General features: G+C 54.6%; 3 protein-coding genes across 5 annotated transcripts; 1 reads left to right on the top strand and 2 right to left on the bottom strand.

Moving 5' to 3' along the window:
- Positions 1-11,812: 11,812 nt before the first annotated feature.
- On the top strand, positions 11,813-44,064 carry LOC119091302 (sodium- and chloride-dependent glycine transporter 1). 2 transcript variants are annotated; one of them, XM_037214000.1, is made up of 16 exons: positions 11,813-11,922; positions 15,880-16,084; positions 17,540-17,671; positions 18,505-18,648; positions 29,416-29,572; positions 31,804-31,936; positions 34,199-34,333; positions 34,982-35,085; positions 35,938-36,062; positions 37,402-37,585; positions 38,496-38,577; positions 39,039-39,224; positions 39,868-40,041; positions 40,636-40,753; positions 41,302-41,387; positions 42,253-44,064. In XM_037214000.1, the coding sequence occupies exons 1-15, from the start codon at positions 11,848-11,850 to the stop codon at positions 41,385-41,387; spliced, it is 2,040 nt and encodes a 679-aa protein (XP_037069895.1). In that variant the 5' UTR covers positions 11,813-11,847; the 3' UTR covers positions 42,253-44,064. The 2 variants fall into 2 exon arrangements, with proteins under 2 accessions (XP_037069895.1, XP_037069896.1); XM_037214001.1 differs by lacking the exon at positions 11,813-11,922 and having other exon boundaries at positions 15,972-16,113; positions 42,253-44,063.
- An 8,480-nt stretch (positions 44,065-52,544) lies between these two features.
- LOC119092696 (uncharacterized) lies at positions 52,545-55,345 on the bottom strand. 2 transcript variants are annotated; one of them, XM_037215664.1, is made up of 2 exons: positions 55,252-55,345; positions 52,545-54,228 (listed from the first exon to the last, which is right to left on the bottom strand). In XM_037215664.1, the coding sequence occupies exon 2, from the start codon at positions 54,180-54,182 to the stop codon at positions 52,590-52,592; it is 1,593 nt and encodes a 530-aa protein (XP_037071559.1). In that variant the 5' UTR covers positions 54,183-54,228; positions 55,252-55,345; the 3' UTR covers positions 52,545-52,589. The 2 variants fall into 2 exon arrangements, with proteins under 2 accessions (XP_037071559.1, XP_037071560.1); XM_037215665.1 differs by having other exon boundaries at positions 52,545-54,272; positions 55,252-55,312.
- Positions 55,346-62,277: 6,932 nt separating this feature from the next.
- On the bottom strand, positions 62,278-67,757 carry LOC119091471 (fibrinogen C domain-containing protein 1-like). Its single transcript, XM_037214271.1, has 3 exons — positions 67,701-67,757; positions 62,995-63,105; positions 62,278-62,910 (listed from the first exon to the last, which is right to left on the bottom strand). The coding sequence occupies exons 1-3, from the start codon at positions 67,755-67,757 to the stop codon at positions 62,278-62,280; spliced, it is 801 nt and encodes a 266-aa protein (XP_037070166.1).
- Between the last annotated feature and the right edge of the window lie 2,428 nt (positions 67,758-70,185).

Below are 70,185 nucleotides of genomic sequence, written 5' to 3'. Positions count from 1 at the left end.
ATTCTTAAGACTCAAACCCTCCTAACCATTTGTTGGGCCACACGCCTGCAAAGATGTGTAGATTTCTACGTGGAGACTAATTTTAGTTCAACCGGGCATCCATGACGTCATAATAACGTAATTCAAATGATGCTATTCTATTGGCCGTGCGGCGATCAAGGCCAATACAAATATAATTGTCGAGTCTTTCATATCTGTCGTTCGTGAGCACGATTTCCAATCATAACGACCGCCAATCGGCTCTCAGTCAGTGTTGTGCAAGGTACGACGAATTTGTCAAACAATGACGTGTTGAGGAGCATATCTGCCGAACAGAGGACTTGTGTTGACTGGAGCAGCCTTTTCCACTTAAAAGTATGCCAATACTTATAAGTGAGCTTATCTCATCGTATCTGATGCTTGCTCTTTTATCTTCAAATGTGGAGCACTTTTTCAGAGTTCAGTTCACGTACCCGCGGATTCAGCGCCGCTGCTTGTCTTTGCCTTTATTCGGTTTTGCTGGTCCAGTCTGGTGACCGGCCGACCCGCCGGCCAGCCGCAGTCACTGCTGCTGCCACCGCCCAGCGACCGACCCCTGCCGCATATACTGTACCGGGAGACGTGCTCTGTGAGCCACGCGGATCAGTGCCAGTACAGCGGACTGCGGGGACTGGCTGTCCGTCACAGTGCTGAAAGAAGTAAACCTTTTGCGTGTGATGCGAGTATGTGGTAGCAGTCGGCTTCGACTCGTCACCGTCTGTTTGAGAAGGCTCCGGCATGACCTGGATGAAGCTGGATATTCAGCTATGCCGTGGTGACTCCTGCTGGTGGACTGAACAGGGGAGACTTATTTTCTTTCTGAAAAGCAGTATCTTTGACGAGGGCAAGAAGAGGGTACTTGCCCTGACTGTGCGTGAGAAAGGCAAATATTCTTCTCTCTGCAGCCTGGCATCGCTGGCTAAGGCTGCGCAGCTATCTACCACGAAACTTCTTGAGGTCGTGTAGGCTCACGGAGGCCCGAAGCTGTTCGACGTCGTCAGCTGACTCCGTTCCGGCCTGCGACCAATACCACTGTCTGCCATCTTGTTCAATCGATCGCCGGCTATTTTGTAAACAGGCGCCGCCCCGTCGAAGACTGCTGTTTCGAAATCCAGATACCCAGCAAGGATGCCCAGGCTATGACAGGGCACGGCGAACCTGCCCTGCCGCGCGTTCTCAACGGCACCGGCGAGGAGGGGTGTTGTTGGCGCTGCGTCCGTGCTATCCACAGAGCTGACATGTCAGGTTTCGACATTAAGAGCACCGCAACTGTGCTAAGAGCACCGCCCACGAGCTACCTCCGAGGATCCTACGTTGTCTGGGCCGGACATCTGGGTCGTGCCCCCGAGCGTGGCGGCGTCACCAGTCGGCGGGCGTTGCCACTGGGTCGGGCGACTAAGCGACCGGACCGCCTGGATGAACCGCTAGTTTCCGGGGCATGAAATTTCCCTTATAGACAGATACAGGATCCAGGGTGATCGGATATGTCTGTACCGGTCTTTAAAAGCTCGCCCACGATTGGAGCCATGCGGTGTCCAGCTTCAGACATATACACCGGAATGTATTGTAGTACAGGGGGAGCTCAGAACATCCGTTGAGAAAAAAAACAAGGTGCGTGCAAAGTGAAAGCCTCAAGGCCCTGATCGTAGAGAGAAACTGGCCAAACCTCTTGGGAAGGGACTGACTGAACAGAGCTCAGATTAACTGGCAGGAGGTGATCACATCTCCAACCCGCCTCTAGATGGCATCAAAGAGCATTACCGTCATATATTCCAGCCTGGCCTTGGAGATCTCAAGGGTGCAGACGTCTGGCTCGGGATAGGCCGTAATGTTTCACCCTGAATTTCAAGCCCGGTTTCTGCCGTGTGCTTATCGGCAGAGCATCGAGGAGAGGCTGGAGGAGGATGTCGAGGCCGGCAGTCTGAAGGCAACGCAGAGCAGTCATTGGGCACATGACAGCACCCATCGCTCCAGTGCTAAAAAAGGATGGGTGAATAAGAACCTCTACCAAATTAATGTTGACCGTCAATTGCGCCATCAAGCTGAATCAGTGCCCGTCGCCAATGGTTAATGCTATCTTTCTAAGCTCGTCGTCTGGGCTCTGTTCGACACGTAAAGGCTGAAAGTGTGCACTTTGAAGAGATGTCATCATCAATATGATCTAGAGTTTTGAAACAGGCCCTCAGATTTGTGTTGTACGCGCCCACTTCGAATCCTTACTCGGAAACACTTACTTCGGACCACAAAGGCTCCACTCAAACTTCGAACCCTTTCTCGGAAACCCTCAGGTTGTCAGACACACTTGCCAATGTCAAACGTCAGCTCAGACGTGTGTTCCATCAGCGGGCAGCGGGCGCTGTTTCAGTTTGACGGCACGATTGATGGTCAACATTAAAATGGCGCAGGTTCTTACTTCGCCCATCCCTTTTTTAGCTCTGGAACTGTGGATGCTGTCATGTGCCGAAGCCGACATATTACGAAATGACGACATAAGACCGGACATTTACCGCCGCTACGTAGACGACATCTTTGTGGAAATTAGGGACATTGACCAACTAGGGCGTCTCAAAAACTCCTTTGAAGAGCAGCCTGGCTTAAAATTCACAACAGAGCTAAGCGTGCAAAACGTAACACCCTTTCTTGACATGACTGTCGATGGACAAGGACAACAATTCAAAACGATTGTATACCGAGAACAGACTAACAAAGGACGGTGCTTAAATTCTGACAGTGAGTGTCCTCGACGCTACAAAATTAGCGTCATGAAGTCCTTCATCAGACAAACATTTAAGCACTGCTCTGATTGGACAGGACTACATTCATAATTGATAAGAATCAGACAGATCTTGGTGAACAACGAGTTTTCACATTCTGACGTTGAAAACGAAATACAACGTCATATGACGAAATACAACGTCACTTTGACGGCAAACAAGACGAGGCATCCAACCAACCGTCAAACTGTATTATCAAAATCAAATGACATCTGCCCACAAACAAGACGAAAAAGCTGTACTGGAAATTATCTCTCGACATGTTAAAGGCAAAAACGACCACAAAATAGACATCGTCATTTATTATCGTTATAAGAAAATATCTAGCTTTCTTATAAGAAACAGCCCAGACAAACCCAACAAACTAAAATGCACCACTGTGGTGTATCAATTCAAAGGCAACATCAAAGGCTGCAAACTCCGTTTTATACACTACATTGGTGTGACCACAACGACGCCCTCACGACGCCTGACAATGCACTTACGTGACGGGGCACCTCTGGACCACATGCGACAGGAACACGACATGACATTGACACGACAACAACTAACAGACAGCACTGCAATTTTACGGGCGTGCACTGACAGAAGACGCCTTCAAATTTGGGAAAGTATATTCGTTAACGAACTCTCTCCGGCTCCAAACAGACAGACAAATCATTGCACAACTCTTGAAGTATTAGGTGGTGGGCGATGAGCACTAATGATATGATTGTGGCAATAGTGTTCTCATTGTGTCTCTGAAGTGCTCCCATCATGAGTGTTTCGTATGTGTATCAAAGTGAAAATAAGGTTCTGTCATAAGTTATGTATTAATATATATATATATATATATATATATATATATATATATATATTTATTAACATTAATATATAATGTATATAGTAATATATATTGACACAATATATAATAGTTCAATTAGTTATGCATCATTTATGTCCTCCGTACCAAAATATATTTTCCAACAGAAGTGCACAATTTTTGTCCTTTTAAACTCAAAAGTTATTTCTTGTGCCATTTAGTCTTCTCTGCCGATCAGATAGGATCTCGAAGCGCTAGAATGTTAGGAACGATGAATATATGTGCAATTTTGCGCGAACCGTCTTTAGTCTAAGCGATGGTGACAAGTTCAAGGCCCGGAAACTAGAACGATGCGTCAAAAAGTTCGTCAATGCTGAGTCAGCAGCTATTTTTAGTCAAACATGCATATATATATATATATATATATATATATATATATATATATATATATATATTATATGTACCCATATATGTGTGGGTGTGTGGGTGTGTGGGTTTGTGTGGGTGGGTGGGTGGGTAAAGCTCATATGGGACATCTATTGAAAATTTGTTAAACATAAATAATCATGAAATCATTAACAGCAAATATTGAAACGTGTAATGATAATGTATAAATGATTATTGTGACACATGGAAAATTTTTCTACCTTTTGATATACAGATCATATCACATAGATTCAGCTGCCTCAAAAACAAATAGGAAGCTGGGCCTTCTCATGTGAAGCATGCAAATGCTGTCGTGCCCCCGTCAGGCGCGGTTAAATCACAAGGCTTTGCTTTGTGCCTTCAACGCTCCTGTGAGACCATTGGTAGAGTACGGTAGCTTTATTTGGAGCTGTGCTGCCGTTTCCCATCTAGCCCGGTTCGAAAGACAACAAAACCGCTTTCTCATATGGTTGGGTTTGAGTAGCCAGTCTCCGTGTCCTCCATTGGGTTATAAGCATCTTCTCGCTTTCTTCAATACATCATCTATCAAGGCACGCTTCAGTCAGTCTGACATCTTATTTCTATACGAAGTATTTCATCACAGGCTTGACCGCGCTCACCTGACATCACTGTTCAGTCTGGCTATGCCCGTCCGGAGTTCTCGACAAATCGACCTTTTCCACCAGCCACTTGCAAGGGTCAACACTGTTTAAGATGGATTTGTCGCATGGCTACCCGCTGACTGCAACCAATTTTTTGCAGCATTTTCCTCCAACTGACTTTTTTCATCCAACAAAATCATTCCGATCTGATTTGTTTAGGTTCGCCGGCACACGCGGAACATTTTCTTGCTGACTTGATGCGCGATATTGTTCTTATAACTGGACTACTTCCGTTATCAGGTTTTTGCCTGTGGAATGGTTATGTATCAAATAAACAGATGAATGAGCAGGATGCCTTCTTCCAGGCAATTAGTTCCTTCATCGACAAAAAGCTGCCAAATAGTAACCAGGTCTGAGGTTTGCAAACATACCAATGTTAAGTTTGAACTAAAGGCTAGTGTGCTTTGAGCGAACCAGTGGGAACCATGAACTAGGGTCTGACATTTGCAAAGAATAAACTAGGACTGAAGGAATCCGGCTCTGGCCCGTGTATAACAGCAAACAGTGGGAGTCAGCAGCAGCCTGGTGTCTGCGAACAAAGACTTATGGGAGCCAGGAACGAAAGTCTGGTATCCACAAAAGTACTAACGAAAAGCAGGAATTAGTGTCAGAAGTTCGCGAAAGGAACAGAACAAACCAGGAACCACGGTCTAGTGTTGACAAAAGAATGGGATGGGACCCATGAGCCAGGAGCTGGCGTTTACGATAGAGCAGAGGAGGAAAAGCACGGGAGCCTGTTTTCACCACGGAGCAGGTGGAGACTGTGAGTTGGGACGGCAGGTTTATGCCCGTTGGGTGTAAACAGCACTTCATTAAGGTGTGACTATCACTGCCCGGTTTGCCACCAGTTTTAAAAATAGGCGCGGTTTCATGTGTGCCAAGGGCATCCTCCCGCGTGGAGACTTACGTAGCGTGGTGAGTAACGCGCCGAGCCAGACTCGTCTGTCCGTCTCTGGCACGCCGTTCTCCGGCGGGAGGCCCCACGCAGGGCCGTGGCCGGCCTCCCATGTCAACATTGTTGGGGGTGTCGGGTCCGGCAGGAGTCCAGGTCAGACGCGTTCCGGGGCCGGGGCAGATTTGGGGGCTCGCCCTGGACGCGACGCGCGATGGTGTTTCACTCGGCACAGCTCGATGGTCTGCGCCTCAACACGCAGGTGAGTGGGGCGGCAGGGCCGCGGGGGTGGAACACTCGCCGAGGTTTCGGGGTCGGCTCGAAACAAAGCCTGGGAGCCGTAGGTGCGTGCGGGCCCATGGTCATTCATTCATGAAGCCAACCTGTGAATCCATCGATCGTGAAGGTGTGCGTGGGGACCTCCGCGCGCGGCACACATTCCGATGCGATTCGAAACGATTGCATTATTGACTTAAATTCCATGTAACACAATGGAATCCAAAAATACTATCGTAAGCGATCGATAATTTTTCGGAGCCTTCTAAGGCATGTCAATCTGATAACACCCCTAGTTTCGTCACATGGACGTAATCTTGTTTGCCTTACAACTGACCATGTCAACAGCGCCGTGGCGATCGGATTGCCTAACACACTTCAGGCGGCCACTGCCGAGTCAACAGGACATCGGAGGGCGGCGACCCCCGCCACGCCCCAGCCCCGGCGGTGCGAACTGGGAGGGGCCGGATTGCGCCGCGGTGGCTGCGCGCACCAGCCGGCGAGCAGACCGCCGCGCCGGCTGGAAATTTCCACTCGCTGCTCGGCCGGGCTGGATGGTGTGCTCCGGGGCGAGCGTTTGCCGCACGGCCTGCGGGCAGTGCTGCTGTTCTGGATGTTGTCTTCCTTGATCGATCAGTACGTATATACTGCCCACGTTTCGGCAGTGATATTGGGAGCGAAACGGCTTCTTCCATCTCTCTCCCAAGTGTAACCAGGGTTGGGGCCGAAAAGGGCCAATGCCTCTGCGCGAAGCGCAGCATTCTAGATGCATGCATGCAGGATAAGATCAATGACTTTTCATAGATGATTTGTAGCAAGTGACTCTACCGACCGTGGAGTGGACGTTTAAGATATTTTCTTCAGACTGGAGTGTTCAAATTCTATTATCCGCACGACAAACGGGAGCTTGCAATTTGAAGAGGCAGTTGTTTTAAACAACTAAAACTCTGGCGTGAGGCTAGACATAATTAAATACGGCATCAGGTGGTAGCCATCTTTTATTGGGCTTGTGTCGAGGCCAAGCCGTAGGAAAATTCGAACAGCGTAAAGAGAACACACCTGTAAAAGGTCGATGTCGTACGAATCCATAATGAGGGCCACGATTTTCAAATGCTTCTAATGCACACACAATGTCTCGGTAGGTCTCATCCCTTGACGTACTGATCAGTGGCCACCAATATCGCGAAAGTATCATATTTATATTGATAATAGGATTCAGTCACTGGGTATTTTATGTTTAAAGCCCGTATATCACGGCTTTGATGAGTCTTAAAAGGACTGATATATGAATAAAATAATTACCGACTGGATCGCCCGCCTTCAACTTGTTCTTTTCAGCCAGTCTTCACTGCTATGGGGCCATCACTGCCATCACCAGCTCCAGCTTAAGTTCATGTGTTCATTGGACCAAGAAAGGGAATGTCTCACCTTGGGTTATCCTTAAAATAAATACTCTATGTACTTAAAATGAATACTCTAGTGAAACCTCAGGACCAGTTACGTTTAATAACAGCACTGGGCAGTGCCACAGTAGCACTGCCGATACATAATAAGGATCTTAATTTTTATCATTTTGGAGTCTAAATTACGCTGTCAACGCATCGTAAGAGCACTACGTGTTTTCTCTGCAGTCGTAACCATCGTAGTCGTAACAACCGTTGTGCGCATCACTACTAGTGCCAATAAAAGAACGTTTGTGATTGTCCCAGCGGGCGGTGAGGACCTGTTACCGAGAATCGCAGTCGTTGAGGTTCGAAGCAGTGTATCACTGTGGGCTACATGATACTCCTTTCCCAAAACCAAAGTGCGCCGGGAAAAACTCACTGTGGTTAACACTGTATGAGAGAAATTGAAGACGTAGTATAACGTTCCGTTAAACTGGCGGGATAACAGCTTCATGTTCGCATGTCTTCATCTAAACAGTGTTTCAAGCTTTCGTAGCGATTACTGCACAACTTTTTTTGCCAAATAAGAATGCTGCAGACGTTGCAAAACACGCAAGTTGGAAAAGCAAGGTAAATAAAATCAATTATTTCATAGTGATGAGCATGGAGTCAAATGAGATAAATCGCGCGAGATCCGGTACTACAAATAAAAATTATGAGCTTTGATGAAGTTTCGTGAAAACTGGTATTGCTGATCAAATCGCACGGACAACAAACAAGTGAAAAACACAGAAAGATGGGATGCTCCCTTTAAGGCTCGTCAAAAGAGAGTGCAGGGATGAAAAAGTGTCTTTCCTGTCAGCGACGGCTTGTCAAAAGAGAGTGCAGGGATGAAAGAGTGTCTTTCCTGTCAGCGACAAATTTGGGGCCGTCTGTATTGTCACCAGTAGCTTGGATCCAAATCTATCGAAGTCGTTGCAGTATAACTGGTCATCGAACACTGAATGATGGTTCAGACTAAACTGATAAATTATCAGATAAACGCATACTTAACACAACCAGCCTAGAGGAATAGGGTTTCCTATTTAGTTTGGGGGTGGGATGTATTGTGCCTCATAACCAGAAATGTAGTTTCTTATTTCTTTTTCTTATTTGTACCCTTTATGTCTCATTAATCATCAATTTTTAGGGTTCACCCCTCCCCCAACTGATTTTCAGACTCTCCGTCCCTGCTCTGAGCTCTGAAAAGGAAGTGAGTCAAATCTGGGAGAAAACTGTTTGAATTGCATTTCGGAGGCAGACTAAGCCATTTTCCGCCTTGCACCCTCTCTTTGTCCTCCTCTTGTGCCCAACCCCCTTTGCCCACCCCTGAGTATTTTGCAAAACTGTTTCCCTGTCGCCCTACATTTACCGATAACATGGGTCTACAAACACCTGAAGACAATAAGACGTTTGGTTTTGTGACGCCACCGCGCCATCAGTTGGAAGCGCTGGCGACCTTCCCTACCTTTGCTTAATCATTGTTGGCGCAGAACTCGCACTTCCTGACACAGTCTCAACGAACGGGATTTAGTACGACACCCATGCAGTATTGGTACCAGCAGATGCACAAGATATTTAGGAACACCTCTGTTGCCTTCATTTAGCGTCATATACAATATAATGATAATAAGAAGCGTTTTATCCCACGCCTGCCCGCCGTTCAGAACGCTAAATCTGCGGCCCGACCGGCAGTGTGAGAAGCATATATATATATATATATATATATATATATATATATATATATATATATATATATATATATATATCAGCGATGCTCGGCAGCTATCATCTCACCTCAAAGCCGCTGTTCCTCTCAGCAGCAGGAAGCCCCAGATGAATCCCCAACATGTGTCGCTCCAATGTCCTCCGTTGACCTCTGAAGCTGCAGCTCAGGTATCCACGAACATCAAGGCTCTTAGATCGGCAGGGCTTTTTAACGCTATCACCAAGAACACCCGCCGCGGTAGACCCTGAGAAAAGCCGCACAACGTGTTAAAAAACAACCGGCGTAGATAAGACTGTAGCATTAGCCTTATTCTTCGGAGAAAAAGCAGGAGAATGGAAATATAGTTGGGTTGGTATGCCGGCAACATGCCTCTATGGAAACAATAACATAAATTCACTTCTGCTATCGTTTCGATAAAGGCATGCCGCCAAAATATCAAGCCAACTTATCTCCATTCTCCTGGTTTTTCTGCGAGGAATAAGGCTAATACTACTGTCTTATCTACGTGAATAATGTTCCTCGCTAATGCACTGAACAAAAAACAACTTACGATTGGCTGCGTTCTTCAAGTCAGTCAGCTTCTCACGACGTGAACACAACCAACGGCATCACACGGCTTTGTACTGAGCGCGCACTGTGCCTAATTCATTACCGTGTGGCGAGCATGCGAAACCATCTATCTCCACTGGCACGACGTTTTAAAACGCCGTGTTACAAACTGATCACGTTCATTGAAAGATGCTGTGGCCAGCCACGATTACGACCAGTGATAATCTTAATTAGTTCATATTGTTCACTGTTCATATGCTAAAAAATTCGTGAACTGGTTCTTGGCTGAAAAATATGCGAAAAGTACGGATCTGAGGGGCATAGGAAAAACACTGCGTCGCCACTGATCTGTGACGTTAGCATTGATATAGTATAAGTTGTAACGTATTTCTGTCACCTGCTAGAAACTATCCCGATTAAACCTTCTATGTTTGGCAACATGTTGAGGCTCCATCTGCTCACAGCGAAATGTCAACGTTTCAACATATGTTTTACACAAGCTCACCCTGCAAGCGTTAGTGAGAACAGATCAATACTAAGCTTTGAGCCCCGTCTAACTGGGATGGTCTCTTGTCATATGCTCTGGTCTGTTGTAATCTGTTTTATCTTGGCAATTTTGTCACCAATTGACTATTAAAGTGTCCATTCTTGTCACCGATCATATCCGGTAAATCAGAAGCTTTTCACTTCTGAGAGAGTGAGTACAGACTGAAATAGCACAATGCAAGTCGAAAGGCAGAAGTACGACCTCGGCAGGCTTATTTCAACCATACCCTGATTTACTGGGTCGGACAGTGGCCCACTTGAAGGTCAGCATGGCATCACTTCACCGGGGTATGCCATGGCGAAGCACGCTCTGAGAGGGCCGCACGATAAGCACGCTGAATATTCGCACTACTAGCGGGCTTTGTCAATCGCCAGGTACTAGAAGGCCTTAGGGACCCCCTTAGAAAAGGAAGCTGCGTCGTTTCCAGCCTGAAATCCACGCTGCAGAGAAATTATGTCGACTCGAGGTGACGCGCTCGACACCAAACGCGAGGCGGGGCGAAGTCGGAGCTAACTGTAAGTCGAATCCAGCAGGGCCCTACGCCCTCTTAAAACGATGGTCAGAATGTCACGCACCATTTGTGCTTGGTTTTGGTGGTAATGCCACAAACTAAATTTGGAACTTGGCCGCGAAACGGACTTTGACCCTCGCCAGGTCCGATGCCGCACCTGGCCTTGGGTTCGCTCAGCCAGCTAGCCAACCAGACATGCATGGCTTCCCTAGCCCCGTTCGTTCACAGCACCACCCGTAGACCGTCCAGCACTGTGCATCAATTAAAAAAGCTCGCGCGGAAACCGTCCAATCGGAAGTCGCTCCGCTGCTCACGTCACCTCTTTTATGACATCATCCAAACTGTCTTTTGCGGGTCTCAGGCCGTGACAATGTAGTGTCTCCACTAACTGAGTACAGTGTAGTTGAATAAATCTTGCCTTTAAAAAGCCAACGACCTTCCGCTAGGATGTCGCCAAAGGACCTCGTTTAGAAGTCAAAACTATGACGCTATAACTGACTTCTGGCCTACGGAGACATGTTCCATATTGTTTTTATTGAGGCGCTTTTGATTCCGAACGCCTCAGTCAGTCAACCATTTCTGTAACCTGAGGCATCGGCACGCCTAAACAGGGATTGGCTTTTCACTTTATGCTTACAGTTTTGCGTTTATCTCAGTGTGGCTCACGAATCATCAAATTTGAACAAGCGCATTCAATCGTGCTGGCCAGCGCCCTCTGAGGTGTTTGGTATCCGCGTGATATGGATTTAAGATTACGTTATAAAATCTTCAAGCTAACAGAGCCGCAGGGCTCAGCCAGTTCAGTGCGTGTCTACAGCAATAGCGTTGGCAAGGTTTCCGTGACCTCCTTCACTTTTCTCCACATACACACTCCCATAAGCATCTCGAAACCAAAATCTACAACACGAAGGGATAAATTCACGACGCACCACGAGCGATGACGGCGGCACCCACCGCCCGCGGCCCACCACTGGACCGCTGCCACCCGCTCGGGCCGTCACCGGCGCGGCCGAGGGCGCCCCCAGGTGCGTCCGCCGGCCGCCCCCCCCCCCCCCCCTAATGGGTCGGCCAGAGCTGGGTGCGGGACGGGGCTGACTCAGGGCGAGGGCCCGGCTCGATGCGACGGGCCGCTCGGCGCCGGCGCGGCCGCCGGCGGAGATGCGGCCGCGCCGGTCGCGGCAGTAGCTGATCGATCAGCAGACAGAGCGCCGTCGCCGCGTCCGGCCGCGCGTCAGTCATGAAGCCCGTCGACAGCCGCACGCGCTTCATCACGCCCAACTCGACCAGCACGAGCATAGCCAGCATGACCGCGGTGAGTCCGCACACTGACACGCGGCGCGGGGGCGGCGGTCTGCCCGTGACGCGAGGTGGGCGCGTGCGACGCACTGCTCTCAAACGTCTCAGGACACGTGACCCGTCCCCGTCTGCGTCCCTGCACCGTGAGATGCTGTCGGGACGTGCGCGGCCCGCGACGCTCAGACGCGTTACACTGCGACACTGGGCAATCGGCTGTCGGTCCTCGCGTGTAGGGGTGTGTCGCGTGCGTGTAGGGGTGTGTCACGTGCTGGTGTCAACTTGAAAACGCGGCGCACGGGTGCAGCGAATCGATCTTATTACTCACGATGTACAGAAGGTGCCCGTGTCAGACGGGAACGAACGAAGGAAGGGGGGGGGGACTTCTATCGCCCGTGCAAACATTCCAAGAACTTAACGAACTTATCCAATCGCCGTTCCTGCAAGGGAAGAAATGGACGCCGTTAGGGCATGACTGCATGCAAAATTACGTTGCTTCTGTAGGCGTGAACAGCATATGACGGAATATCCATAGGGATGTGGATTCTGCACGCCAGGCACCGATTAAAACTTTCGGCAGCATCAGCCACTGTTTGATCGTTGCAAGCCGGTTTTGCTTTGGACGGTGGGATGATGTCACTTGGGCAGTATGGCAAGCTCGGGCAGCGTGGCACATCGTATGTCAGGATACTGGGTTAACCAGGAATCAAGGCTTCGAATGCGGAAATGGGCATAACACTTCAAAATCGATTGAAAATATCACTTAAACCTTTTTTCTGGATTAGAAGCAAGCATGAAAACGGATAGCCACATCATTATGCCTGCGGAATAACCAAGGATAACGTTGTTTTTTTAACTCCATGGAACGCATTTGCTAGCTTTTTGGTATGCATTCATCGGACACGCCAATTTGTTTACCTGTCATGTCCGAGTCGTGTCCGGATCGTACTGCGTTTATTTACACGTACCTGAGTTTCCATCAGACACTCCCTTGACCGGTGAGAAAATTTTTTACATTTGCTTTGTATACCAATTCCGACAAGCCATGACCACCGGCACCGATCACCGGTTACTGTAACGGTGATATTAAAATGATTGTTCCACACAAACCCCCTTGTTTCTCAGTTAAACGCATGCAAACTTGTGCAGCCTGCTGTGTGCAGCCTATTTGAAAGTTTCCAAGATATGCATGACGTCGTCGAAACCTCACGCGAATATCCCCACATCATTGCCTTTATATTATGCTCATGATGAAGACAAATATTGCTACCCAAATATTTGTCTGCTGTACTTCTGCGCTAAGCGTCCTAACGGTAGAAGGCAATTGCCTAACAGTCGCACTAGCCTGCTGATTGCATGACTCGATCACGAACCGCATTTTGTGATAAATAACAGGCATTTGGGCAACTGCAACATACGAATCTGACGTTATAATAATGTGATATGCCGCAATCAAGCGGCGACCTATCGAGGAATATCTTTTCTAGCGAAGTTGTTTTATTCTGAGCAGTTTTTGCACTTAAAAGCGATCGTTAGTTATAAGTAAGTTGTTCTCATGACATCCGATGCTTGAATCAATACCTTCAAACCCCTTGACCAACTACGTGTGATAAAGCACTGCGTAGGGCCACTGCAATACCACCAAAACATGATAAGAATTTCAATTTTCATCATTTTCTAGTGCAAATTACGCTGTCAACGCTTTGCAACGGCACTACATTTTTTCCTTGCAGTCGCGACCGCGGTCGCCATGACAGCCGTAGTGCGCACCTCCGCTGTTGTGAATAAAAGAACGTTTGTGATTGGCGTAGCGGGTGGCAAAGACTTGTTACCGAAAACCGCATTATTGAAACTCGAACCAGTGAGACACTTTGGACCATGGCGATGCTTCTTTCCCAAAGCCGAGAAAAAGCACTGTGTTAACGTCATACGGGAGAAATGAAGTCCGTAGTTTAACGTTGTGTGGAATTCATGAGTGAACAGCTTCGTGTTCGCATATTTTTTTGTCTAGAGCGTGTCAAACTTTCGTAGCATATATTACACACATTCTGACACAATTGTGTGTTGCAAACATTACAGAACACACAAGTTGGAAAAAACAATCCAAAAAAACCGATTACTTTCATAGTGGTGAGCAGGGAATTCAATGAAATTTCTCCTGAGGTAGGGGCTACTTCAAACCAAAATCTGATCTCTCAGGATTTCGAGGAACTGGTATTTCTTTGTCAAATCGTACGCGTCTTATCTAACAATGGGTGACATATATGAAAAGGTGGGATGCTCACTTTAACGAAAATTCCAAAGCTCACACAAAGAGAAAAAGCGATTGCGCTGACCTCTTGACAGGCTCAGCGCAGTCTGTGGATTCGTTTTATTTAGCACCAGTGACCTGTTTTGTGTGCCTCAAAAAATACGTTATCAACAATACAATATAATTTGCAACACACCTGATACGCCCGATAGGTGCTAGGTGTATGCCCACCCGGCTTGCGCTTAGTGCGTTAAAGGGAATTTTTCACGCTTGAAGATATTTAAGCAAGCATCAGATATCATGAAACAAGCTGACCTATGACTATGAGTATGCGCTTTAAGTGGAAAAGACTGTTCTAGACGGCACAATTCTCTGTTTGGTAAATATACTCCTCGGTTCGTCATGGTTTGATTACGTCATCGTACCTTTTTTGATTATTTACATCATATTATTTATGTTAATATATTACATATATTGATCAACGTCAGAACATTAACGTGACGACGTCATGACGTCATGAATGCCAAGGTGTCTTTGAAATACTCTCACCGAAAGACCTTTCCCCATTTTCGCGGGCGTGTAGCTCAGAAACTAGAGGGGCTTAGATCTTAAGAAGGGCAGTATTGTGAACAGCACCGAATGAACTTCAAGATCGCTATTTCAGTTCAAACCCCGATATGAATGTGTAACACCCCCTTTAAATGGCAAGATTGTGCTGACGTCAGGACATGATACAACAGTGTGTACACGTAGTGGGTCGTGAGGGATGTTGCGAAGTCCTGAACAACGCTGACTGCTATTTCGCAAGCTTGAAAGTTCAAGATATCGATGAAGACCAGGGGGATTACAGACTGCCAAAGAAGAAATGCGATTTGCTCGCTCTCAGTGTGGATTGTCAATAAGGCATGCTGTCTAATGTGAGCTGATGCAGGGACATTTAAAGCGATCAATTTTTCGATCGATGCCGGTTTACAGCCACCACGAGCCAGTCCAATTTGCCGCTATTCGCAATATGACATGAATGTCATTATTGTTTCAACAACCGATACAACTGTTCAGTGCTCACTTACCGCTGCCACCACCTGAGTTATCTGAGACGACAGGAATAATAAAGTGCGGCTATAATCTGGCTATTTCTTCCGCTGAACGTGGTATCCACGGCTCAGCCTGGGGCCGACGAGGCATTCTCCGTACGTTCCACTCGATCTGCACTTAATGCTGCTTTGATAGTATTTCTGCAGCTGGCAAGAGGCTTGAACATTCTAAGCATCATAATGCTGTGACCGCGAATGATACGTCGGCATTACCCGCGCTCAACAACGTTACAAAGTTTTGCTGTGTCTGTTTCCGCATTTACATGCTCTGGTGCCAGTCCACCTGAGATATTTAGCGTGCTTGAAATCTTTCTCGTAAATGTGTGAAGTACCTTGAGTGTGATGTGCGCGTGCTTAGCATTTATCGAAGCGGGTGTCCGGCATCACGTATAAAAGTGGTGCAAGTGCCACACCCCTTGTTATTACGTCATGTGTGCATTGCTTCTAAGCAAGCGACCTCGCATTTTCCCCTCCATGTAGATGACTGCTGTGCCTCCTCTGGCCCCAGTCGCCTTTCGCTGTCCACTCACCACCCAGACAGGGTGACACTGTGAGCGACGACCGACTGTCAGTCAGGCGTCACGTTACGGGCGTCACGCGCACGTGCCTGAATCGCTGCCGTCGTTCGCAGGACGGCCGCGCCGCGCAGCCGTACGCCGTGCCCGACCCCGACCTGTCCACGCCGTCGGAGGTCGCCTCGGACGGCGACGGCAGCGACGGCGGCGGCCGCGGCAGCTGGGGCTCGCAGCTCGAGTTCATCCTCTCGTGCTTGTCGTATGCGGTCGGCCTCGGTAACATCTGGAGGTTCCCCTATCTGTGTTACCAGAATGGCGGAGGTATTTGTTGCGACGACAGCGAGGCACAGGTGGAGATGGATCATCTGAGCTGTGGGCGGCTGGTTGTCTTGCTGTTAGGAGCGCAGCGCCGCCCGTCTATCGCGTAGTAGGGCGTCTCTGCCTGCTAGCTCGTGCTCCGTATGGGTCCCGCACCTCTTTACACCAGTCACTCATCCGCCTATTTTTCTCTCGTTGCAGGTGAAACGTCGTCGATTGGTAAGCTAGGGGCTCGAACACGGGGGAGGGCAGCTTGTTGTGGAGCTGGCTAGGAACCCAGGCGCTGCGTTCTTAACGGACAGACAACCAGTGTACCAGCCCACAGTACGACGTTTTAAGCTCAGTTGCGATCATTTACATTCGTACTTTGCTTAAGCACACGTCGCATGGCCATCTTGTCCTTATTGTAGCGTTAGTCTTTCTTGTGTCATTACTTTGGCTCTGCTTTAGAAGCATTGACTTGTTTTAAAATACAAATGCCTTGAAATTCTCCTGCCGGTGCGGCACGTGGTTGTCACGGCCTCAGTGGTCACGGCGCGCGCAGGGTCACAGTCGGGCCGTCGTGACGCCCCGGCCCCAGGAGCTATATCAAGGCACTTGTATTGTCGCGTAACTAATGACCCTGCTGGACATCACGTTGGATGACTCATGCGAGAAGCCTCTCAGCGTCTGTGCGTCGCTACTCCGCGGTACGTTCACTGGACTGGAGTGGTGCCGAACTAACACTGCTAAGCGGACTGGCGGCGCACAGAAGTTGAGAGGCTCGATCAATTGTTCGCAGGCTGACGCAGTGGCCACCAAATGCGGCCCGAGAGCTAGAGGAATACAAAAGGCCATCGCAACTCCACCAGACGGTTTTATTTCCATCTGTGCCGATTAAACTAGATCCTCTTCCTCAGTTGGTGCAATTGTTCCACGGGGATTTGTACGCTGCGATGCATCATGTGATTTGGGGATGAGAATCGCTCAAGCATTCATGTGGCTCTTGCGAGATTGTTGGGACAGGCTCCGGTTGTTACGCAGGTTATCTAAAGTGGTGTTTCTCTGAAGTTTGTGGAACGTGCCTTGCGTGATTCTCGTCCTTCATTTCAATCTGTTTAAAACCGCTGATATTTCAGACAAAAGAGGCATCTCTGCAGCAGGCTTCTTGAGCCATTAGCGCCCTGTGGCGCGAAGCTGTGCTGGCCTGGCTTGTCGCATCTTGCTGAAGCTGCTCTTGCGCCAGTTGGCCTATCCGACACCGTGCGACTGCTTAAGTCTTGCCTGAGCTGCCCGAGTCAATCTGTTTAGGGTCATCTCACACTGTCACTCACTTCGCGCTCGTGGACCCATGACTCTAGCGTCATCAGTTCACGGGCGACGCTCGTTCTGCTGACATGGCGCGTGCTTCGTGTGGTGACGCCGCCGTCGCTGTGCTGTCCGGGTCGACCGCCGCTGACCGGGCGGCCGCTCCCGCAGGCGCCTTCCTGATCCCATACGTGCTGATGCTGATCTTCACCGGCATCCCGCTCTTCTTCTTCGAGCTGACGCTGGGCCAGTACGCCAGCCTGGGCCCGGTGGCCGTGTGGGGCATCTGCCCGCTGTTCCAAGGTGCGTTGCCTCCGCCGTTGCTAGGATACGGCGGCGCTCATTGATCGGCGGCGGCCGCTCTTCTGCGCAGCCTCCGCTCCTGGCGTCACGCTGCCTCCCGCGGGACCACCGGCGGGCGACCCGGACCTATTCGGCCTAGGAGCTCGGCTGCCCGCACCGCAAGGGCGCCGTGTGAGGCGACAGGCGAACAGCCGTACCCAATTTGGATAAAAGTGGCATTCCTTGTCCTTGCATGGACCGGAACGGTTTCGAAGCTTAGTTTGTCCCAGCAGCTGTAAATCAGCCCCACTGTCTGTGGCGCCCCATCCCACCTCGCAGCTTAAGCGCCACGAGGCCGAGGCGCGGGAGTGTCGGAAGTCGGCCGAAAGTCGGGCCTTTGACCGCCCACCGGCGGCGGCGGAAGCGGGGCCGTAGGCTGTAATCTGGGAGGTCGCCGGGGGATGTCGTGATGGCAGACCGGCTGAAAGGGTCGGCCAACTGCGCAGGGCATCGATCGCCGTGCGGAAGCGAGGCGCGGCCTCACGCGACCCAGGTGTCGGTGCGAGCCTGAGTCCCCTCGCTTTCATGACGTTCCTCTGTGCTAGCCGCGGCCTACGTCTTTTCGCTCAGTGCGCGCTGTTGAGCATGCAGAACATGTTTAGTGGTTGGGTGGTGGCGTGCTGGAACCAGGTATTCTCGTCCAGGTCAGAAAGTGTTTCTCTCTCGAACAGTACGTGCGTTCCGTGTAAAGAAAGGACTCGACTGGCGCGGGTGTTTTGCTGAAGGTGGGAAAGCTGGACAACAATGCGTCAGCCTTCTGCTGTGCGTAACTTGACGAAGTTGTACGGTGACAGGGATCGGCTATGCCATGTTCTTCATCTCGCTCTTCATCGGCATCTACTACAACATGATCCTGGCCTGGACCATTTTCTACCTGGCCTCCAGCTTCACCAACAGCCTGCCGTGGAACAGCTGCGACAACTGGTGGAACACTGAAGGTAGGTGGTGGCCGCCCTAGCCGGGGCAGCGTGCTTGAGCGTAGCCCCAGGTGCCGACCAAACACGCCGCCCATCAGGTCACTCGGCTGTCGATTCTGCGTCTCTGTCCGCGGACAGACGCGGACCTATTCCCGGACCCGGCCAATCCGACCGCGTCGTTGAGGTGAGGCTTAACGTCACGCGTGGATCGTGAATCGCCGTCAAAGTCCAGCTCAGATCATCTCGCCGGTCGGTTTTCCCCGGTCCTTGTCAGACTGATAATCGATTGCACTTTAAAAAGACTTTCATCGCGGAAATGTGTCAGACCTACCGTCAAACCTGTTCGTGAGTAGTTGTCAGTCTTAGGGCTGTGGAGCACGACTCAAATTTCTGCATCCCTGCTCTCTTTCCTGCATGCTGATGCTTCCAACAGTCACGCCACGTGGCTCGTGACCATTTCATGGCGTGCATTATTAGCACCGGCATGGGAAGCACCAGACAGAAGAATGCTCACACGGTCGTGGTCGATACCAGTCGGCACCTGTCCGTCAGTGGGTTATGGCGGGAGCACGCCAACAGATCTGACGATGGTGGCATGGAATGTGAATGTGTCTGCCCCGGTACGGTCGTCATGATCCTGAATGTTTAAACGTAAGCTGAGAATGTTTGTTGACGTCTGCGGAATTCATCTATTTAAACATGGCATCATTCCCAGAAAGGAACTCAGACCGCTTGCATAAATGACGGTCCTCTATTTTGGCTTGCACGTTCTTACAGATTGGTGCAATTCAACAACGATAAGCGATTATCTATACTCGAAAGGACGATTGTGCCGGGCCACCTCAAAAGAGGGGTTTTTTGCGCGGAACATAATACTCTATCACCTCAAAGCCGCGGCAGGCCGTCGCGACGTGACTTAAGCCGCGCTGACAGGGCTCAAGTAGCCGCTCTTTCCCTCTGGCAGGGCTGTTGTGAACCCGGTTGTGGAGAACGGCTTCCCAACGCACTAAGTATAGACGTTTCCACCGCCCTAGAAGCCTTTTGCTACGTCGTCAGGCTCAAGCATTGGTGGCTTACTGTCGATATTCATACAACACAGCACCGAACGCATCGACGTGGTCTTCGTGACATTGGTCGATGCGAACCGGTCACTTAAATGGCAGTTTGAGGGTCTCAGAGAAATGGACATGACAGCGAAACATTAATTAGGTAGCTTCGGTGCGCCACTGACCGGAACGCAGACTCGAATTTAAGTTAGAGTGCGCGGCGCCTCCCCATTGTGTTTTAATGGAACGGCTCTTCCCAGTTTGTCGTTTAAGTAGCAGTTGGAATCCACACTACATAACATTCGTCGTCATTGCGCTTTACGACGCACTCAGCTGCGGAGGCCATAGGACGTCGCCTGCCTCTCACCCTGGCGGGAAGGGCGGGCACCGCGAGGAACTACGAAAAACAGCATTTATTGCACTCCTCATGGTCGTAAAGAATTGACTGAGCCCACCGAAAGGTGTTCCTATTCTATTTTTCTGACTAGAATGAACAGGCAATTTTGATTCCCCGAGACAGCCTTTCAGCACGTGCATGTCCCAAACAGCTGAAATATTACCATGCATGGGTTTACCCCTAGGCACCTAGGTAACGGTTTGGACAAAAAGGTCACCATAATGAAATATCACTTTGATGTACTCGCCCCTGATGCGGACGTGCTAAGGATAAAACTATGCATAAATGCGCTCCCCCCCCCCCCCCCCCAGACGGCAGCGGGTGGCGAAATACCGCCAGCGTTTGTAGGGTTAACTTGGCGCGGATGTGTCGCGCTCACGTGGTTACGAGTCGCACGGCCGGCGGCGCGGTTGCATTTGTCTGCCTGCAGTGGGACACTGCTTCCGTCACCCGTCTGCTGCCGCCTGCCTCGCTGCCGCCCTGGGCGCACTGCTCACCTGCTGAGCTCGTCCAAGCCCCGGGGTCGGCCAGCGGCTGTGTGCAGCCAGCATCCGTGGCTGGTGCCAGCCGGGCGTGGGCGGCCGGCACACGGCGCGGCCGGCCGTGCCTGGGTCGCACCTCAGCAACGAGGTCTGCCCGTCCGCCCGCGCCGTCCGACGCTCGCAATGACATCGACCGCACGTCGCGCGGGGAGCCGGCCGCGCAGCCGGAGCCAGCGCTTACACGGACGGCTCGCCGGTGTCGCGACGTTAGTGCTGCGGCAAAAACTGCTGCCGACACGGGTGATGCGTCAGTCATACGCGACATTATTTCTACTGCAAAAAACGATACAGGCGTACTCTATGCATGACATTACATCTACTGCAAATACTTGTAAATGACATAAGGCTACACGACAAAATTTATGCTGCAAAAATTAGTGCACGTCAGTACATTTGCTACAAAAATTATAACAGTGTGCACTTATGCGCGACATTTCTTGTACGGCAAAAACTGATACGCAATGTGAGTACTACACGACAAAGCTCATGTTGCAAAAACATAAACAAATCATTACTTCTACAGCAAAGACTTGATTAAAGTCTTTGCGCTGTAGCACTAATGTCGCGTATACTTTTAGCAGCAGAAGTTATGTCGCGTTTAGGACTGTACAAGTGTTTGCAGCAGAAGTAATGACGGTATAAATTTTCCAGTATAAGATTTTGCAGCAGAAATTTTGTCGCGGAGCATCAATGCCGTGAACAACTGTTGCCGGAGAGTTCACGTCGTAGCACTCCTGTCCGTCGTAGTTTTTGTTTCGGCTCGCATGTCGTGGAACCGGCTTGGCTGACCCCGGCAGCCGCTGCCCTACATCGAACCCCGCCCCCCGCCCCCTCGCCCAGGCCGTACAATAGCGCGGCGCTGGCGATAAGCTGCGTACAAAATGATAACGAGCCCGCTGGCGGGCGCGGCCGGCGGCCAATGTACGCAGCGTCCATATGGTCGCAGCGCGCGCGCGGCGGGTCATGGGTCGATGCTTCACGCCGGCCGTCGGGGTCGATAGACGTGCGCTGTGATTAGTGGCGGAAGCCAGAGACGAGCCGCGTCGTCGTATGATTTGCGCCGTAATACGGCCTAATTGTCTCAGATGGAATGTCGCATGGGCGAACCATTTCACAGTGTAGGGTCCGTGGCAGCCATTTTGTGGCGACAGACGGAGGAAGCGTGTGCATGTGCGTGGGTTTGGAGGCAGTTGATCAGGATACCTTAGAAGTACTTATTCCTATATTTTGGTTTCATGTAGAACTTCCATGACAACATGTAGAACTTCTGGTTCGCTCTATTTCGTCACGCATGTCGGTACGCACGTGATGATTACAGCGAGCTTTATTGATCCGTGCGCACTTCCAGCACGTTAACAATAATATGTCGAAAGCACTGGTTTTATGAGACGTGTCTTATTGCGCTTTTTATGACATGCAAACTTAGGTGAGATATCATTGAGGTTGGTCTCGCTGTCGATGAGCTTGCTTTCGTTTTCGGTGAGCTTGATTTTGCTCTTGGTGAGCTTGGTTTGCTCTCGGTGAGCATGGTCTCTTTTTTGTCGAGCTTGTTTTCGCTCTCGGTGGGCCTGGTTTCGCTCTCGGTGAGCTTGGTTTCGCTCTCGGGGACGCTAATAGCATTGAAACACTCCACCTCTCCTCCTCGATGCCTTCGTTACTTCTTGTTTTCGTTTTATCCTCAACAACATTCGTTGGGTCGCAAAGCTCCCGTTCCTATGCCTTTGCACGCCTCAGTGCACATGTGTTTATCGCATGCAACCACTGTCATAAAGTACTCCCCAGAAACGCTCTGGTTCCCAGTCCCGTCCGAACTACCGCCAGGCAGTGACGTTACCCAGCCGAGGCACTTCGGGGGCTGGTGTGGGGGTGCTGAGTGATGTAGTCTGGCTACGCTTGTATGAAAATGCTCATCACATTTTCGTCAACCCCATCAACGCGCAAGGAACCAGAGGCATCTCATGTAAATGATTTGAGCGAACCCGACCAATCTGATTGTATTGAATTATCAACATCTAACGTCGCCATGAAGTGACTGCCTCATGACAGTCTACATCAACATCGCCCTACCTTATTCAGTTTAGCTATAAACACATGGCCTTGCTGTATAAAAGCCAAGAAGACGACGAGGGCAACGCCCTTTTCAAGCGAAGAAGTTTGTCTGTCTGTGCCAGCTGCCTGGTTTTGTATCGTACACTCGACTGCCAATCTGTTGGCAATGGCAGCTGTGTGATCTCTCGGTAATGCGCTGCTCGATTTCATTCTTCTGAGCAGCACAGTCCACTCAGCAGCTTGAAAGCGGCGATGTTCTTCTGCAGCGGCGGTATTATTGTAAGACAGCGTGGTGTGCCGCAATAATTTAACGCACGGGTATGCGGTGTGACCTGCAAGTCCGTTGCTGCTCGCACCGTTATCAAGTTTTGCGTCGAAATGTAGAATTTCCAGGGCGAAATGAGTGCGACGTCTGGTAAGATGCGCCATGAAGCTGTTACAAAGAAGGAGCAAATAATGCTGCTGCTGTTGTGAGGTGCTTGCGACGGACGAGGCCTAGACAAGACACACTAAAGTGCAGGGAAAGATAGCTCTAAAGTTAATGGGTAAGCAGATTCTGGGGGCCAGCTGGGGGCGTTGGGGCATTCCGCTGGCCGCTGGTTGGAGCACCTATGTACACGGGTCAGCAGCACACCAAGTCAATGCGGGCCAGCGCCCGTCCATGCCACTGACGGCGTTCTGTGGCGCTTTGTGTTGTTGCTTACCAAGCAGGACATGGGTTCCCCTGGCGGTATAAGCCAGCTCACCGCGTTGATGGCGTCCGTTTCGGTTGGTAATGTCGACACTGCTGCAGAAGGGTGCTTGGGGGCGCTGGCTTTCAGACGGCATTTAGACTGCCGCAAATCCCGTTTTACTGGGGCCCGTTTTTCCAGCCAGACCAACACACCGGTGTTGCAACCAGACACGACCACTGCTTCGTACATCTGTCGCCTTAACACTCTGCCTTCCTGCCGGTAAAGGTCGCGGTGCACCAAGCGTGTTGTTTTGCTCTTGCGAGCTAATTGGTTATTTCATTAAAATGTCTTCTCCGGTTATTAGTGCCCGCCCACCTCCGCCTTTTTGCCCCGCGCTATGGCCCACGCGAACGGCACTGCACATGGTCATTGTTTGCTGCTGGGCGGCAGGCCATGGTTGAGCGTACCAGTGCTGGAGACCTTGTTCTCGTTATAGGGTCGTGCAACAGTCTGAATTTGATCCGTACCCGCGGGCGACGGGTGGCTGCAGCCTCGGGTGGGCGGGCCAAGATGCGGACATGGGTCGCATCCGGGACTGAAATTCCAGCCGGTCAGGCGCTGGACGGCTGCCAAAGCCCGCGACGCAGCCGGCGGCGTCAGGGCTCGCCGCTGGCGGCACATCCGCGGCAGACCTTAGCCCCGGGTCACGGCCGCTGCAGGTCGGCCTAGGGCAATCTGATGAGTGTCTGAGGAAAATCGTGACGCATGTTGAGAACCGGCTGGCTGAAAGGACCCGTCGACGATCAGTCGGCGGACAGGGCCGCGCCGACGCGAGCTCGCGGTAGGCACGCCAGGCTTCTCGAGCACGGCGGTAGCCGAGCATATTCTCTGCCAGATGGATGTGCTGGCGCGTGACGTTGAGTGGGTTCTTGATCTGAGCGTCAAGTCGCATTCCGCCAGAGGGCTGAGTCACCTTGCGAGGAGGCGGGGCTCTCGAACATAGCCACAGCCACGCTCTACCGAAGCGTTGAGTCAGCTGTGGGCGTCGGTTTCGATGAGCCTGTCGGCTGGACGCTCACCAGCCTCCTGTAGTATGTACCTCAATGCCCGCGCGTGCGTGTGTCAGCCGGCCCCGGCGTTTGTGCCGCCGGCGCCGCACACACGCCGAGCGGTGACTGGACGAAGCTGCGACCCGCGCCGAGTATTTCGGGCGCGGTCGTGACGTCATCGGGGGCGCGAGTGTTTGCACAGTTCGATCGCCTTGGGAGACCCAGATTAGCCCCGCAGCTTGGTTTAAACGCGCTGCTTTATTTATATCGATCGTTACAATGGCCTATTCAGAACCTCTTCGGCCTCCGACCACCTGCCTCGGCCTATGCGGCTCTTAAATCTAGTCAAGTATACTAAACGACCTTCCTCATAAACTACCTTCTAAACGGGGTAGATTGTGCAGATGGTATTGGGATTTTAAGCCATTTATTTTAAGGGCAGAATCAGGCATGTTTACTTCCTCGTATCCTTTCCTCCTCGCCCTTTTCCCTCCTCAGACCTTTTCGTCGTGGAGTTCGTCCTAGTGGACCCCCTGTCTGCGCCCATTGCAAAAGGAATTTTGACGGGGGGCTTGCCGAAACAGTGTCACACTCGAGTCACACTGAACGTGATCCACGCTTTCGTCCCGTGTACACGCAGTACATGCATCGAATCCAGTCCATGGATCACGCTCGAGACGCGCTTTGCGCTGTCGAGCCTGGGTCTCTGACCAGGAGCGTAGTTTCCTATCAAGTTTGGGCTCTAACGCCTTGAATTTTGAAAAGGAAGTGGGCGACATCTTTCCGGACATCATCCCGGAAAAGACCATTCTTTGGGTGCTTCGGTGGCAGGTTTAGCTATTTCACTGCCTCCCTTCTCCAACTCTCTGACAGCGAACACCTGCGCCACTGATCGCCAGCGGTGTGCGCGTCAGACGCGTGGGCTGCCATTGGCTGGGGGCGGCGGCCCGTGGCCTCCCACCGCGCCACGCCGGGCCTCCTGTGGGTGTTGGCGCCGGCTCCGACAGGGGCGCGCCTGGCCGCCGCGCCGCATGCCCAGACGACGGTTCATCTGACGTCACGTCCGCCGCGATCGCAGCCAGTCGTCTGCCAGTTCCGGGCATCGCTTTGTCAATGGTGGCGCAGCGCCGCGCCGGCTCGGGCGGCGGGATCGGCGTGCGCGCCCCGGGGCTGTAGTACGGCGGCGGAAGCCTGCCAGTCCATGCGTGGACACGAGCTCGACTTCCATCTGACACGTGGTTGCGTGTGCCGTCGGCCGAGCCCCCAGCCGGATTTCTCAGCGCGCACCTCACCGCAAAACTCGTTTGCTGGAACATAGGCCACGCGGCTCGCTGTGACGGGCAGAAGTTATCCAGAGCACAGTCCTTAGATCGTTAAAGTAGTGGCGTGTGATGATTTGAATTCAGTCACAGATACAAGCAGAACAAGCTTAAAATTTGTGCGCTTAAGCTAGAATTGCGACTACAAATTACGTGTGTGCCACATGGATACTGAACCCCCAGCCAAAACTGCTTTTAGGGCGAACAACTGATCGTGGCGCACTACACGTAGGACACGTGAGCGCCCGCAAGGCTCGAGTTTGGCAGCTGTGGGATTCCGGAATGTGCGTGGTGATGCCATCTCATGCGCCTGCTCCAAGTGGCACGCAGTAGGCTCGTTGCCAGCTTACTGCCGCCGGATCCGCGGAGGCGGGTGCCAAAAGGCGGCACCACTGCCAGCCCTCCTCTGGCACCATTGTGCGTGCCCGGCGACCCCATGTGACGCCCTGGCGGCGGGATGCTGAGATGTGCTGGCGTGGCTGCGGCCAAAATGCTGCCAAATGGCTGGGATGCAATATTCTAGCGCAGGACACTGGCCTCAGGTATTCTTTGGCGTCGTTACATTGGTCTGGACGGGTCAACGAACTTCAAAAGTCCGTGGCAAGTAAATCCGCATGACAATCGAGGTTAAATCTTGACACCCCCCACCTCCCCCCCCCCCGTTTACCCCCATCTTTCGGTAGTCGTTGCTTCGTGTAGCGGGAACCAGCTGCAGCATCCCACGCCATGCAAGTCATAGACCGCATCAGCGATCAGCGAACCCCCGATCCGCTTCATGCATCCTGCGCTCGTCTCGAGAATTCCATGACCACTTCGATGGTAGACGTGGTCATGTTGGCCACTGGCCTCAGATTTCTCGATACGTGGAAACTAAAATGTTCGGACGACGATGAGAGCTGTTGCATAAATCACACCATGCATAAGTAAACAGGGGCTGGAAGTCCGCCAGGCACTGTCAGTCCAAGAGTCATGCAATCCGTTGGCGGTTAATGATGTCAGTTGTTTAAATAACGAGTGCTTTCCAAAAAAGACTGCTGTTAGTGGGATATGGTTTATGTGGCTCTGGTTGCCACCGCACGAAAACGCTCTAAATATTTATCTGCGGCATCGTCGCTGCTGGATAAGGAGTTAACATAGCTGTAAAAAATCACGTCTGGCTGCAACAAACAGACAACCGTATGGTGTCGTTGAATACATGGACATCTCTCTCTTCTTGTACAAGCAAGGTGCCATTGCTTCATTTGAACACAATGTTCATTTATGTCCGAGGTCTTCGTATATCCATTCTTTTCCGTGATCTTCGGGTGTTGATTTGTGTCCGTTATCGTTGGCGTTTCTTATTTTTGTGATCCGCGGACACTGGTGAACGCCGTCTTCTTTTCTTCCCTTCCCTAAAAAAGCTGTGTCCGCCGCCGGTGGCGTAATCGCACTTTCGTTGCCACGAAGACCCGGTGGGCACTTTGCTTTGGTCCAGTCTGCTCCAGCGCCACTACTTGCGCCGAGGACCCAAACATAGGGCTCGGTCCCAGCGTCACCGGCGGCGGCTACGCCCATGCCGCTGCCGATAGTGCTGCTGCTACGCCCATGTCGCTGCCGATAGTGCTGCTGCTACGCCCATGCCGCTGCCGATAGTGCTGCTGCTAAGCCCATGTCGCTGCTGCTAGTGCTGCTGCTACGCCCATGCCGCTGCCGATAGTGCTGCTGCTACGCCCATGTCGCTGCTGCTAGTGCTGCTGCTACGCCCATGTCGCTGCTGCTAGTGCTGCTGCTACGCCCATGTCGCTGCTGCTAGTGCTGCTGCTACGCCCATGTCGCTGCTGCTAGTGCTGCTGCTACGCCCATGCCGCTGCCGATAGTGCTGCTGCTACGCCCATGTCGCTGCTGCTAGTGCTGCTGCTACGCCCATGCCGCTACTGCTAGTGCTGCTGCTACGCCCATGCCGCTACTGCCAGTGCTGCTGCTACGCCCATGCCGCTGCACCTAGTGCTGCTGCTACGCCCATGTCGCTGCTGCTAGTGCTGCTGCTATGCTCATGCCGCTGCTGGTAGTCCGCCCGCGATCTGCGTTCATCTGAGAGGTCGGCGGCAGGCCTCTGTCGACGGCTGAGCCGGTGGTAACGCGAGCTATGGTCGGCCGCTGGGTCCGCCGCGTCACGTGCGGCTCGGAGGACCGCCGGACCGCCCAGCGAGCTGTCGAGGCCGCCCGGCCAGCCGGGCCCGCCACCACACGTGCGTGGTGATACACCGCCTCGCTTTGGAGGCTAGGCGGGGAGAATCCAGTTGCTTTCTGCAGGAGTGTGGGAAATCCAAACCTCACGCGTCAATGCGTCTGGATTTTGGGCTGAGTGGAATGCGATGCGTTAACGTCTTAGATGTGCGTGCTTGACGGCGATAAAAGGCGACGCTTGCAGTGGGTCCACGACTTTCAGGTTTTGACAATTTCCGGATCCTCCACAAAGTTTGCTTTTCATCTTTAAAATGTATCGCGTTCATCACTGGCCGATCTGCTTCCAGCATGCCCGCAAGGCGTTTAACAGCATGTGATTGCGTTTGCGCTGTAAGCCGAACGCAATCGTGTATGCAACATACCTATCAGAAAATCTAATGTTTAATGCCTTTCGGTTTTTCACGTTCATGGGCCACGGCTCCCAGGCTTTTATTTTCAATTATTATCCTGGTCGACGTCTTCCACAAACAGAGATTGGCGTCTGCATCCGTAGGCTCTATTCACGTCCAGTGTTGACATGAAGGCAAAACCGCTGCATATCGTTACAAAGAGCGCATTGCATTGTTGCATTTTACCATTGCACAGCGTCACTTTAACGAGACGCGGCCCTTCCGGCTGCATCTCCGATTTTGGCCCCGCTGAGTCGCCGTGTCTGGCGGGTGCCATCGATTCTAAATCACGTCCCTGCCGTGGATGTGACCTTTCACGCTGTCAGTGTTTCACCTTATTCATATTGTCTACCCTGTGCTGCGGTCAGTAGCGAGGGGCCTGAGCTAGGCTGATGGCGGCGTTAGCGTGGTGTAGCAGCAAATTGTCCTGTGCGCTGCACCGTATCTGATTCTGTTTGGTTGTCGTTGACGTGTGCCTGATGCATTCATATTTGAGTTACCAAATTGCATTTGCGAGCACTCATCGGCTTATCTATACAATCGTCTCGCTACTCAGTGCCCGTAGTGCATCATAGGGGCTATATGCCACACTATAGTGGTCTTTAGGGTGCTTAATACAAATAAGCAGAAGGTACCTTTTAAGTCTGAATGTCCTTATACTGAAATGTGATTCAATTAGCGCATTGTAGCATTGAGCATGTGCGTAGTAGATTACACAAGCAAATGCACGTCGTGTAACTTGTTAATATCGTCACGGATGTCTCCCCATGTTCAACAGAGAGCTAGCTGTTGGCCTTAGGTTTGCCGAGGAAATCTCAATAATCGATTAGGGGGATCCTCTTTTACGCTCCTGCCGTTTTCGATCGCGAGCGCTTGCTTTTGAGGGTTTCTGCTCAGGCGGAATGAAACAAGGGCAACTATGCATGCACGCTTACAAAATATGCGCACGTCCTTCGCAAGCCCCACCCGTAACCAGAGGTGTTTTGGGACCTTCAAAAACGTGACACACGAAAAGAATCAACATTGCAACTCTGTTCGTATGCCGTACGCTGTTGAATACCCTGCGTCTAAGCGTCCTTCGCATTGTGCCGTTTCAGCTTGCCGCCGCTTCGACGCCAAGAACTGCACCGTCCTGGGGGGCCTCCTCAACTCCACGGGCGCCTGCATATTCCGAGAGCAAGTGGACAACGCCACCTGGCACGTGCTCAACGTCACGTCCAGCAACCGCAAGATGCCCGCCGATGAGTTCTTCCAGTAAGGAGACTGGCTGCCGGGGCTCGCAGACTGGATCCCAAACCACCACCGCGCGCAATCCCCGGCTCCATGGCCGACGGGCGGCCCCAATGATTGCGGTCCTCGCGCGCCGGCTGGGTGGTGCAGCGGGATCCGGCTCCTCCGTGTCGGTCTCCCGTCGCCAGTGTCGGCCCCTGTCGGAAGCCATCACCGCCTCGGCTGTGCCCGCTGGGCTCAATATCCCTTCCCGACGCTCATCCGCCGCCTGTGACGCAGGCACTCCTACCGGAGGCGGGCCGGCGCGTGGTTTATTGATGCCGCTGACGTCGGCGCCGCCACCTCCCCTCCCCGCCGCCTCCTCCCACGCTGGTCTGAAGCGGGCCGTGCCAGCCGCCGCCGCGCCGCCGGCCGGCAGCCGGCGGTGTGCCGCGGCGGGAGCGACGCTCCGTGTGGGCGGACGACGGCGCCGCGGTCGCCGATGACGGCCGCTGCCGTGTGTTGGCGTGACGCGTCGCGCCCGTGCCGTGCATCCGGATGTCCGACGGTAAGTGATCAGCGGCCGGCGCGGGCGCTCGGCGCTCGACCGGGTCGCCTGGCGCGTGCTGGTGCCCGCGCAGCGCGCGTGCCGTCTCCCGCGCCCGCGGCCCGTGGGAGGGGTGGGGACGGACGCCGCCCAGGCCCGCCTCATCGGATCTCGGGGCCCGAGTGAGCGCGGAGGGGTCCCATTGCTGCACCTGTGGAGGTAGGGGTCGCATGGCTGCAGACCCTGTGCCGCGGTGATGACCTTCAGATGATAACCTTCATGCCGTGTGATAATGTGGCTGATGACTCGGATCGCCCACTCGCCGTCGCTGTGATGAGCTCCACGTGTTCGTCCGGAGAAGCAGTCCGCCGTTCGGCCGGCTGTCAGTCTGTTATTGAAACGATGGGAGTGCTGAGGACTCCTAGATGTGTTTGTAATGCGTGATCCCCGCTCAAAATGTCAGTTCTCTTCCTTTCTGTATTCTCTTGGCAAATCACCAATTACTTTATTTTTCACGGTATGCAAAAATGGGTTTGGTTCTTATCACTTCCAACGTCTCGGCTTAAAGGGAATTAAAAACAAAAATGGAAGGGAATTCGCATACTTACAATGGTTTAGTCTGAGGGGAACGATGGGAAACATAACTGTTGCGCAATGATGTCATTGATGACGCTAAAATACCATTCCCAGAGATCGAATGCACTCAGTCCTGAGTTGGGTTCGCTGTGGCTTTACGTTTCTTTTCTATTATGCATGACAACGCCAGTCGTGGCGTCACCTGCAGACGGTGAAGTGGCACCCGGTACACCACATCGCAGCATATTTGCAGCAGGAGGTGCCATTCAGACATGGCGTTGTCTGCTGAATGGCCAGCGATAGCGCCATTCAGGGCAATTCGTGGCAGGAAAATTTGAATATTTAGACGGCAGCACGTGACTCGCCAGTGAAATCCAAGCACCGCCTGATCCGGTGATGACGTGTGCAGTACGACACGAATGGGCCAAATTTTCTAATTATTGTCTGTTCTTAGCACTTATTGTCGAGAGCGGGGTGCAGAACAATTACCACCGTAAGCCATTCGTTGTTATTTACGTTCTTTTTTCCACCCACGGAGGTCAAAAGACTATGACTTAATGTGGGATTTTTCTGGCGTAGACGTAACGAAGATGCACCCTACCAGCCGCTGCTTTAGCAAACCAACCTAATCAAAAATGCAACGGCGTGAACCATGGCGTCAAACCGCAACTATTTATATAGATAGGACATTGGTGCCTTATTCCTCGTCGAATAGCAGGAGGAAAGGAGACCCAGATCGACGATAGATTCTGAACGAAGCTTTTTTATTCATCATGGCGCTCGTTGACGTCGTAGCGTCCACCGACGCCGGAGGGCGTCACGGCCTCCCCACACCTCTGAACCAGCGCGGTAAACGTGTCCTGACTCCTTGTCTGCACCGGCGCTCCTCTGGGTCGGCCATCGACCGACGCGACCTGTCGCCCCGATCCATTACCGCCCCCGGCAGCGATGCAGCAGCCGCGCAGGCCGCCAGCCATTACGGCGCGCCGCCTGGCACCGAGCGCGCTCCTTTCAGCCGTCCCGCTGCGGCGCCGCATTCACTCGGCGCGCCCTGCGTCACCGCATTGTCCACGGTCCGTGAATAACGTCACACCGCGCGCGGGGCCGTGACGGCGCCGACTGTAGGTGTGACGTCACCGATGTTGTGCGGCAGCAACTTCATGCTGGACATCACGGAGGGCATCCACGACCACGGCGAGATGAAGTGGAGGCTCATACTCTGCCTGCTGGCCGCCTGGACGCTGGTCTTCCTGGCGCTGCTCAAGGGGGTGCAAAGCTTCGGAAAGGTGACGGAGCGGGGAGGAGAGCGGGACTGTTGCAGCGAGCAGTGGCAGAACCTTTGGGGCTTCTGCTCGAGGTAGCAGTCTGGATGACATCTGGATTTTGCCAGGTGCCGTTCTGTACATAATACGCGAAGTGTGCGAGTGTTTAGGCGTCGCACGCCCTCACAACACGAAGGTACATTTCATAATGAACGTGAAGACAGTTTTGTCAGAACAAACAATATTGTTAAGGTGACGCGTATTTGGCACGCCCCCGTCCTCATGCTGCACGCCTTAACCAATCACGAAAGCGGAAGCGGATCACGTGTCCCCTGTAGCGGTGAGCAGTGCTGCCGCCGACAACAAACCTAACACGCAGGGATGTAGCATACTATGCAAAAGAAAGATGGACTCAACTAGACGTTATTTAAAGTAAAGGTTCCAGAAGGCAAGGATACTTTGGGAATTTTTTGACTGCATGATAAAAATGTAGCATGTACGGAAAATCGCTGGACAGGTGTCAGGCAAGGCTGGATGGGCTGTCAAAACTTAAGGGGCTGCACGCGAGACTTCTCACCAGACACTACGAGACGTCGCTAAGTCAGCAGCAGCTGGATTTGTTGAAGGCGGCAAAGCCAAACTGGTAAAACCACGTCTTTTATGGAGTCCGATAACATAATGATTCGTAAGATTTATTATTCGTAATATTTGTTGGGAGGATAAAAACCCAGCATTGTGTCTGTCGGCTTAATTCAAGACAATTGTTCAAGCTGATCCAAATCACCAGCTCGCGTTTAGAATCGCCCCACGAAGCATCTCGTAGTGTCCTGATCGGCCCCAAGCCACTGCACTGGCGGCGCCAACGTGTTCGTGAACGATTCACCATACTGATCGGTAACGCGCAGGGCGGAACTCCCCGGGACACCTCCGCGTGAGCGAGCCCATCTGTCGTCGCGAACCGCCACGTCGCAGAGTTTTCAGTGCACCAAAGCTGGTTTCAGTGAAGAAATCCATTTTGTCACTGAGTGGGCCCATGGGTAGCGCTGTAGTCAGACCACTTCCCTGTTGAATGAGACCCCAGGCTGACGGCAAACGCGGCCTTCAGTACAGTTTCCAGCCACACATCTCCTAAAAGTTGGGTATGTGGTTCGCTCCGCGTTATTGTGTAGTGCGATCTCCGCGATCTCCGCAGCGCTTCACTTTATTCGAAGCGCCATGTACGCGGTTTCCACCATCAAGTCCTGCTTAACCCTTCATTCAGTTGAAACACGAACTCCTAATGTGGCTCGTTGTCGTCAATATGGCAAGCGTTTAACAGCCCCATGTTCCCTGAAACCTTGATGTGATTAAATAAGGAATACTTAAACGGATATGAACCCAAGAGATGCTCATGTATACTTAAATATGCGCCACTTCCGCGTGATTGCAAAGGGCTGATGCAATGCGTAAAGTAAAATTAGAAAAGCTTATTTAAACTCCCACTTTGATGTAATATGAATACCATGTGCTGATTCCCACCATCACACAATCTTGATTTGCGTTTTAAAGCGAACTCCATGAGGTCGAAAAATCCACTCATGAATAGGCAGTTGACGCGGCTCCCTCGGCGCAGACATTGCGAGGCCTTCCGTGCAGCACGTATCCCGCCCGCCCGCTGTAAGGGCCTTGTGTTACATTATTACCGGCCGTCGCGTCCGCGGGGCGAGATGACGGACAGGAATTACATAAATGTGCGACGTGGTGCGGCACGTGTCACCGTCCCACCACGTACGGCGGACGGTGCGGCACGCGGACCGCACGTGCGACGTGGCATGGCACGTGTCACCATGCCGCCTCGCGCCGTGGGCGGCGGGGTACGCGGGCAGCGCGCGCCGATGTGGGGTGTCTGCCGACGCGACGGTCGATGCTTCACGGACTGACGGCGGCCGGCAGCGCTTGTTGGCCACGCCATCCAATCATAACTCCATCGCGATATTTTCCAGCTCGTGTGCAAAATGGCACACCTTTATAGGGACCCGCTGTCGTTGGTGAATTGCGCTTTTTCGTCGGTTGACTAATTAAGGTCGGTGGACGTATGCAATTGTATCTGCCAAGCAGCAAAACATGCTTTTTTTCGCGTAGCAGAGGGAGTGCGGGCGCCGGTTTCGTAACATATCACACAATTCGCCAAACAGCACGCTGCGCTCCCAGCTGATTTCTCTGGCTTTTCGCGAGTGACCTCGAACCTCGTGACACCTGCACCCCCGCGGTGCGTCTGCAGACCCTGTGACCGACGTGCTTCCCCAGGCGGTGTACTTCACGGCCACGTTCCCGTACCTGATCCTGGTGTGTCTGCTGGTGCGCGCTGCCACGCTGCCCGGCTATATGGACGGCATCTACTTCTACCTGACGCCGCGCTGGGAGAAGCTCCTCAACGCCAAGGTGGGGCGCCATCTCCAGTGCCGCGCCGTGAACCTGGCTCAGCCCCGCGCACCAACTTATCCCGCCGGATGTGATCATAACTCGTCGTGGAGACTTCCGTTATTCCCATAACGGAAGTGTCGAGCTCGAACATAACGGAAGCTCGTGCTCGAACCTGCATTGTCGCAGGGAAATTGGTCTATGTTGAACTTCGGGCGCGGTGAGTGCAGGCGGCCCAAAACAGAGAAGCTCCGCCGACGGCGAAGACTCGTTCTGGTCCCGTCAGGACCACTGATGCTGTGAGCTGTGATTCTCGGAGCCGATGGTTCCTCAGGGTTAACATCGGTCTCATCGCTCCGTTTCATCATGGTCTCCACCGCTTCGGGTGCTTGCCGCCGGCGGGTTCTGCATTGTCCCCGACGGGCTGCCTGTGCGGCTCTCAGCCCCGACACGCTCCTCCGGTCTCGTTAGGGACCAAAGCTCGTCCGATTTCATTTAGGTGCCACCATAATGCTGGGATCGTGCCATTTCTGGCCGGCGCGGTCTGGCCTGGCCGGCTCTCCAGGGTCATCCTCACGCGGTGGACTGGTGAAACGGTCGTCAGTGACGGTCGACAGTGAGAATCAATAGTGACCGTCGACAGTAACAGGCGATGGGGCGTTCTCTCAGGTTTGGGCGGACGCCGCTGTACAGATCTTCTTCTCGCTGTCTCCGTGCTGGGGCGGTCTCATCACCCTGGCCTCCTACAACAAATTCCACAACAACCACTTCAGGTGAGCGCCGCAGCAACTGCAGTCCGGGAGCTGCAGCAGGCCAAGCGAAACCGTCATCAGCGCGAAATAGTAATCAAACGAGAAGAACATCTATGAGATGGCCGTTTGATGCGTCTTGTTTATAGTGGTACCGATGAACGAATGAGTCACCACGTGCGCTATGGGGCGCGTCACCACTGAAGTCCAGGAGCTCAGGCTTGCGTTATTGAACTTGACACACATGGCATGCTGGCTGCAGTTATTGTCCGTCCATGGCCAGTTCATACCGCACGGAATGTACATTTGACCATGATTAGGCGCGCCGGTTGAAGGCTGGTTTCAAGGAATTCGGGCGTGGAAGCAGGTTGTTACGCAGTGGAGGCTTTCCGAACTCTGGTCAATTCCACCACTACAGTTGTATGACTGGGAGGTGGATACTTCAATGCTTGCCTTGATTGGTTGTGGTGGAACAGAATGATTTGCCAATGGACGCTCGTGTTGAGATTCCGCTTCGATATGTACATGAACCTTGGCCTACTTCGTCAACCGTAACTAAAGTTATTCCCATTAATCCTCAGTCAGGTGGGTGATGTCTGGGCGCTTCATCTTGACGAAACACGTCGCCATCAGTTATTGGACACCTCAAATCAGAGTAGCATTTGGTGCTCCAGAATGATTCCCTGTACATTTCTACCTTTTGAAGAGGGAGTTGTGCAAGCGACCCCGTTTATTCTTTCTGCCAGCGTTTCTTGTGCCAACTAACTGCCTTTGTGCTAGGTATTCAAACTGCCGTTGCGGAATCTGCAAGATACCCGTACGAAGGATTACCGAAGAAGCGTGTAGTAAAACTGCAGTACAATGTTTTTTTTACAGGGATGCCATCTTTGTTTCGTGCGGAAACTGCTTCACCAGCTTCTTCGCGGGCTTCGTCATCTTCGGCATCGTCGGATTCATGGCACACGAGCTCGGCGTCAAGGTTGAAGACGTGGCTGCGCAGGGTTAGTGGTGTGCATACGCCCAACCCCACGCCCTATTATTGCGGATACAGAAGGTGTCCTTGACCTTTTTCCGTGCGCAGGTGTGTGTTGGCGTGACATGTCAACGTCGGCAGTGGCAGCCGCCGTTAAGGTTAGTGTGATGCCGTGTGCCTGCAGCTCACAGAGGGCTCTATTTTACCCGTCGCGCCGACGCAAAGTGTACTTTGCGTTTCCGTTGACCGTTGCAGCCGTAATGGCTGTCGGCGCCGCAGCTGTGGGCGTTCGTGCGGTGTTTCGCCATTTTCCGAGAATTGGATAGTTCGTGTTCACAAGCATGTAGTTAGACGATGGCTGTAACTGTTAAGAGTGCTGGTGAATGGTATATCGACGCGCGAATTTTGTTCACGTGTCGTCGCGGACAGGCACCAGTAGGCGATGATCAGATGTGGACTTGGAATAAAATAGTATACGAAGTTAATGAGCGAGGTGCGCGCAACTTTCGCCATATTTAACTAAAAGACCATGTCACGGCAGGTCCAGCCACTGTTAACATCGATACGACCTACGGTATTCTATCGCTTGCAGATATCCTTCCGATAAAAACAAAAACAGAACGCGTCTCACTAAGCCCCCGTATCGAGCAGCCTCGGTCGTCGCAATTACGGCATATGAGCCGGCCGCCCGTCTGGGAAGGCGACGGGTGGCAGGATGTCATTCGCCCATACCCGATAAGCTGCGATGGCAGGCGAGCCTCGTCGTCGGAATCGCCCCATGCTGATTGGCTTTTGTTCTCCGTCATATCGATCCCGGCATGATGATTGGCCGCAGTCGGCTGCCAGTGCTGGCTCGCAGCCAAACCGGTGCCACAGCTGGCAGTTGCGTGATGCGCGTTATTTGCCCGAGGCTTCAGACGAGTGTTTGTTGAGCAGGCGCGCGATAGCATCGGCTGAAAACAGCCACCCCGCTTCAATACATTGTTGCCTGTCGGTGGGGCTTTGTGACCGTTTTTTAGTACCACGCCTTCCAGACCGACGGTGAACGACACGGAGGCCGTGCTCTTAGTCCGGGATGTGCTTGAACCGCCCTGCGGTCTCACCTATGTGCTTTCACGGTTTTTCACACACGGCTGTCTTTGATCCCGTTCCTGTGCCGTTATCAACACCAGTGTGTCGTTGCATCGCCGACTGGCTTCACCACCGCTTGGTCTTCACGTTCCCTCTGGCTGACAAACATTCAGTAGATTTTAAAACGATCGCCCCTCGTCAATCCATGTACCCCCGGGATGCGTCTGGGATAGTCGCAGCCACCTGTCGGTCCCGCTGCTGACGCACGTCTGACCGAAGATGTTGACCCGCCGCAGGTCCTGGCCTTGCGTTCATCGCCTACCCGGAGGCGGTGTCGCGCCTGCCGATCTCGCCGCTCTGGTCCATCCTGTTCTTCTTCATGCTGCTGACGCTCGGCATGGGCACCCAGTTCACCATCCTGGAGACGATCGTGTCCACCGTGACCGACCTGGACCCCAACCGCCTGCGCAAGCACCGCACGTGAGTGCCGCCGCCGGTTGACGGCCGAGCCGTGGTGACGGCACGTGCGCTGCGGTGCTTCTCGTGTTCTGCGAGCGAGTCGTTTCACCCGGCTGAACATCTAGAATTGTGAGGCTTGGTCGCATCGAATCGTGGCGATGCGGCTTTGACGCAGCGTTGGTTTTTGTGGATTCGCCACATTCGTTGTTGTGTGGCTGCTATAGTTCTTTTTGTGTATATCTGCTGTTGCGGTTGTAGGTCATGCCTACTGAATGGACCATCGACCGCCGGGCGCTGACGTGTCAACCCGTGACCGCTCCTGCCGGGGGTAAAGGCTCTGAGTAATGTGTTCGTCATCACGCCAGGCTGCAGGAAATCTGTTCGATTTGGTCATCGCGAAACAATCACTGTCACAGCTGCAGCCTATTTCCCAGTCGCTACTGTCCGGATTAACTGCCGTTCTCCGTGAGTGTTGTGGCGTTGCCGAGCCTCGTGACGACTGCGTTGAGTCCCAGTAGCTGCAGCCGTCGCACCTCTCTGCGTGAGCCCCAGGTCTCAAGATCCACACGTCCTCCAAGCGGTATCCCTGGCTCGTCGGCGCTTCCCGCCCGCTCCCGCGTGCCCTGAGCGGTGCGCGTGTGCCGGTGCCATGCTGGCAACGTGCCTGCCCCCGTCCAGCGGGTACCACTGACGTGGCGTCACTCCGCCCGTCCCGCGAGCACCCCTGACGTGACGTCCCCCCACCCGTCCCGCGGGCACCCCCGCCCCCTGACGTGACGTCATTCCCCCCGTCCCGCGGGCACCCCTGACGTGACGTCACTCCGCCCGTCCCTCGGGCACGTCATTCCGCCCGTCCCTCGGGCACCCCCTGACGCGACGTCACTCCGCCCGTCTCGCGGGCACCCCTGACCGACGTCCCCGCCGCCCACAGCCTTGTTCTGGTGGGCTGCTGCGCGTTCATGTTCATGTGCGGCCTGCCGATGTGCGGCAGCGGCGGCCTCTACATCCTCACGGTGAGTGGGACGCGACGCGCGGCGGCGCCCTACAGGTAAAGGCCGACGTTGGGACCGGCAGGCTTCTCCAACTGGGTAGGCGCTGAACAAGCGGTACGCGCCCTCCTATATTTCTGTCTTATTTGCACTGTCCCGACTGAATTAGTGATGCCTCCGGCGAGTGCAATGTCCAGTGTCAACTGCATTGTTGGCGTTGTGTTCCCTGGCCGGGTATTTTTAGTAGCGCCTGCAAAGCGAGGACCCACCATTTGTTCCTTGTAGAGGCGTGTGTGGCACACGACACCATCCGACCCTTTCAGCGGGCGCCAGCCGCGGTGTGGGTCGTTTGGGTCGAAGTCAGCCCACGCGGTGAGGCGAGCGTTAACGGTCGCGTTTGCACGGCTTCTCTGCTGGACGGGAGGGTCGATACGGCGGCCGGCGCTGTCCGCCTGACGCCCCTTCCCCCCCCCCCCCCCCCACAGCTGATGGACAACTACGCCGGCACCTTCTCCGCCCTGATCGTCGGCATGACCGAGGTGCTGGTGGTGTCCTACATCTACGGCGTGGAGCGACTGCTGGATGACATCAAGGTCATGCTGGGCCACTACCCGTTCCACTACGTCTGGTGGAAGTGGTCCTGGCGGGTGATCACGCCGGCACTGGTGACGGTAGGCAGACTCGGAGGTGTTGCCTGGGCTGTGCTGACGGGTCACGCGTCGTAGTCGTGCTGCGATGACGCGTGGTGGTAGAGGCGGTAGAAAGTAATGTGTGCTTGTCAGGTTTATTATTGGTTGGGCGTCTTGAAGCGAGAAGGCCGGCGTGTAAATATGAGGCGCAGCGTTGTATTGCATGGAAGTGCTAAACTCAAGCACCGGTTTCAGATGAGAGACGAGATAATTGTTATTCATGTACTGATTGGCCTGCGCTGTTTGCAATAGAGTGTTGCTCCACTGAAAGGTGAAATGTCCAACCAAATTTCGAATTTTTCTTATCTACAGCATGCTCGGCAGCAATCGCAAAGTGGGAAGAACTGTCTCGCTATTGGTTAAGGCTGACATTCCCTGTTTTTGATGTTCAGAGTGAGATGCGAAATGCGTACGAAATTAGTTGACATTCGTAATTGCAGTAGTTATAGAAACCACCACTGTCATGCGGAGAGAGAAAAATCGAGCATGGGAAACGTCTTGAAATTGAAGTGGAAAGCCATCCATAAAGATAAAGCATTTCAACAAGCATTCGTGCCCGTCTTCTCTAAAAAGTGTGCTAGCACCATGACAAGATCCGAAGAACGCGTCGTTCCTTTTTCGGCAGGGTATCCTGGTCTTCACCTGGGTGGACTACACGCCGCTTAAGTACGGTACATATGACTTCCCGACCTGGGCCAATGCTCTCGGATGGCTCATCTCCTTCACGTCGGTGACCATGATCCCCTTGACGGCGGCCCTGAAGCTGTACCGGATGGACGCGGAGCTGACGCTGAGGGAGGTGGGTAGATGGCGCCATCACCTGCGCGAAGTAGCACAGAGGGCAGCCTTATCGAGCCGCAATGCTCGGGCTCCCGGACATGTTCGGTGGAGCTCCAACCCCGTCGATTGGTCCAAAGGAGCAACTGGGTACACTTGATTTACGGGTACGATCTCAGTCGCCGATGCAGCCCTTGTAAAACAACATGAGTGCCGTCAATTATGAAAAGCACCGCTTCCCTTCTGCCTCTATTTGCCTTGTGTTTAACAACGATTTGGTTGTGTCTTGTGTGCCTATTTGTGCATAACTGCCCTTTGTTTAACGACCAGCGTCAGTCCATTGCACTGTTCTGCCCCGGTCGCCACTGTCCATCTGGTCTGTTCGGCGTAAACAGTGTGGGTGATCAGTAGCCTGACTGAACGGAGGAGTCCAGTAGAGCACACGGACTTCAGCCCCGTCATGTCCATGCTTGAAGGCGCGAGGATTCCCGGGGTGCAAACATGGGGTGGAACGGCTGTTCCTCCTCCGAGGCCTGCGAGCTCGACTCACCGGAGGGCTGCTGGTAGCGCGGCGTGGCCGGTGGTGACGTGACGGAGCGCCGTTCCCCGGTTGCAGCGGATACGGATCCTGACTCAGCCGAACGCCACCTGGGGACCGGCCCTGGACAGGCACCGGCTCGAGGCCAAGCTGTCGCGCCGCAACGTCAGGTTCAGGAACCGCCGGCTGAATAAAGGCGAGTCATGACGGGAGTGACGGATGTGACGGGTATTGATGTGACGGGTGTGACGGGTGTGAGGGGTACGGGAGTGACGGGTACGGATGTGACGGGTGTGAGGGGTGCGGGAGTGACGGGCGTGACGGGTACAGATGTGACGGACGTGAGGGGTACGGATGTGACGGGTGCGGATGTGACGGGTGTGACGGGCGTGATGGGCGTGACGGGTACGGATGTGACGGGTGTGACTGGTAACTGCGCCTCACATGCAAGGAGTACGTAGGTATCAAGTGTCAGGAGGCCTCCGCTCCTTATAGACGTTTCGTTGCCAATTCAAGGTAGATCAACTCAGGTATATCCTGTGACGTCACCAGCCCCGCTTTTGGTGGTGGCCGTGTTACCTGCTTTCAGCAGTGACTGTACCAAGAGAGGATGCTAAGCGTAGCACCGGCATACGGTCAACAGAAGTCGCCCTTTCTTCACCTGCAGACGTGTAACTGCGCCCTCTGCTATTCAGCGGCCTTGGGCTGCTAGATTTTGACCTGGAATTCCGGCCGTGCCCTCAGATGGCGATGACGACACGACGCTGAACGAACAGGAGGGTCTGCAGATGACGCTACCCGCCATCAAAGAGGACAGGGAAATTATATAGGTGAGGAAGATCTGACGTAGTCGCCTGTCTGTAGCCGTGTGCTGGACTCGTAATTAGTAAGCCCTGCGAAGGTAACAGTGGCGAGTATGACTGCATGGCCGCAAGCGTTTGGTGTCATGTCGTCAAGTGTCCATGTGACTTCGAATGGCATAAATGTCATTCAAATTCACATGGACATAGTCCTGTCAACCGAGGCACAGCAAGTAGCTCTCATTTAGATGTACGGCACTTAGTGTCATTTGCCCAGGCCGTCTTTTCTGTAAATACACATTTTATGTTTTGTCTTCACGAAGAGCATGCAGTGGTTGCTATGAACTGCTCCCAATCTGCTTCCTTCCGGTGCCGCATTGCTTGTATGACTAAGTCGGAGTAAAATATTCAACGCATTTTGTACGTTTAGCACTAAAAAAAGACTTTCATGCCCGACGTCCAGTGCTGCCTAATGGTGGCAGTTGATCTTCGGGACCGTGTTGTACCATAGATTGTAGTGTACCATGGATTGGCATCATATGCACCCTTCTGTCAGATATTTCTTCAGTCAGCCTGGTCAGTTTGTCCGATGTGGGATGTGCCACTGTACATGCACGAATATCGCTGCATGTGATGGTCGCCATGACCGTTGGATACGGCCCCTATATACGACGACCTGGATGTGCCCGCCTGATGTCCGTCCTGTGGCGATGAGATCGCTTGCGTGACGACCGTGACGTGTCCACCTTAGGCGTACCCGCCACTTGATGTCCAACCGCGTGAGGTGACCGTAACGCGTTCACCGCCGCCTTGGCACGTGACGCGGCCCATCCGTGACGCGGCACACCCGTGACGCCGCCGCGCGCGTGACGCCGCCTTACCGTGCCTGCCGCAGGTGTAACCGGCGGTTGAAGACCCCCGTCCGGTCGGCACCGGCAGCTGGACGCCCGGCTCGCCGCTCCCAGGGACACTTGTGATGCCGCCGCCGCCGCTGCTGCGCTCCGGCCCGGCCCGGCCCGGCTGTTGTTGATGTTGCTCGGACGTTGCGCCGACGCTAGTTCTGACGAACGGCGGCTGGGAAGCGCCGTCCAGGCAGACCGCGCGTGCCCGCTCGCCGAGAAGAAGTCATCCTGCGTTCCATTGGTTTAAAAGAGCGTGCTTGTTTGAAGCGCACGGTAGAGGAGGCGCTGCACGGTCTCGGCGGAAGACCTACCGTGCGCAGACGTGTGCAGATCCTGTGTCGTGAGTGCAGTAGAAAGTGTTTGATAGTGTGGTCTCTGAGTGTAGCGTTGCCGGGGTGTGCAGTGACGAGGCTTTATTGCCCGACGCCTTCTCCAGCCAGGTAAGAAACGTTGACGCTATTTTCAGACCAGGGATGGACATGTGCGGAGCTATGTTGCGTGTGCCCACCGTTCGCTGCGTTGGCGTTTGTGACGTTGGGTGAGCTGCGCGTATCCCGCGTCGTGTGGCCGTTAGGCAGACTCGACATGTGGGACGGACTCGAGGGGAGGGTGTTACCCGGTGACCCCGCACTCCTGGTGATACTCTGGTGCATGCACGCACGGGTGTGACACGCACCGGCTCGGAGCGGCACGTGTCCATGTCCCACGGGCACGTGGCACGTGCCGGGCAGCGGCGTGGTCACAGCGCGTGTGAGCGGCGGCACGTCTTCGGCGCTACCGGCTGCCTACCGAGTATTATTCAGTTGTGCCAATGTATGTTGCTGCTGGCTGTTGTAGATGTTCGCGGACCCCAGCAAAGGGTGGTGTTGATATCGCTCAAATTGGTATCAAAACACCAGCAAAATTTCAAGCTTGAGCTTTTAGGATACTCGTGTGACATTGATCTTAACACGTTGTTTTGTCTTTCGCTCCGTAAACTGTGGATGAGATACGTGTGATGTTAAAACTGTCGATATTTGTATGCTTGACCTAACCGGTTCTTGTTCGTTGGGTAGATTTGTTGGCTGAAACTTGTTCTAGTCGATGGGCTTATCGTCAGTAGGTGTCCTAGTCATACTGGAGACACGCCATATTTTGCCCGTATCTATGTTTCATGATGGGACACATTTCTAAGATGAATGATCTATGCATTAATCCTTTCGGCCTAAACGTAGTGTAAGAAAATCGTAGCGTTGTGCACGTGAACCGAAATGTAAATGTGGACAAATTTACGGGAGTTCGCGTAACGTAAAAGAATCATTGTTCCTCTGCTCCCACGCCTCGTCCGACTTAGCTGTGGGGCAGCATTTGGAAATCTTCGTCAGTCCACTTACACCACCACCAGTACTTAGCTGCACAATAAGCTGTAGGAAGCCAGCCGCCATGGTGCTGTCCGTCCGCGCCACCCGACTACGCTGCCGGCGCTGTGAGCTGAGGCGGACTCACCCGAACTGGACAACCGCAGTGCCCAAGTACTGCGTCCCCATTCAGTGTACCTAAGGAGAAGCCATTTGTTTTGTACCTGCGCGGAGCCGGCGACCAGCGGCGCCGGCGCGCAGCGGCCGACGCTGGCGCGTGCGTCCCGGCCGGCGGCGGCCGTCCGTCGCCTCGGGCGACGCAGCCGCGGCCGCCGCCGACCCGGTCATCAGCTGACTGCGGCGGCGACCACGGACTGCGCGCTGTGCCCATGACGGGGACGGCCGCGGCCGGCGGAGACGCGGCAGACGGCTGAGACGTGACGAATAAAGCTCAGAACGAACCGCCTTTGTGAACGTTCGCACATTGGTCGCCTTAGGTGACGGTCAGGAGGGCGGCGCGTGACAGTGAGGTGACCTCGCTGGAACCAGAACGGAAGCAGGCAGCTGACACCTGGAGCTGCTCGTTGGTCATCCGTCGAGTCACACGGAGTGTCACTGGAGATGGGCTACCGTAATGCGCGTGAGGCAGGAGGTGCAAGGGCGCGGGTGGTGTGTCGTTCTCGAATCGCCAGGGATGCGCACAGGCCAAATGACCGATGTTGTATCGTGGGGCACGGCGCACGTCCAGCGCCAGCATTTTGCGATCCATGTTATATTTACGCTTGAAGTCCCGTAAGCCCCAACTTCCACGCACCTCGACCACCACTGCAGTTCGAGCAACGTAGGAGGAGCGTGCTGCCGTCATAGATAAAAATAGCTGAGATCAGGATTGCGGGATTTTTCTGACTTTACCTTGTTTTGTCTGTCTCGGAGTTTCTTCGTCAGTTTGATGCCTCATATACATGTATCCCTGTGTTAAATTACTGCAAATTTATATCACAATGCAGTCACCAATTACCCCTTTTTCAACTTACCAGGCACGCTGCGATACCTGAAAAGGCGCGGGCACAGGAACCGTATGACAGGGAACGGGTGCATGGCCCATCTACTTCCCGTGAAAGTTTAGCATCAATCCTTTGGTGGGTGATCCAGGGACAATGTCTTCAAGGGAATTATTTACCCACGTTGGTACATTCCTAAGCCCGGGGAAATAACCGAATCGCGCTGCTCTCGAGGCTTAATTATCGACGCTAGATTAGTTAACTCCAGTGTGCACACATTATTGGCTCTACGCAGGCGTACATTAGTTTACACCTGAGTTCACACAACGAGGGTGCTCTCTCTCTCCACGCCTCCAACAAATCACGGCAACTGACGATTAAAGGGCAAAAACCCAATAACAATTCTTCTGTCGGCACCTTGAGCCGTGCGCGGCTCAGAGCGGCGGAGGGGTGTGGGCTGGGTGTTGTTTGATCGCACCGGACCCGCCCCTTCTCCGGCTCCGCCGACCGGCCGCGGTCCATTATTCATGAAGGTCGGCGTGGTTACCCCGGTAACGAGGAGATGGGGTGGGGCTAGCAGCTCACCCGCTGGAGGAATGCAGCAAACGCCATCCCCCGGTGGGCAGCCGGGGTGGCCGCCTGATGGGGCACAGAGGGGCCGGGATAGCGAGCGTGCGCGGGGCGACCGTCCGCACGCGAAGACAGGGCCACGGGAAGTTTTGTGCTGCGGAGTGCGGGTGAATGAGTGGAGTGCGTACGGCCAGTCTTGCCGCTTGGCTCAACGAGTGTCTTTTATACACGATGTGAAAAGCATTCGCTAAAACGAGCACGCCTTGTTCACTTCCAACGATCGTTGGCCGGGTGAGGGTTACCGTCCTCTGCGTGTCGCCACAGCCGCGCAAGGCGGACCGGGAGATCGTGAGCAGCGCCCGGCAGACGTCATGTCTGGCCGCGCCCTGTCAATTCCGACTTCCTCACCCGCGTATCACGACTTCTGGGGGCTGCCGCTGACCGCGGAGGCTTCCCACGACACGACGCACGTCCTCCCCCCGCCGGCGGGGCCCTCCAGAGCCCCGGTCGGCCGGCGGGCCCCGGCGCCCTCCGTCGTCTCGTACGACGACCTCGGCGACGAGAGGTCGGCGCTGGTGCGGCGACGGCCTCGCTTCAGCCTCCGCCGACGCAAGCAGGTGGTGCGGGACTCGGTGGCGTCGCTGGCGGCGGCGCCCTGCCAGCTGTGGACCTGCCTCGGCCGCGTCCGGCCTCGCCCCGACAGCCTCTGGTGTGAGTACGGCCTGAGACGGCGACTGCGGGCTCGGGAGCGGTAGGGGAAGGAGTGCGCGCGCGCGCGCGCGTGTGTGTGTGTGTGTGTGTGTGTGTGTGTGTGTGTGTGTGTGTGTGTGTGTGTGTGTGTGTGTGTGTGTGTGTGTGTGTGTGTGTGCGCGCGCGTGCGTGCGTGCGTGCGTGCGTGCGTGCGTGCGTGCGTGTGTGCGTGCGTGCGTGCGTGCGTGCGTGCGTGCGTGCGTGCGTGCGTGCGTGCGCGCGCGCGTACGTGCGTGTGTGTGTGTGTGTGTGTTTGTGTGTGTGTGTGGAAGCGTGAGTGTCGTGCTAGGAATATGGTCATTGGTCATGTGGTTAAGATTTTGTTGGTTGCATCGAAAGTGTTACATCCTGAAAGCAAAATAATTATTGGTTTGAAAGGTAACTCCCGAAAAAGAGTAAAGTTCATCGGTTTACAAAATGCTCACCGAGTGTTTTGTACTCGTATGACACGAGTCACCAGACGTAGGCCATCCTGAAATTCACATTTCTTATCTCGCACTTGCGGATAATGTCGCTTGGGGATGACCGAATATCGTTCTCAGTCGTATGATATCATGTCCATTATACATTAGCTCAAGTAGCGACGCAAATGTTGCAAATTCTGCGGCAAATTATTCTTGCCTGCGGTGCATCAAGCCAGGAACACGACAAACGCCGTCGACATCGCCACTGCGAACCTGCGACGGACGGTTAGCCGACTGGCCCGTCAGACACCCGTGGTCATGATCATCACGCCAGGCCGAGACATCCCCGGATGACATGACGATATTATCATTGGCCCGCCCGCCGACGGGCAACGACTCCGCCGGGAATGAGGACCAGGCCGCCGCCTGCACAGATGTCAGCCACGCCCCGCGGACCAGTCGTTAAACGGGCTGCAGCTTCGGCGGCGGGATCAGCCCCGACGCGGCGGCTCGGGTCGCGGCCGGGGTGCCGGAGCTGCTGCGGCGTCGGCGGCTGCGCGCGTCGGGGGCGAGCCTCTGTCCGGCTCGCGCGGTGTTTTTGATATGGCGGCGTTGTCGTCTTCGTGGGCCAGGGCCCGGGAGTGAGAAATCTAAATCCGTTGAGGGTTTTAAGTTCTGCCGGATGAGAAGTGGGTAGCGTGGTCGTAACCCTGTTATCCCGATCAAGAGGAACCCCACCGGCAAAGTGAGGTTCTCTTAACGACTTCGCCATTCATTTGCCCCTATCGCAAATGACCATCAGGTGTGCCTGGAGTTTTTGCCCGCCTGGTCTGTCATCGTTTCGTTTCATCATCCCATTACCGTTCCGCGCACCAGAGCGTATCGCTCCTTTCCGCGTGACGGGGCTCACAAGGATGGGTGTCCGTCTGCACCACCTCCTCCGCCGCTAAATCCTTCTGCACGCCACCGCCACATCTTCGTCCCCGCTGCGGATAAGTCCCCGCCCAGTCTCCCTCCGCAGCTCTTGCATACTTCACCGTCCTTAATTAGCCGGCAAAACGGCCGGCCGGGCGGCGGCAGCGTGCCGCGCCGCGAGCGGTGGCCGGCCGGCGGCGGACTGCACACGTGCGCGCCGGAGTTGGCACGGCGTTCGGACACGGCCGCGGCGTGTAGCGGCCGACTGTGATCAGTGCAGCGGCCGGCGCCGGCGGGAGCTCGCGACAGCTGACCGAGGAGCGGAGCGAGCCGAGGCCCAGAGGCGTGCGAGCGTGGTGTGGACCGCCGACGGCGCCGCGAGGTGGACGGGGACGGGCCGGCGTGCTGCCGCCGGCGGAGGAGAGGTCCGACGGCAGAGAGACCCGGCGGCGGAGAGGCCCGGCAGCGGAGAGGCCCGGCGGTGGAGGGGCCAGTCAGCGGAGAGATCCAGCGGCGGAGAGGCCTGGCGACGGAGAGGCCCGGCGGTGGAGAGACTCGGCGGGCTGTGCTGGAGAAGTGGCGAGTGTTGTAGAGAAGGCGCGGGCGCGGCGGCGCGAGCAAGTGGTGAAGTTGGGGTGGACAGCGCCGGGTCGGTTTCGATTTTCCGATAGAAACTGGCGTGAGCTGACGCGTGAGGCGGGCTTTGCCGCGAGTGCAACATCACCGGAAGTACAGGGGTTCTTCACGTGTCAGTGTGGAAGGGCGGGTGAACCGGTTTGATTAAGGGTAGGAAGACAACCACAGATAGCTGTGGTTGTCTTTAGGCGAAATGAATTTCACTAAAAGCGCGCAGACGTGTCCCTCTTTTCTCTGCTCGTGGGCCTTCATTCTTCCGTATTTCGAAAGTTGAGCGCACTTTTCAACTTTTCTGCTCCAAAGATATCTAGCTGGTCGTGCCAAGCCAGTCTTTCCGTCCTCGCTGCCCGGACAGTGAGAGTGCGTCAGCGGTCGAGTGGGCGGGCCGTGCTGTCGCCGACGCGAGACAGGAGACAGCCGTCTGTCCCCGGTCGGCCCGCCCGCTGAGACGGAGCAGCGCCCCTCCCCTCCCACCGCCGGGAGCGGGAGCGGACACATCGGCCCGGCGCGGCAGAGCAGGTGGTCCTCTCTTTCTGAGGCCCCACCGGCTGGCGGGAGCAAACGCAGTCGGGGAGTGGTAAATAAAGTAAACAGGCCACGGGGCAACAGAAACGGAAGCAGCAACGAGCGCCTGCTACACCAATTGGCACAGGAAGCACGCTGGCATAAAAGCGGCGGCGGTGCACTGCTGTCACCCGAGGAAGCGTACAACCTCATATGGAAGACTGGCCGCGGCAGTGGCGTCCTCATCTCATGAGAACACATCCGTGAGGAGACTCCGCCCTGGACGTCACCGCGCCAACATCAGCTCGCCGGCGGAAGTGTGCGTCCCCACGCAGGTCATCATCACCTCATCTCGTCGGGGAAAGTGTGCCGCTCCGAGCAGCTGGCCAGCTGCAGCAGCGGCGCCCCGTCTCGTCAGGGCGCTCGGTCCTGCCGGGCCGCCCGCCGCCAGCTGAAGCGCGCCGGCCGGCTGCCGGCGCTGCCAGGTGTGCACGCCCGGCGCTCCAACCGACGCTGATTTACCGACGCCGTTACTGCCGCTGCGTCGATGGAGTGCGGCATCTGCAAGACAAAACAGTGGTCCCAGCGTCACGTGCCTCGTGAGTACACGGCGCCTGGCGACAGGTGTGATGGCGCCTGGCGCCAGCTGCTAAGGAGGAGGCGACGGCAACGGGATCCATGCGACGTATGGACGCGGACAGGCGTCTGGCGTGATGTCGTGTGGGATTTAGCATGGGTGCTACTACCACTCGGCTAGCTGGGGTCCGAATACCAGTAACGCCTGGGCGGATTACGCGAGTTTTATGCTTTGGCCATAAAAAGTGGCACCAGAACAGAACTGAACAGCAGCCGCCTTATGTTCCTTGCTACGTCCACGGGATGCATGACCCAGTCAGCTGTGTCACCGCGAAAAGCTTGCGCAAACGCTATCGCGACATCAAACGCGGCTGACGCGCGGAGGTCCGCGGAAATCCTCGACGACCCGCCACATACTGCTTCGGTTCTGCGGACAGGCCCTGCCCGGGGCCGACTGCGCTGAGCTTGTGCGCAGCTGGCAGTGGGACGCACTTCGTACTTGTCTGGGAGACAGGCGCTAGACTATCAGCATGTAGCAGGGGAGAGCTTGTCATTATGATCGACTACACCGCGCTCACCTGTCGGTTGATGGCTTGTGGATTTATGTCGGGCCTTCAAACTACTGGAGCGCAGTGTCAAAACGTGACAGGGTGACGACACGGGGTGCGCCGTTGCTCATCACATGCTGGGCCAGTTACAAGCTAAGGCGAGTGATGCACCCAAAGGCGTGCTACAGCCATTCAATTATTGTATACGCAGCACAAAAAGCTAAGCTGTATCCGTCCAATTGATCCGTCCGATGTAGTGACCATATGGCAACACGGCCATAGTTATGAAAGCCATTTGTACCTCAGGCGTTTGCCTGCAGTGACAGGCAATGCACATCTATTATCTTCCGGGGCACATCGAAAGGTGTGCGGTAACCAATGTGCGGAAGTCCTGTTCGCTGGTGGCACTCAGTCGTCAGCCTGGCCACAAATTATGTAGGCAAGAAAATCATTGCTTCCATCGACTTAACATGTTTTGTGCATATGCATCGCATGACTGAACATTTCGCGGACCGCGCCACGCGAACATATGCTTTACGAGTGCCGCCGTCGCGGTCGCTGTAGAAACCGACCCTGTTGTCACAGACCGAGAGCGTTGCTGAGAGACAGAACGAGAGCGCTTATAAAGGACATACTGACAGCGTATATAGATGACAGACTGGGTGAGCTGCTGAGGAACAGACTGTGGACGCTGATGGGGACAGACTAAAAGCGCTGTCGAGGACAATAAGAGCGCTTCCACGGAACAATCTGAGCGCGCTGCTGAGGACAGACTAATAACACTGCTGAGGACAGGTTAAGAGCGCCGCTGAGGACAGACTGAGAGCGCTGATGAGGAAATACTGGGTGCGCTGCTGAAGGACAGACTGAGAACGCTGCTGAGGGACAGACTGAGCGCTTTTGAGGACAGAATGAGAGGGCAGCTGAGGAACAAACTGAGCATTGCTGAGATAGACTAAGACCGCTGCTGAGGACACACTAAGAGCGCTGCTGGATAAATTAAGAGCGCTGCTGGACATACCAAGAGCGATGATGGACAGACTTAGAGCGCTACTGATAGACTGCGAGCGTTGCTGAGTGAAAGGCTAATAGTTTCTGAGTGACAGACTAAGAGCGGTGATAATATGGAAGCTGACAGCGCTGTTGAGAGGCAGACTGAATGTTGCTGGGGGACACACCGATAGCGCTGATGATAAACAGAACGATAGTGTTGCTGAGGGAGACTGAGGGCGCTGCTGAGGAACAGGCTGCGAGCGCTGCTGAGGGGCAGACTGAGGACGCTAGCAGTGGTGGCTGGGCCTCGCTCTGCAGCCAGCTGCCGCCGCATGCGGGCCACTCCCCGCCATTAGCGCGCGTCTCCCGGCATTAGCGGCGCTCGCCGTGGCGCGCGAACGGAGCGTCGCGTCCGACGGCACCGGCGGCCGGGCCTGTAACGAGGATGGATGGGGGTGGGTCACCGCAGCCGTGGCGCGGCTTCGCGCCGGAGACGGGCGCGTGCTTCACAGTCACCGGTGTTTACCGCCAGCGGCGACGGCAGCTGTTCGACCCGGCTACTGGGCCTGGACCAGTCGCGCGCCGCCGCGACGGCGATGAGTAAGCGTCTGGAGACGGGTAATGCGCAGCTTTATTTCTGGCGTAAATCGAAACAGATCCGACGCCCAAAAGTCAACAACGCTGATCACGGCTCGCATCGGTGATTCATCATGTTCAGCCAGCTGTCAATTACGAGGCTTGTAGGCCGCTTGTAGGCACAGCATTTCAGCCTCAAGGTATGTCGGCAACACGAACGCTGGTGAGGGGTTTGCGATAGCTGCACGTGTCATAGCACAAGTCACAAGCTGCCCACGTACCACTCACGCCACTCTCGATCACAGGCGCCAGCGGTGAACGACCGGTTCTTGTCAACACAGAAGTCACTTTCCCGAGCACGAGCTCCGACAAAAATGTGGACATCAACAGAAACGTTACAGTCGTCTAGGCTCGATTACAACACATCACGCCGGCCGTTGTCACATTATTGGTGACTACGACCTAGCACCGCGAGCATACTCCACCCATCACCATCAACGGCTATCACAATTATCCACGATCAGGCTGCAGACCACAGATATCCAGGCCGCATTTGTAAGCGCACTCAAGCTGACGAACCCCAAACTTCGATTGCTTTGTGCAAACCAGGCGCCTTCAACTCCACGTGGAGCATAGCCGAAATCACGGTTCATAGCATTACAATTCCTTGACATATAAGGAATGCATCCGTATTAGCCGGCGGTCATTGCGTTACCGCATCAGAAAAAAACAACACCGGGGTTTTCAACAAAAAAACTTGACCGCCAGGTATAACTAGCTGGGAAAGGTAACATGCCATAACTGGCATAGCCAGTACCAGACATATCATCGTTAAAGTTAAAGCTGCTAGTACCACAATGTAGGAGCACCGTATCTACCATAAACTTCGCCCTTGTATCAAACCCCACCCTAAACAAAAATCGCAGTGTTCATTTTTCATGGTGTGAATTTACGGGCGTTATTCTGGAAACATTTGTTTCCGTCAACAGAACGTAAAATATTTCATACTGGTCCACTGGTCCAGTGAGTCGCCGACATACTCTCGACGAGGCAGCATGCTATTCGACTGACTCGTCACTAGATAACGGCTACCTTTTGGCTATCATATCCGCTATCAATATAAACGCCATATGTGTTTATTGATAGCGCATGGTCGATTCAATTTAACGCCCCTTGTGCTCTCATGATAGCGTCCAATGTAGGTCACAGAACTGAGCCTGTACATCCCGTGACGGAACATGGCATGTAGAGGGCGGGGGGGGGGGGGCTTGATTGAAATCTAACCGACTCACATGAAGCTCTACACCGTAACAGCATGTATCCCGGAGATGTTACGGGCTCGCGCTAACAGGCCCAGGCCACTCAGGATAACAAACGGGGCACACGGCTCTGGAGGAAAAACTCACCCGCCTACCAGCCCCCCCCCCCCCCCCCACACCCCTCACTCCGCGCCACGGCGGTATCGAGCACAGCCGGGGGCGGTTCAATCTGTCCCAGATCGTGCGTGCCCAGCGTTCTGCTCAGAGAGTGTCGGCGAGGCTGGTCTCCCAGTGGGTGCCGCGCCGCCGTTGACGCAGCTCCACGAGCGGCGCGGCGTCGGAGCCGCTCACGCCGCGCCAGAAGGCCATCTCCTCGCGTAGCTCGGCGATCTGCTCCTTGCAGAAGCCGGAGAGCGTGAGCAGCCGCAGCCGCGGCAGCGACACCACGTCTGCCACCAGCCGCAGCAGCTCGTCCGGCCGCTCCGGGTCAGGGCAGCCGGCGAACGAGAGCCGCTCGAGACTCGCGCGCGTGCGCACCGTGCGCAGCAGCTGTGGCAGCTGATCGGCCTTCACGCGGCAGCCGTCCAGCACGAGCACGCGCAGCTGCTCGCACTGCGCCAGGAGGACGCAGAGATGCTGGACAGCGGAGTCCTGCAGGCGCAGTTCGCTAGCGTCCACGCTGTCCGACAAGTCGAGCTCCTCCAGCTGGCAGAGATGCGGCCAGAGCGCTAGCGCCTCTAGGTCGGCGACGGCCAGCGTGCACCCGGGCAGACAGAGCGCCGTCAGTGGCCCGACCAGCTCGGCCAACAGCCGACCCAGGCGGCAGCGCAGAGCGCAGCGCAGCTCCAGCCGGCGCAGCGCGCGACGCTCCGAGAGCAGCTCCAGTAGCGCCGGCCAGTCGTCAGGCTCGGCGCCGGCCGGAAGCAGAAGCTTTAGTTCGGCGAGCGCCGGCAGGCGGCGGATGAGTGCCGCCAGCCAGGCCACCGGCACGTGACCGTCCACCTCCACGCTGAGGCTGACGACGGCCGTCGCGTCCACAGCGCCCAGCAGCTGGCCGGCCAGCTGCAGGTTCAGCCGATGCTCCGACAGGTCCTGCGCGGTGGACACGATGCTGACACGGCGCAGGCAGACGCGCGCCGCGCCGGCCGGACCGCCCAGGCCGGCTTTGAGCAGGCGGCGGGCGTACATGCGCCGGGTCTCCGACAGGTCCATGCGGAGGCCCAGGCTGACGGTGGCGTCACCAGCGGCGGCGGCGGCCGCGTCGCGCACCATTCCCGCCACGGCGAAGAGTTCGACCCAGCTGAGCAAACGCGTGCTGATGTCGAGATGGCGCAGCCGGCGCCTGTCGCCCTCCTCCAGCAGCTTGAGGAAGGTGCGCAGCAGGCTGCACGCTGCACTCAGCACCTGCTTCTTGTTTTCCAGCACGCGCTTGCCGGCGTATCGGTGCACGAAGAGGTCACACTGCTCCATCTGCATCAGCGTCCACGTGTCACGCTCTGGGTGGCCATCCTGTAGGAAGGCCAGTTGTTCCAGGCCCTGCAGCTGCTCCAGGTGCAGCGTCTCCTGCGGCCAGTGGCGCAGGAACGCCGCCAGGATCGCCTCGTTCTCGCGCGCCTTCTGCTGTGCCATGTGCCTGATCTCAGTACTCAGGTGGCGCATCGTCTGACAGTTGTAGAAGACGCTATTCTTGGCACGCACCACGTCCAGCACGGTGCGGCAGAGGTGCAGCAGCCGCGGCGGCGGCAGCTGGTAACAGGCGGCGCCACACACGTAGCTGTCCAGGGGTGCCTGGTCCAGCAGCACTGCCCAGCACAGCTCCTGCAGTGCGCATGGCTGGGCCAGAGGTGAGCTCATCCTGCCAGCTGGCCGGGAGTACTGATGGACCAGTTACATCTGCAACCTGATAGGTGACCACGTTGTGGGCTAGGGGGTGGAGTAATACACCTGTTCAAGGAAATGACAGAAGTGGTTAGGTGTTAGCATTGTGAACAAGTGTGTCATACCACAGTACCCATCTTCACTCCTGTATTATCGACCATAAGTATTACCAATCAGTGCACACCAACACTTTGTTTGCAAACACCACTAAAAGAGTGCTAAAAAGCATGCTAGCTGATTTGTATCTGACTATAATGAGAAAGTTGGATATAACCTGTAAAGGCATTTTCTTCCAGCTCATTTAGTTACTTTACAGCACAACACAGGCAAAGCCAATCATGACAGAATTTGACACTCTGAGCATGGCATTATGATCAAGTTATAGAAGGTCTACCTGTTGCTCATATCCTTAATGAGCTTTATAGTTGTACCCCACATAATGAAGATTTATTATTTATTTAAAATGGTTTCATTTCACTCTGGTGTGCTGATATCCTACTTTGCTTAAACTTACTTAAATATCTACAGTCAAGGCCATATAACATGGAAGCTTTGGATGCACAATCATTTAACAATAGGTTTGATGTTTAGGCTTGCATTGCCAAATGACAGGATTATTTGAAGCTAGGTACTTGTTGATGTCCTCAGCCATATGGTGCTGACTAATCAGTATCCTATCAACAATATCTTATTTTATATAAAATGATCAGGACAAAGCCCAGGGGGTGTAGACCACACAAGGAAACAAACCAGTTTACAAACATCTGTAAGTTGTTCTTCAGAGATGGGTTGATCCACACTTCTTATTTGAATCAGACAGGGAGCAGCGGTGTCATATTATCCAAACTATGAAAAAGTACTAGGAATGCTACTGGTACTAAAGCAAAGGAGGTACCAAGCTACCTACCTGCCCACCACTAAGAGGCAACGAGAAAATCCTAGGAAACTGTCTGTTCAACACAGAGCCTACAGGCTACAGGCAGCCTCCCACAGTTAATATTACACCATATATTTGCACCAAATCAATCATGGACTATCCACTTACCTCCAAGATCCGCTCCAATGCCGTCGTTCACGGGGCCGGCCCCAACCAATGCCATATAGCCCCAGCCATAGAAGACGCCACACCGGCCAACCCCCTGCACCTCGTGATGTTGATGAACTTCTTGTGCTGCCACCTATCGTACAAGGTACAAGTTTAAGCTACCAAACTGTTCGATGATTTCTGAAGCTGTCTTACAGCGACGGAAAGGTGGCGCTACTTCCTAGTGGTTGCATCGTTTTCCAATCCGTCGGACTCGGATCCCAGGTGATGCTAACAATCGTGCTAAGCGATCTTATATCAGAGTAAGTTTCCTTTTCAGCTGAGTGGGCTGAAACCCCCCACCCCCTCCCAACATGGGCTCGAGTTCCCTAACGTTGAGAAAAAAGAGATGCAAAGCCGGATAGAACTCGTTTTAGGCGTATTTGAGGGGGGGGGGGAGGAAGGGCATGTTTCATCGTATTTTACTGCTTAGCTCCTTCAACTTATTTAACTTAACTATGAATTGCCTAAAACTGACGGTAGCTTAAACTAGTGCCGGACCACATAACCACAATACCAGCGGCTCTGAAGGGCATGTGCATCGCAGTCCAATGCGTCGTTGCAACTCCGAACAATCCTTGTCAACAGATTATTCAAGCTACACACTGTCATCGCCGGTCTCCCAAGCTTTATTCCGGCCAGTCAAAGACGAGCAGTGTCGCGCAATTTTTGGGCTGCAATGCTCGGCGCGCATTTGTCTAGAGACGTGTCCACGAGTTCACCCAAGGGGGGGACACATCGGACAAGTAGGGATCTTTCAGTAAAGTGCCCCATTTTGGCGTTCCAACGCCTTTTTTATTTGCGGAACATTTTAAGGCTCGGAATCTCATTTTGACGTCTCGAAAGTCCATTGTTGTGTTGTTTATTTTTTAACCGCTGCGAACGTCTTTATGTGCCAAGAAATAGCGAAGCCTTTGTCCCCAGGAGCCCCTGCCTAAAGGGTACAGGGGGGGGGGGGAAATGGCCCCAAAAGCCGCTTGGCTACATTACTGAACTGGTCATTCCTTCCGACGCTTTATTATCTGAGCTTTAGAGACTTTGATAATTGAACAGCGCTGTATGCATTGCTGGCTGGAATCAACCCCCAAAAGAACCGTTTTCTCAGCAGGAAAAAGAGATCCTTACACAAAACCTTGGATCGAGGATAATGTGATATGATGTACCTGATTCATGACTAGCCAGGCTGGCCTACGAAACATATGTCTGGTTAGTAACTAACAGCACGTCCTGGGCGGTATGCTCCGAACAATGGGCCATTACCACAGAGATCTCCGGCAGCATAAAAGCAGCGTCAGTTTCCATCGGTTTGTCTTTCCTTCCTGCCTGAGTCGGAGCCGGAGCAGAGTGGCAAGATCCGGTGTCTGGACGCGGCCTCAGTCAGTTGGACGACTGTCCTCATTCGACGGGGATCGTGTGCGGACGCTGAGCTCGGTGGCCGTAGTCTCCTAGCGAGCTTTGATCTCCGGAACTCTGGTTCGCATTCAACCGATATTGCTAGGTGTAAAGGAGAAGCGCTGCAGACCAAAATCAAACGCCATGGAAGAAGAACGGGACCGTCTTCCGATGTTTATTAAGGCGGGAAGGTCTCTGTCATTTCGACTCAAGAGAAAAATGAGACGAGCTACGAGTCTAGCATCGTTTACGTCCCTAAAACGCAAAGGTTAGTGCTCCGTCATCGTAGCCTGGTGGCAACCCCATGGGTGGCGGATGAGTTGCTGCACTTGTGCGAATGACCTGTTTGCCGAATTTTCCGTAAGCTACGAACGAAACTACAGAGGCGCTATATATATATATATATATATATATATATATATATATATATATATATATATATATATATGTGTGTGTGTGTGTGTGTGTGTGTGTGTGTGTATTTATATCTCTCTTATAAAGAGACTACGGACGATGGGTGGAGTGGTTGTGATGTTGGGAAATGAATACGTTTAAAGTTCGTTATAAGTCACCTCAGCGTTGTTTTTGGACATGAAAACGCATGGATGCAATACGGTTGTAAAACTCCAGCGCCATTGTGTCCGAATGTCGATTAGTTTAAACTTCATAGAGATAAGACAATGTTGCTAGTATGATTCCCCATACAATAACCAGGAGAAAAGGAGATATAGATGTTTGATATTTCGGCTACGTGCCTGTATCAAAAGGAATATTATTAGCAAATTCAATTATTGCGCGAATATCAGTAAAATTTAGTGCTGATGTCCGTTTCGACACAGGTGTGTACCCAAAATGTTATTACATCCATTTCTCCTTCCTCCTGGTTATTATGCGAGGAATAAGACTAACAGTGTCGTCTTATCTGTATGCATGATGTGCCTCGCAAAAACACTTACCAGCTCATGTAGTTAGGTGCTGTCTTATCTATATGCATGATGTTCCTCGTACATGCACTTAACAACTTACGTAGTTTAGGCTGCGGTTGCCTCAGCTGCGGTTATGTATTTGCCTTGGCGTGTTGAGAGCCGTATCGTCGAGAATCTCCTAAGCGGAGGATGGTTTGGAAATGCGAAATGTTTGCGTTATGCGATCTTCATAGTCAGCTTACTACTGCTCTAAAATGGCGCAAGGGCCGTCTCAGTGTAAGGGCTCGCGGGCGAAATCACGCAAATTTCACCTGAAGTTCAAGATTTCATCCTGCTGTACCAGCTCAAATGAGCCCGCCAACGAGTTTGGTACCGTGTTTTAGAAGTTTCCACCTTGCCAACGCGCCGTATTGCCGCGTACTTGGTTGCAGTGGCCTTCGCCCAAACTTGCCTGCATTTACGTGCGAAAGCTAATAACTGTTTGCCTCACATTTCGAGGGTTGTGTTTGTGTAGTGCTTCGTATTTTGGTGAACTTCACGAACTACTTATTATTTGAACTATGTGTGTTATATGAACTACTATACGAACTACTTATTCCGTGCTTTTCAACGTCGCCGGTAAACAAATCAAGCGTGCGATATGAAACTTTTGTGTTTTAGAGCACCCGACCCATGCGCGAAAAAATAATGTACAACTCGAATGTGTCTCTCGGACAATGGTTCTCAGAGTATTCCGCTACTGGGTGGCTCACTTCAAAAGTCCAGGACGCTCAGTAAGCCCACAATGTTCGCAAAGCCCGAGGGGGATGCCACCAAGGAGACGAGTTGACGCGTCTCCCTGTAATCTTGAAATTTGACTCAACGTGCACATGTGGCATTGCACGAAGAGGAGGAATCTTCCCTCCATCCATAGATGCCCCCACCCTTTGTCCTCTCCAGCCGTCAGCTGGTAGTGCGCCCCCTGGGAATGACCGTTTTAATGGTATAGCATTATATGTATCCTGGCAATTATGACGACCTACTTTTGATACATTTGTTGCGCTTCCCCTGCTTCCTCGTGCCGTTCCTGAACAGCTCAACACTGGTCCCAAATCCCTAGCTGTAGCATGCTCCTATAATACAGCTTGAAATTTTTCTGAGATGCTTTCTCTCGCTGCAGATGATTTACCGTACAGCCCGCCTTCGCCGCCCGCGAGGCCTCCCAGTGAGGCGGGCTGTGACGGCCGTGTGCTGGCCAACCCGCTGTCCAGTCGCAGCTCCGAGGACAACGGCTCGGCCACGCAGCTGCAGCGTGAGTAGCGGACTTCATCGTTGCCCAAGGTTGACGTGCAACCAGTGTTCTGGCGGATGATCGCGCGATAATTCGGGGACATTCGTGTTAGGATTTTTGGATGCGTGCAATTTATGCATCCTGGCATGTTTTCACTTTTCATTCACCTCTTTGCACTAGGTAAGGTTTGTTATATACAGACTACGTTTTGGAAAAGACGGTTTATGAAATTCATTCACGTCAAGTCGATAAAATGGGCGATTTAAAAACCTGTATAGCCTTTGCACGACGTTACCTTCGTTTCTGTCGTTGCCTTTGTCATCATTTCCTCATCAATGTCAACACATTTCTTCATCAACAAGAAGCATGTGGAAAGCGATTGTGGAAGGTCGTCGTTTGTTTTACTTTTGGGGATGCCGCCGTCTTCGTCAACGTAGCGGTCAACAGTCCATTATGCTATTGCTTCCGCTTGCGCATGTACGTGGTGGCTGATCCGTTGCGACTCTCCGCACCAGATATGGGTCATACCGTGGGAGGAGCGTCCCGAGGTGTCAGCATGGTGGAGCTGGTCAAGACGGACTACAAGGTCGGCATAGTCGTCTCTGGTAAGTCTCTTTTTTATGTTTCCCGCGGCCAAGAGACAATCAGCCTCCGCCAATCGTCTTATGCCAATCTTATCGTAACAGGTTCCAGTAGGCGTCAGTGATGACACCACGGCACGGGCCGCGCTGACTTTGTCTGGAATCGCTGCATGGAAATATTGAACATTCGTGGTGGGCGTGGCGGACGGCATCAACTATTCAGCGACAGCTCCATTAATGGGAGTGTGAACCCGTCCGTCACTGGACCATGTTATATGTTGATTGGATCCACATGCTTTGCAAACACAGCTTTGTAATGAACCGCGCAACCAAGTAAACAATGTTTTCCTAGGCCAAAGTGCTCCGAAAAAGTCACTGTGCTTAACGCCGTAGGGAAGAGATCAAGATCATCGTACGGTGTTTATTTGAATTCACGTGATAAGAGCCTCTTGTTTACGTATCTTTTTCTCTCAATACGGTGTTCAAGCTCTCACACCATGTAATACACAAACATTTCTGCCGATTAGATGATTGCATTAATTCAGGAATGCAACACACAACAACACAACACAACATACAACAGTTCAACACACATTTTGAAAAAAATGATCCAAATGAAAAGCTCTGCGCTGATTATGGTTAACATGGGAGCCCAATTGGGATTTCTCCCGTCGGAGTGGCTGCTTAAGATCGGAATTCTGAGCTTTTCAGAAGGATTTCCAGAAAACTGTGAATTACCGACCAAATCAGACATATCTAGTATGCATAAGGCTGAAAAATGTAAAAACGAGGGATGCTTCCTTTGAGCGGAAGCCGAGTTGCGTGCTTGCCTTCGGTGGGGTACGTCTTTCGAAGGAAGCCAGCCACCTTGTTGTGCACTGTGCTCACGGCCACTTCAGGGCGCTTCAAACCCGTGCCAAAGCACCGCCTGCCTTTGATCTGAAGGACTGCCTCCATCCTACAATCGTTGCTCCACAGGGCGTGCTTGTAAAACCGTGCCAGTACTCGTGTCTGAGGAGCTGCAGTCGCTCTGCCGACGGCGGGCCCGGTAGGATGCAGAGTCTAGGGTCAGTGTCACTGTCAGTGTCAGTGTCAGTGTCGGTGTCGGTGTGTCAAGGGGCGGTGTGCTGCGGCAGCGGGGCACCAGGCAGCCGGCAACGCTGTGTGCCGTCCCGGGGCCGGCCCGCTAACAGGGCGCTCTGCCGCCGCCGGGTCCCTGGGCGGGCCGTGTTGGTCAGATCCAGGCCGTTTGACCAGGCAGGAGTATCCGGCCCGACAAGGGGCAACAAGGCTGGATGAAACGTAAACTTCATAAAGCTTACGTTATAAAGTAAGCTTCAGGCGGTCCACTGTGAGTTGGCGCGATGGGAGCAGGAGTTGCACCCATAGGACCGCCAGTCATCGACCTCGAGGATATTGCAAAAATTCCGTCACAAATCCACTTCTTTTGGGTATAAGCCGAACAAGGTTGGACGGAGAATACACGATTGTTATGCCATAATGCCACTCATCAGTGCATCCCAAAACGCGCGTTTTCATGACAAAATGGTTTGCAGATTTATCTACATTATGTCGTCATGCAGGACGTTAATGATTTGCATGACAAAACATTCAAGAAGACCCGAAATTTCTATCGAATGTACTCCCCCGGTGTCTAAACCGAACGGTAGTGACCGAGGGAATCATGCCCACCCTCGTGCCACCCCAACTCTGCTGACCAATTGCGAAAGCATTTCGGTTTCCAAAGCACCTTTGGTAGAAGCGATTTTGACGCACTTAACCGCAGAGCTGTGAGTTATACGACCGTTGATCCCGGCAAAGTTTGTGTGTTTTTGAAATTAATACTTATGCATCACAGAAAATGCCCGACCGAATACACAACAGACATCTAGCTGCCGACATCACCAATATCATACGTACGAATCAAACCAGCTATTTTCAGGGGATGCTGTTTCGTGAGTGCACGGGGTCTATGCCGGTCATGTTCCCTAAATTCTGCGGCATGGCTTCTTCGCAAAAAGATCGTTTTAGTGCATACATGACACACTTTGCTGCAAAACTCTATGGCTTAAGAAATCGAATGTTGTAATTTGAGGTTTATCTTGTAAAATAAGATGATCCGTTGTGTGGCCATGCCTGCGCCATGCTGGGGTAGGCGCCTGCCAACCTCACTGCCGAGCAATAAACCGTTTGATGGGCACATACCAATGGAGGAGATCTCGGCACGATGAGCAGCTATCTGGTGCATGACTTCCGTCCCAGTCCACGCAGCCGCAGGTCCCGACACGACTCCGCTCGTGCCACGGGAGTGCGTGCGAATAGTGCACCGCTTCGTCGACGGTGAACCAGGCGTGCCGCCGCGGGACTCCCCACTCGGGGCTCACCGGGTGGGGTGTGCTGACGGCGGCGCGGCTCTTGCGGGCGCTCGGCCTTCTCGGCCTCCGCCGTGGAGGAGCCAGGGTGAAGTGGCTAAGAGGCTCGTGCGGGGGTGCTAGGTGTGGGAGAGGCCGAGCTGGGCAGAGCTCGGTACGCTGAGACGATGGTCGGCTGTGGTGAGGGGATTGTTCTGCGCTTTCCTGGCTGATATTTGCGGTTCGCCTTGTGCGCGGTGTTCGGAGGGGTTGCGCCGTCAGGAGGTATTGCGCTCTTGGCTTGCGTTGTGCCGTGTGGAATTATATCCAGCAGCGGTCAAACTGGCATAGGTTTGTTCGGCACCTGGGTCGTGTCACTAATGTACTGGGGAAATAGTCAAACCACACCTGGGCTGCGCTTTTGTTTCCATCTTCGGTGGCCAAGGATTGGGGCGTCGCAGAGTTATCTACTTCCCAATCGCGATGCGCTGGACGGGTCTTATCTTCATGGCTGAGACTCGCGGGACGAAGTGGGCGTTGCGCGTGACCCAGTGGGCCTCGAGGTCACCCGTGTTGGGATTGCGCACCCCGTTGAGGTTTGTGTCCTCGGTTTTCTGTGAGTCCCACCAGCCACCGCCTTGACATTTACTCTGGAAGCCATGTGCAGTTTTGTCCCTCCTTGACGCTTGGTTGAGGCCGCATGCTACGAACTTCTGGCCGTGCTGTTTGTACAGGCCGTCACCGGCGGTGCCGCAATATTTCCCAACGGTGATCACGTAGTCCGCGCCGGAAATCCAGAAGCCGTCGTATTCGGCATACTGGTGCTCGTCCGCCCACATGTCTACGCGCAGTGTATGTAGGCCTCGCTCCGTGAGTGCAGCGATGGCGCGAAGTCCGAGCCAGTGCGAGTTGCCCGTCAGGCCGAAGCCCTCCTCATACTGCCTGAGACTGCGCGCGAAGACGACTTGGCTGTCGTTCCGGCGCTGCTGCAGCAGCGTCCAGCCTCCCCCATCCGTCTCCATGTCGCAGTGCACCGGAACGGCGGCCTCCCATCCACGCAGCGAGATCGCGTAGAGGCCGCTGACGTCGAACCCGGCGGCCTTGAGGGCGGCGCAGTCGGGCGGCAGGCCGCAGCCGCCGTCGGCCGTCGGCCAGCAGAACAGCTCGGGGCCGGCCAGACCGGCGCGCTCGAAGAAGCTCATGCCGTTGTCAAGCGCGGCCGCCGGCTGCAGCCGCCGCCGCTCGGCCAGAAAGCAGGCCACCTCGCCCGTATAGAGCGGCTGGGCGGCGGCGGCCTGGCAGCGGCGGTGGGCCAGGCACACGTGGCGGCACAGGCAGATCGAGGCGACCGTGGTGCGCCAGTACACGGCCCCGGGCGCCGGTGGCCACATCACCGGCGTTACGCTCGCCCGCGCGGCTCCGGCCGACTCATTCAGGATGGAGGGCTCTGCCAGCCGGCCGGCCCCGACCACCAGCAGGACCGCCACCAGGGGCCGCATGGTCCGGAGCGAGGCTGAGACTGATGGGGACGAGCGGAGGTTGGAGGGCGAGCTGGTATTGACTGGGGAGCGGAGTTTGGCAGAGGCGGGCCGAGACTGGCGGAGACGAGCAGAGACAGATCGAGACTGGGGCGGCTCAGCCAAGACTGGTGAGACCGAGCTCTGCTGATGGAAACGAACGAGGACTGGGTGGGCCGAACAGAGATCGGCGGTGCACGGCAGATAATGGCGGAGACTGACAGGTGCTCACTGACACACAGAGATTGCCCGAGTTGGGCAGACTAACGGAGACGAGCAGCGCGATTGATGAAGTTGGTTGGAGCCTGCCGGTGACGAGCGGTGATGGGCTGTGATGAGCACGGGCTAGCGGGAACGAACAGCGGCCCCCCGGGACGAGCGAAGACTGACCGTGACCAACGGAGGCTGATGGTAGCGAGGGTGCTGTCGCCGACGAGCCCAGCTCGTGCAGGACGACCGGTCGCTGCCGGCGGCGGCCGGTGATTGCCGGCAGAGGCTGCTGCGCTCCGGTGATGGGGCCCCAACGCTGTGTTGGTGACGGCCACCGCACCGCTCGACCGCCCCGCCAATGGCCAAGAATGGCGCAAAAGAATGGCGCTAAAGAATGGCGCTAACGAATGGCGTCTTTTCATCAGCAGTCATGAGATGGACTGTACGATTAGGCGATTAAAACACCGCTCGCAGACAATGGCTGCGCGGTCGGTCCTGCGGGTGCCACGTGACCAGTTTGTGCCGATCTTTATGGGCAGCATTGTGGTGCGGGGACCCATTATGACTCTGCTGCTGTTAGAACGTCACCGCGAAGGCTGCCAAAGTAAATCGCTACGCGATGGTAGGGAAATGTCCGTCAGTTTGTCCGCGCACATGATGGAAGCATTTGGTTGCCAAATGGCTGCCTGTTTCGCACAATGCGTTTAATGCGCCGGGATTATATCGTGCGCTGTTGCTGAGCAGGGCCTGGTCATTCAGCACTGAAATGTATTAAGGAAGGCGAAACACTGTGGTGAAAGGAATTAGCTGGCAACACGTCTATGACCAGCGGAATTTTGACACTCGAAATCGATGGAAACTGAACTGCATATTGAGGCGTGGGTAAGGTTTTCAGCCCACCTTTTCAGCTCATTCTGGAATGCAACACATTTTGTTATCAAGCGTGCGTCGCGCGACACTTGATGTTTTATATGACTGGTGCAGATACAAATCCACTCACGGTGGTCGAATCGCGCATGTGGAATGGAGTATTATATATGGGTATCACAATTACGATTTATTCACTCGCGTGTGTTGTGTGTATCGGACGCTGCACATGACCGTAGGCTATAAACTGCGCATCTGGTTACGCCACACTTTTGTTGAACGCGTCACACTTATCTACAGCTGCGACCGCTGACCACAGGATATGCTTTTTTCTCCCATCTTCGGTCTGATGACGCCGGCACTTTTTTTTAGAGAATCGCAACCCGGTGCATTTTGTTTGCGTGGTTGGATGCCTAGCACACAACTTGTTTTTGTCAGTTTTGTGGGAGATTGGCGTTAGTTTGGATTGGCGAGGGCCGTGATCACTACGCTCACAAAAGTTTAAGCGTGGCATGTGAACTCTCAAGGTCATGCTCATGACGCTCTTCGGTCTCTAGGGTGTCGTTTTTATCAAGCCGTCCGCACGGTCACAACATTGCAGGAGCTAGTGACCTGACAGTCCTGAGGAAGGTGCGGCATGCCGTCAGCAAGCGTCCCGATCTCCATGAGAGAGGTATACGTTGCTGCAAGACGACGCAACGCCGCATCAGAGGCGATTAGTCCGTGAGGTGCTGGACGCCTGGCGACGGGAAGTACTGGAGCACTCAGCCTGCCTCCCTGGCCTGCCCGCATGTCACTGCGCGCTTTCAAAAGTCGGGGGAGAGTCTCAGGGGTTGCCTGTTCGCCAGCAACGGGATCAGTGAAGTAGACAAGACTGCTCGTAAGCACGTAGCCAACGTGGAAGTCAGAGACTCGGAAGCGGGATTGATAGAGTAAGGAAAATGTGGCAGATGCGTGTGGAAGTCGAGGGTGGCTGAAGTAAAACAAAAATGCTTGGGGTGCTGATGTAATACGCCGCATCCTTGTAAGCTGCTTAGTTTTCGTGATATAAAACACCACAGCGAACTTGTGCAGTCAATGCATGTGGAGAACACGTAGACAAATATTCGGTCACTTGGGTGGTAGGGATCTAGATATTTACCCATGCTATACACCCCGGCTTGGGGCTCACTGTCTGCTCCCCTCACCTTGCTCAAAATCAGCCAGTCAGCATCAACCGGGCGGCTGTCACCCCAATATCTGAGCGCCTTGGGATTGGCAAATGGACTGGGCAGGTCAGATGCTTGGGTTCGGGGTCAAAGGGCAACGGATTGGTGCCAACGAAGTGTGTACGGGGTCCGCCGAAGAGCCAGGGTTCTTGTAGCATGAATTTATATTTACACCTTGCACACCCTACTCGATGGATTTTGGAACGCTGCGCGCAGGAATGCGTGTTGACGGCTAGTTTGCTTCAGACAGTGCGGGCGTGATTTCATGCACTTTCGCCATGGCAAACGCAGCAGCTGCGGCGTGCGCACTGCAATATCTCACCACCTGTGCTAATGTTAAATCTTCCTATTGGCAATCCCCCGGCCACACCCTAAGTCCGTTAATCATTTGTCAGTCCACTCAATCAAGAGCTGGAAATTTCACTTTTGTGGCGCCAAACCTGTGCGCAATCACTTGAGATTATTAACTTTGCAATAGAGTGGCTGACGAATTCTCAAGCACCCAGTTCTGTCATGGTCTGCAACGGTGCTCCGCGGCGCAATTACTTGCAGTGCACAATTCCTGGGATCGGGTCCGCCTACACGTCGTCCGTCTTCCCAGCCCCATGACCGCAGCTCCCAGCCCAGTGCCGGCCCCCTACCGGAGGTGCGTCGCACGGGGGCTGGCCCATCCTTACCTCGGCTGCGTCGAGGCTGGCCTACCTCAGCCTACCTACCTCCAGCCAGCCTACCCTACCTCAGCTGCGCCGGGGCTGGCCCGCCCCTGCCTCAGCTGCGCCGGGGCTGGCCCACCCCTACCTCAGCTGCGCAGGGGCTGGCCCACCCCTACCTCAGCTGCGCCGAGGCTGACCCACCCCTACCTCAGCTGCGCCGAGGCTGGCCCGCCCTTACCTCAGCTGCGCCGAGGCTGGCCCACCCCTACCTCAGCTGCGCCGGGCTGGCCCGCCCCTACCTCAGCTGCGCCGAGGCTGGCCCGCCCCTACCTCAGCTGTGCCGAGGCTGGCCCGCCCTTACCTCAGCTGCGCCGAGGCTGGCCCACCCCTACCTCAGCTGCGCCGAGGCTGGCCCACCCCTACCTCAGCTGCGCAGAGGCTGGCCCACCCCTACCTCAGCTGCGCCGAGGCTGGCCCGCCCTTACCTCAGCTGCGCCGAGGCTGGCCCACCCCTACCTCAGCTGCGCCGAGGCTGGCCCGCCCTTACCTCAGCTGCGCCGAGGCTGGCCCGCCCCTACCTCAGCTGCGCCGGGGCTGGCCCGCCCCTACCCCAGCCGCTGCCAGGGCGTTCGTCAACCCGGCCCCAGTGCTGTCCCCCTACCGGAGGTGCGCCTCACGGGGGCTGGCCCGTCCTTACCTCAGCTGCGCCGGGGCTGGCCAGCCCCTACCTCAGCTGCGCCGAGGCTGGCTCACCCCTACCCCAGCCGCTCCCAGAGCGTCTGCCAGCCCGGCCCCAGTGTTGGCCCGCTACCGAGGGTGCGCCGCGCAGGGGCTGGCCCGTCCCTGTCTCAGCCGCCGCCAGAGTGCCTGCCAGCCCGGCGCCGCGCTGCTGCTGAAGCTCGCTGGCGGACGGGGCAGCGAAGTCGTCACCGATGCGTGCGCGCGGCCCCATTGTCTCCCATGCCAGTGGCAGATGGCTGTCGGTGGACATGCGTCGCGATGTGTGCGCATCTTCACCACGATCCTCGGGCCGGTGACTGCCCAGTTCAGTTCGTCAGGCGAGCGCTCCGGCAGTGCGGGAACGATCCGCCACATCGCGCCGAGTGCGGCCACCGGTCGGCCACATAACGGCCAACGTTGCAATGTTTGCAGACGCTGTCTATTAAAGCGGGTGGTGGCAGCAAACGGGCAGAGTTGATTTGAAGTGTTTTTAATTGTTGAGTGGCTGAGAGAAAATATCGCCGGGGTGCGGGCGGCCACGTGTAGAGCGGCATCTCTTGAGCAGCACACTTAATCTGTGGAGGGAATTCCCAGGTGCGCCTAGGCCGGTAATTTCAACTGTGATTTACTGGCGCCGTTAATCAGGCTGGGGTGAGCGCTTCAGAAACTCGAGCAGGTTCATTTATTGTCAGCAATGGGATCCTGGCAGACTGACTTGCAGAATCGCTGCTGCCAGTCCGTTGGCAGTCTCGCCGATGTTCTGGCCCAGCATCGCGCAGGCGTGGTCGCGGGTTCTGTGACTGGGCCGGTTGGCCACTGGCTGGGGACAGGTAACGTAACGTACAGGTAACGCAAAGTGACAATGTCGCTTTGTGTTACCTGTACAGTGAAATGACACTTATTTTCGCGGGCGAGGGGGCGCGTAACTGTGTCATCGGCAACTACCTTAAGACTCGGTCCAGGTGATGAATGTTACCAGGAGATTTCTGCCAAGGAGGCACAGCTTGTCGAAGCGCTGTAATAGGTTCAGACGTTGCCATAATATAATCGCCTGCCGCGGCCGTATATGGCATGCGCCACACGTTGTGGGGACAGTCTCTGGAGCTGTTGCACCTGGCCGGCATTGGCAGTGTTCGGTTTTGAAAATAGACATCAGGTGAGCGGGCCTTATCCTCCCAGCACCGAAGCTACACGGATAACAGGGCTGGTTCCGGACTGGCGCATGGAGTACGTAATAGAGAGTTTCAAATTATCCGTTGTAGGGATGTAGCTTTTTTAACATGAACAACTGTCCAGAGAAAGGTCAACGACCAAGAAATCCCGCCTCTTTTTGGAATAAGGAGACGGCATTTCTCTGCACTCGCGCAAGAACGTAACCTCGGGCCTCGCAACCGCCCTTGCACCAATCATCCTCCTGGCCGAGACGGCGGGCGCCGGCCGATCGGAGATGAGTAACTCGCCAGTGTTTTATAGCCGCCGGCCTCTCCGGTCGCCGCCGCCGACGAGCTGTGGACGGGTCGGCGGTATTCTGAAACACGGGCGTCGGTCGGAGGAGCGGCACCGACTGGGCCGGCACCCAGGCGATGACGGCCGTAATGAATGGGCCGGTCAATCCCTGCAGAGCACCGCCCAGGCCCTGCTGACAAGCGCGTGATGAAGGACAGTGGATTGGATGCCATGGCGCGCCGGTCAGGCTCGGATCTGCGGCGCGGGCGCTGCACCGCGGTTGGCAGCGCTTCTGATTCGCTGATCCGCGGAAGGCGGTCGCGCGTCATGAACGATGCGGGGATTTATGCCCGCGCGGTGCTTTCATAACAACCGCGACAGGGTCATTTCGCTCGTCTGCAGACCCGTTGAAAAACATCGCCGCTCTGTGTAAACTGCCGCGGCCCGCCACGGCTCCGACCCCGACCTTTACGAGCCGCCCATGGCAGCCGCCTGCGCCGCCATCACGCAGCCGGTGAGCGGCTCCTGTCATCACATCGACGCGCGATGGGTGCTTTTAGCGGGCGACTGTTGACTCGCGCGGTCGGCGGCGGCGGCGGCGGCGGCTAACCGGACCGGACGCCGGCTGGCGGCGGCCCCGGCGCGCCAGCTGGCAGGGCACGACCGGGGCCGGTCGGGCCGGCGCACGGGCGCAGTGCGGCCGGCAGCGGCCACCGCCGCCGCCATGCGCCGCGCCCCGTGCTGCGCGTGCTGTGGCCGGCGGCGCCGCCGCCGCGGCCGGCGCGCCGTCCCGCCCGGAGCCGACGGTGAGTGGCCGGCGGACGGCCGCTGTCGTGTGGGAGTCGGTGCGCGGTGGTGGCATGGCTGTGCTGGTGAGTACCTGAGTGGTTGCGACCGGCAGTGAGACGTCTGGCGACACTCCTGGATGGCTGTGCGTGGCCTGGCGCAGGTCTCGATGGAGGGCGTGACATGCGTGCTCGTCCGTCCAGTTGATTCCGACCCTTGAACATCTGCACAGATGTTCATTCAGAGTCGTCTGTGCCTCCTCAAGACATCGGCCCGCCGACAGAGCCGGCAGATTGACTGTTCCGTCTGCAGGGCCGCCGCGCCGCCCCGCTGGCTGTGTTTTGTCACCTGTCTGCACTGCCTCTCCAGCCGCCGGGCGATGCGGCCCAGCTCTGCCACTTGCCGCGCCCGTGCCGCCGGCCGAGGGCGCCCGAGCTTATTTCCAGACGGGCAACAGTCCCCAGTTGTTCTAGCGCGCCAGCAGTGCTGGTGGCGGGCGGCCTCCAACGAGCGCTCCGCCTCGGAGGTCAACTGTCGCTTTTGTTCTTGGTGACTTTCTTCTCATCGTTATTCACTCAGCAAGCCGTCGCGCACTGAGGACGAGCAAGCCGACTTTCTCTGTATTTGGTGTCGGCAAATGCTGAATATATCAAATAAGGCGTACCTAAAAGATAAGATAAGTGTACTCGCGGTGATCGTAGAATATCGCCGACGGACCCCTCGCCTATTTCCGACTGGGCTTCCGTTGCAGAACCGGCGCCGTGTGTGTGCCATGGGCAGCACGGTCCGATTATTTATCGACGCACTGCCGCTGTCTGGCCATTAGCGTCAAAGGCTGCCGCCGGATGCTGCGATGGGTCCGGTGAAATGTTTGGACCATGTGTACGGCACACTACTGACGCAGCCAGGACCAGCTCGGGTGAGCACTCCCTGTGTCTGTCGTGTCAGACCAGGCTCGGTTCGGCCGC

The sequence above is a fragment of the Pollicipes pollicipes genome, unplaced genomic scaffold (assembly GCF_011947565.3).
Source record: "Pollicipes pollicipes isolate AB1234 unplaced genomic scaffold, Ppol_2.1 Scaffold_3447;HRSCAF=4054_pilon_pilon_pilon, whole genome shotgun sequence".
Lineage (NCBI taxonomy): Eukaryota > Metazoa > Arthropoda > Thecostraca > Pollicipedomorpha > Pollicipedidae > Pollicipes > Pollicipes pollicipes.
This window is presented reverse-complemented; position numbering and strand designations above follow the sequence as displayed.

Excerpts from the sequence above, each read along its gene's own strand:
- LOC119091302 (XM_037214000.1), top strand. The coding sequence starts at position 11,848 with ATGAAGCCCGTCGACAGCCGCACGCGCTTCATCACGCCCAACTCGACC. Across the intron at positions 16,085-17,539 it reads GTGTTACCAGAATGGCGGAG|GCGCCTTCCTGATCCCATAC; the intron begins GTATTTGTTGCG and ends CCGCTCCCGCAG. Across the intron at positions 35,086-35,937 it reads TTCCACAACAACCACTTCAG|GGATGCCATCTTTGTTTCGT; the intron begins GTGAGCGCCGCA and ends TTTTTTTTACAG.
- LOC119092696 (XM_037215664.1), bottom strand. The coding sequence starts at position 54,182 with ATGAGCTCACCTCTGGCCCAGCCATGCGCACTGCAGGAGCTGTGCTGG.
- LOC119091471 (XM_037214271.1), bottom strand. The coding sequence starts at position 67,757 with ATGCTGGGCCAGAACATCGGCGAGACTGCCAACGGACTGGCAGCAGCG. Across the intron at positions 63,106-67,700 it reads TGGCAGCAGCGATTCTGCAA|GCCGCCGCCGCCCAGCCGCT; the intron begins GTCAGTCTGCCA and ends CGCCGCTGCCAG. Across the intron at positions 62,911-62,994 it reads GCATGAGCTTCTTCGAGCGC|GCCGCCGGGTTCGACGTCAG; the intron begins GCCGGTCTGGCC and ends GCCGCCCTCAAG.